We start from the raw sequence: 70,899 nt of genomic DNA on the forward strand, positions 1-70,899 counted from the left end.
CAGTTGGGAGGTGAGCAGCTTTCTAGTAGAAACCAAGGCCCTAGTCCTCAAGGCTGAAGAAGAGAAGTGATTCGAACTCTCCGAAACCAGCTTGGCATGCCTGAGGCTGGGCGAACTTGTACAGACCCGGCTGAACCCAGAAGGTTCCAAAATCCAGGGGGAGGGGCAGAAAGTTGCTCCGCCCCATATGCAAATTCTGCAAGGTTTATGACTCACTGGGTGAGCCTTGGCTGGTCACCATCCCCGCAGGGCTGTCGTGAGGAGAAAATAGGAGAGGACCAGTTACATCGCTCAGAGCGCTTCAGAGGGAAGGTATTATTATTTTATTTAATAATATATAAAATACAGACCCCAGAATAGCTGTTTTTATAAACTACTGTTGTTTTTAATGCTTTTTAATGTTTTTAAACTTTGTATATTTGTTTCTAATGTTTGCTGTTTTTAACTTTTGTAAACCGCCCAGAGAGTTTTGGCTATGGGGTGCCGGGCGGTATATAAGTGCAATAAATAAATAAGATGGGATTAAAAAATGTAAGAAATGAGTTGAATGGATAAATTCTTTTTAAAAGAAAAAACGCTGGGAAGGGGCCCTTGAAGATACCATCACACACACACCATGTTTTGCAGGACTATCTTTGCCCACTGGAGCCTGATGCAAAAAGGTGTTTCGCAGTGGAACAAATTATCTGTTGCAACCCAAGAGCCATCGCACCCGAATGATGGGAATATCCTAATAGCAACCTGAACTCAGCGAGTGCCGTTCCTTTCGCAGCTAAAACAGCAACGTCCATGTAGCAGCAGGATCAGGGTACCACCAAGTGTTTGTGCGGTAGTATCATGCACCATGGGGATGATCAATGATTGAGAGGGGTGGGGAAAACATACAACTAGAAGCAAAGGGGAAATGTAATGGAGTACTTCGAGAGAGGGGAAGGCTGGCTGGCTGGCTGAAATCCAGAACAGAAGCCCTCCACTGTGGGACGTTTTGTTACCAGCCTCACTATGACGGATACTTGTATTATTGATGTGATATGTACCGTTGAACACAGGGGATATTTAAAGTCAATCAATCTTGTATGTCGTTTTTTTAGATTTCCCTGCAGAAGGACTTAATCGTGGTCCGAAAACGCATTGGAACCTTTTTCTTCCAGGCCCAGTTACACACGTACAAATTGACATATGAGTTACTACAGATAAAGGACTTTAACCTTTGCCGGGGAGGGGGGGGGCAAGGGAAGGCGGCAGAAACCCCTAGCCAAATCTGGATTGGGATTAACTGCTGGCCGCTATCTCTACACAATTCCTCCTGTTCTCCTCTGAGAGGATGATTTGGGACTTTCTTTTTCTTGCAGAAAGACTGGAGAGAAGATACTTCTATGTGGGGTGGTAGTGGAAATGGTTCCCCATCAAAACCAACGTTGCTTCCAAAGTTTTTTTTTTTTCCTGATCTGCATCTGCTGCGTGTTTAGCTTGATATGTTTATTGATATGTTTCCCAGCATTGGGAAAAATACAGGATATAAATAAATAAATAAATAAATAAAATCCCTGGAAAAAACAGAGGAAGCCCACGAAGACAAGAGCTCTCCCCTGTCCTTGCTCCCTGGTAGTCACTACTGCACGTGAAGGTTCCACTCAGCCGGCAGCCCCACTGGGCCACCAATAGAGCCAACTTCCATAAATCTGTCCAAGTCCTTCTTTAAAGCCATCACCGCATTGCATGACATGATGAGAGGCAGAATTCCTGCTCCGCCCCGCTGCCACACACATCTCCCTCACACCTTTGCCATCAGCCAGGAGATCCCACAGGCAGGCTGGCCTCCTCATCTCCTCCCACCCATCAGCCAGAGTAGGAGCAGCTGCAGGCAACTCTTTTCCCTCCCTCTTCCTGCCAGAAAGAAAACCTATAAGAAATGTGCAACTAAGAACCAGTGCCTGAGTTTGCGCCTCCTTTTTCCTCCTCCCTCCTGATCCCTTTTCCTTTCATGCCACGACTTATCCCTCCACTTCTTTAACAACAAAAAATAAAGGCAGCCTGGTAGGGCCATCACCAGCTAATTCCTTAAGTTAATATCGGATATTTTGGAAGAAGGCACCAGAAGGGGAAAAAAGGAAGGAAGGGGAAATGGGGTGATGCTTTGAAGAGGTGAAAATACAAATTGATCTTCATGTATTGGATACCACCAGAACAAAGGATCCCCCTCCATTCCTTTAAACGCTGCACCCCAGTTTTAATAGACACCCCCCAACCTGCTCCATGTCCTCCAGTAGGCATGCAAAGAGGGGGACCTAGTTTCCAAAGAGAAAAGGGGTGGACCGTTTTTAAGGTGGGGCTGGGATTCTCTCTCTGTGTTTCTAACCGCTTCCCGGAATCCCCTTCCGTTTGGGCTCAGCGGGGAGCTTGGCGTATAAGGCGCTGCACACTCAATTGATCATATATATATATAATTTTCTTTAGATATGTATATATATGCATATATTTTACACCTATTGGATTAAGTTGCGCGATAGTCTAGATATGGCTTTCTGGTGCACAGTCACTGCGAGGTGAGGCAGGATGGAGATGGCGGCGGGAGATGGGGGCCAAACTGGTTAGGAACTATGTGGGACAGGTGGCTCTCCTCCCCCCCAGCCCCCCCCGCCGTCTCCTGGCCGAGGAGCGGCTCCGCCCCCACCCACACGCCCCCCACCTGTCCTGAATCTCCTAGCTCCGTAAGAAGCAGATATCCATGTATGCCCTCCTCCTCCCTCCCGGTGAAGCAGGATTCAAAGGCTCACCGGCGGCCCCACCCGATCGCGCGGCAGATCACAGCAGCCCAATCTGCCCCCTCCCCGCCGCCGCGTTTGCAGAGCGAGTAATGGTCAACATGAGAGAAAAGGAGCCACGATGGATTTCGCGGGGCCGCCGCACCGCCGCTTCGTGCTGCCGCTTCGTTTGGGCTGCTGGGGAACCCTCCCCTTTTCCCCCGCAAGCCCCTCCCCCTCGCTGCTTAGGTCAAAGGTCACAAATTGGAAGGAAGCCGGGATTTGGCTGGGTCCGTGTCGGGGGTACTAACTATGGAATCCTTGCGAGCGCCACTTGAGTCCTGCTGGATCCCTGCTGCTGCTGCCGTGGCGGTGGCCGTCCCCGGGTACGTCGTGGCCGTGGGCATCTGGTGGGGCAGGCTGGCCCGGGCAGGCGGTGGCGCGGCGGTGGCCCGGGGCGCGGCTTGAGGGGTGCCGGCAGCGCTCTGTGTCGAGGGGGCGGGCGACGACGAGGGCGAGGACCCCTGCCCCGCCGCGATCGAAGCGCTGGACCCGCGAGCCGAGGACGGGGGGCTCTGGCTCATGGTCTGAGAGACGCCGTGCGGCAGGGAAGGCTGGGAGGCCGAGAGCGGCCGGGTCTCCTGGCTCAGGCTGCTGGTGTGCAGGGCCTGGGTGCTTTTGTGGGCCGCCAGCCGCTGCGGCGAGCCGGGCGGCTTCTGCTGAGTTAGCGAGAGCTGGGACCCTGACTGGCCTTTGCCGCCCCCGTAGGGGAACGTCCGGCTGGCGTGCGGGCTTTGGGTGGGGGGGCTGGACACCGCGGAGGGGAAGGGGCTGGTGGACGAAGCTGGAGCGGGTTGCGGGGGAGGGAGCGGCGGCTGCTGCTGCTGCGGCTGCTGCTGCTGTTGCTGCTGCAAGACGATGTTCTGCTGTTGCGGCTGGTGCATGCCCTGCAGCGGAGGGCCGCCCTGCTGCTGCTGCTGCTGCTGCTGCAGGTTCAGCTGCTGCTGCTGGTGGTGCTGCTGAAGCAACGCCGGCGAGATGGAGAACGGCCCGGGGACGCCCCCCTGGTACTGCAGCCGGCGGACCATCCGGGGCGAGCCCAGCCCCATCGGGCCGACCAGCGGGCTGGCCATCTGCGGGCAGAAACTCATGGCCACCGCCTGCTGGAGGGTGGCGATGGCCGAGGTCACCTGGGGCTGGGGCTGGACCGGGGCGTACATGGCCGTGTGCTGCTGGAACTCCGCCTGCTGCACCATCTCCCGGTCGTACTTGACGATCTCCTGGATGATCTCGTTCTCCTGGTTGTTGAAGACGCCCGAGTTCAGGTCGTGCTGGACCTTGTGCAGCAGGATGGAGTTCTTCTTGCCTGCAAGGTTGGGGACAGAAGAGTCACAATTAGTTCTAGCCCAACTCCACTTACACGAACCCGTGTCCTTCAACGGCGGTTCCCCGTAGGAGGCAAGAAAAGATGCTAACATTTGATCAGTTGACTGAAAATGGAGATGAAGAAGAGGGGTTCCTTCCTGTGTGAGGAGGAGGGATGCCTCTTCTAAGAGTACTTCTAATTAATTGAGCGGTTGACTAAAAAAAAGTATTTTAAAAGTTAAAACAAGTATTTACTACAAAAATCGGCTTGTGGTTGGTGCCACTGGAGAAGAGGCATCCTCTCAAATGGAGGCGAGAATGCCTCTTCTAAGATGGGTTTTGCTGTGACACACGCATACATCATCATCATGCAACCGCAGAAGGTGCTGGTGCCATCTTAGGAGAGGTAGCCATGCGCGTGAGAATGCCTCTTCCACAGCGATGTGAGCTGCGACGTATCGCCATGCATTGCGGGAAGAGGCATTCTCTCCTGTAGGACAGGGAGGAATGCGTCTTCACAACTGAAGGCATCAGAAGGTATGAGAAAAGGCATTCTCTCGTATAAGAAAAGCGGAATGCCTCCTCTCTCTATATATATTTAAAAACTGCAGAATTGGGACTTCTTTGGCTATGAGGCATTCATAGCAGCACTAGTAGTCCACCTGCCATTTTTTTTGGGGGGGGGGGGTGTTGAGTCCCTTCACTCCCCTCAACACAAGCACAGTTCCAACACCTACCTATGCGGTCAAGGCGATCAATGGCGACCGTTTCGAAAGCCCGCCTCATCATGGGGTACTCCTCCAGGACTTCATTGAAGTTGTCCACCGAGAGGGAGTACAGACGGCAGTAGGTGTCAGCCCGGACGCTCGCCGTCCGCCGGCCTCTTGTCAGCAGGCAAATCTCTGGATGAGAAGATGGGAAAGGGGTTCAAATCTGAAAAGCACTGCGGATTTCAAATGCCCCTCCCTCGTTCTCTGATGGATCACATCCAATAATAGAGCATCTTACTCGCAACAGTGGACAGCCAGTTGTCTCTTGGGAACCTGCAAGGTGTTTGTCCTCAGCATCTGGTACTCACAGGTATGCCATCTCTTGGTTGGTTTGGCTGAGACACCATCTGCTTCTTGGCTCCCCCTCTCCCTCAACTGTCTTCCTTGACCTGCCACTCCACCTAGCTCCAGTAGAGGGAGACAGGTCAGCAGGGCCCACTCCATCGGCTTGGCTGAGACACCATCGGCTTTTTGTGTCCTTCTCCCTCTTCCATTCAAGCTGGTTATTATAAGAACTTCATAACTTTAAAAGCTGGCTCTCCTTCTATTCCTCTCCTATCCCCCTATCCCCAATTCCTCTGTTTCCTTTCGTATGGCATTACTTTCAGTGTAAGCCTGGAAGGACAGGAACTTTCTTTACTGGTCTTACGGGGACCATCTTGGGGAGACTTTTCGGTTCCAAATCATAATAAACAACTATGTTGCTGTCGTGGCCAATGACAGCACAGCACGCCTCCAAATTTTAATCTGGGGAGGGCGTGGGTAACCAAAATGTGCCAGCAGTGGCAGGCTCTCTCTCTCGCAAACTTTTCGCACCTCTACACTTGAGTTCGTTTTAAAGACTTCCCACTGGGCGTCTTTCAGCCCGAGGGCCGAATTCCATTCCGGAGAAGCTTTCTTCTGGTGGGCGGAGCCAATGGCAAAAGGGGGCGGGGTCAAAATACCACCCAATGTTAGCTTAAAGCTCTTACCGCCAGCGACTCAATTTCAGGAGAGGCATTTTGACCTTTGAGTGTGTGTGTTTGTGGGGGGAGAAATACTGCAGAAAAGCAAGGAAATCGCCCAATGATCGCTGGCCAGGAAATGGGGCGGGGCTAGAAAAAGGAGGCGTGGTCTTCTGGGGAACCCTGGCAGGCCAGGATGAGACCCAAGAACGGCCAGGTTTGGGCGGGACAAAACTGAGCAGGTCCAAAGGCTTTTACCGGCACCGCACAGAAACCGCACCCCGGCTGGACCCACCTCCGAAGTAAGAGCCGTCCGAGAGCTTCATCTCCTTGTTGCCTTTGGTCAAGACGCTGACCACCCCGTGCTGGATGAAGTACATCTTCTTGCCGATGGTGCCTTCGCGGATGATGTAGTCGCCGGGTTGGAAGACCTCGAATTTCAGCTTGGTGAGCATGGCCGTGACGAAGTTGGGGTCCGCGTTGGCGAAGAGAGGCATGGAGGCCACCAGCTTCCGGCAGTTGAAATTGACGATCTCCTAGCGAGGCGGAAGAGAGAGGAGGGGATGAGTGAGGCAGAGCGGAGAGAGAAAAGCGGAAGCCCTGGAGAAACTCTGGCCTGAAACCCTACAGAGCCGTTGCTGCCGGTCAGTGCTGACAATACTGGGCTAGATGGACCAAAGGTCTGACTCAGATTCCTGTATAAATCAGCCCTTTGTTTAGAACAATGAGGACTAGAACCTCACTTTGCCGTTAGGGGAAATACCTTAACTCCGTGGTGGAGACCTGGCTTGTCCTGCAGAAGATCCCAGATTCGAGTCCCGGCAGCATCCCCAGGTAAGGCCAGGAAAACGCCTGCCTGAACCCCTGGAAAGCTGCTACTGCTGCCAGCCAGTGCTGGTAGCACTCGGCGCCAGGTCAAGACTTTTCTCTTCTCCCAGGCATTTAGCAATCTGAAATGAGCCTGGGTCTGTTTTTTGGGCTCCTCATTTTTAAAGTTGTTCTAGTGGTTTTAAATGTTTGTGTATATTGTATGTTTTTGTGGTTTTTTTATTTTTGTATATTTGAGTGTCTTAATATTATGTAAACTGCACAGAGAGTTTTGGCTATGGGGCGGTATACAAATGATGAATAATAATAATAATAATAATAATAATAATAATAATAATAATAATAATAGATGGACCCAGGCTCTGCTGCAGCAGAAAGCAGCTTCCTATGTTCCTAAAGTAAAAAGTTAACGTGTTTCCTTTGGCCTCGGCAGTTTATAATTCTAATCCTTTAGAATGCAAATATTTTCTGATTAAAAAAATAAATGACACATCAGTTACTTTTTAAACGGAACCGATTAGTTGTTTGGTTTGCCCGTCAGAGGGTTTTGGTTGTGTAATACTGCTGTTTAATTTATTGTTTTCATGAGTGAGTTTATAGTTTTTATGTTGTGTTAGTTTTGTTTTTTGATGCTATGTTGGTACACTGCTCAGGGATCTGGTGGAGGGCAGTTTATACATTTTATAAAGGAAGGAAGGAAAAGACAGAGAGGAAGGAAGGAAGGAAGAGAAAGACAGACAGGAAGGAAGACAGACAGACAGAAAGGCAGGCAGGCAGGCAGGGAGGAAGAAAGAAAGAAAGAAAGGAAAAAAGGAAGGAAGGAAAAGATAGAGAGGAAGGAAGGAAGAGAAAGACAGAGAGGGAGGGAGGAAGACAGACAGAAAGGAAGGGAGGAAGGAAAGAAGGAAGAAAGGCAGGCAGGCAGGAAGGAAGGAAGACAGAGAGAGAGAGAGAAAGAAAGAAAGAAAGAAAGAAAGAAAGAAAGAAAGAAAGAAAGAAAGAAAGAAAGACAGACAGACAGACAGACAGACAGACAGACAGAGAGGAAGACAGGCAGGCAGGAAGGAAGGAAGGAAGGAAGGAAGGAAGGAAGGAACAAAGGAAGGAAGGAAGGAAGGAAGGGAGGGAGGAAGAGAGGGAGGGAGGGAGGGAGGAAAAGACAGAAGAAGGAAAGAAGGAGGAGAAAGACAGAGAGAGAGGAAGGAAGGAAGTGTGCTGTAGTGGTTAGAGTGTTGGTTTAAGACTGGGGAGATCTGGGTTCGAGTCCATAGAGGCTCACTGGGTGACTTTGGGCCAGTCCTTGACTCTCAGATTAACCAACCTCACAAGGTTGTTGTGAGAATAATGTGGAGGGGAAGAGGAGGTGAGCCTTCCTGGGTTCCTTGCAAGAGGGAAAAAAGGTGGGATATAAACACGGTAATAATTTTCAAAACGTTTCTTTAAAAACCTTACAGGCTGTTTCCTGCATTGAGTGGGGGGGGGGTTGGACTCGACAGCCTTTCAACTCTACTATTCTATGATTCTATTGAGCTGCCGCCTTAAAAACCAACCCACCACATTGTTTTATTACCTCGAGCAACCTGGCCGTGGCGCTTTTGTCCTGATTGGCTTTTCCGCCCCCTGCTCCCCTCCCGTAGCTGAGAACGGATCCTTTGCCCTCTGGGGCAACGGAGAAGAACCCTCCGCCCCTCTCCTCCTCGCTGCCCGATCCGTGCGGCCCGGAGGCGAACCTTACCTCTCGCAAGGGCTCATTGAGTTCTTCTAGGATGCTGTCCTCGTCAAACATCTTGCCCTGGTACCGATGTTCGTAATAATCGTGGATCTTTTGCCGGAAGTCTGCCGGCAGCTTGTGGAAGGACATGTACTGCTCCACTTGCTTGTACTGCAGAGGAATAGGGTGGAGAGGCAAACAGAGAGAGAGAGAGAGAGAGAGAGAGAGAGAGAAAGGACATAAATGGGCAGCGTCAGAATCAACATCCCAGAGCCGGCTGCAGGGTCAAGCAGGTGGAGGTGGAAAAAAGTCCACCAGCAGCGTTCCCAGCCTGAACACCCTCCCGGAAACCTTGTTGGGCACAGCGGGAAGCCGTCCGTTTAATTGATAAGCAACTGCCTTACTTCGTTTGACTAATTAAGCTTAGAGCATAACTCCTCGCATTCACGCTCCCTTCTGGTGTGAAGAGACGTCTCTCTACTGAATAAAGCTTTTGTGGGTTGCACAGCAGGCCTCTTTGCTGCCTCACAGAGCGATGGGATGGATTGGGAATCACAGCAGCGAGATATAGATGTGTTTTTAAAAACACACCAACCAATCGTCATCCCTTTTCTCTGTGGACCATCCTCGACAAAACTCTCAATTCCGCGCACACCGGGAAAAGACAAACGTGCACACACATACTCCAAATAACAATTAGGATCCCGGAGTGCAGAACACGGAATAAGGGGCTCAAGTGACAGGAAGCCAGATTCCGGCTGGACAGCAGGAAAAACCTCCTGACTGTTAGAGCAGTACGACGATGGAACCAGTGACCTAGGGAGGTGGTGGGCTCTCCCACACTCGAGGCTTTCAAGAGGGGGTTGGACTGGATGGCCTGAGAGGTCCCTTCCAACTCTACTATTCTATGATTCTATGACTTTCACGGCTTTACAAGCAGAGGAGAAATACCAGCACAGCGTGTGGGCGGATTGTCCCTGCAGTTGTCCAGGGCGCCTGACAGGGCAGAGGCCTTGATATCCCCTGTAGAGCCACCTGGCCAGGAAGGCAAATGTCAAGATGTCGGAGGGAGCCGACACGGAGACAGCTTTTGCCGGCCCCTTCACGCGGCAACAGCACTCCACCCCGGGGGAGCCGCGGATGAGCAGAAGCCGGGTGACAGCTGCCTCCGGTGATGGATCATTCGAAGCTCTCGGATCCGTGAGGACTTGATTCGGGGGCAGGCTTTCCGCTGGGTCCAGCCATCAACCTCGACACCGGCCCCCGCAAAGCGCCGCTGTCGCCTCAAACGACAAGCGGCGTTTTGCTTTTCATTTTATTTTAGACCGCTCCGGATTGCGAACAGATTCCGGAGCAGCGAACGTAAGAAATAAAACAGGAAAAAGATTTGAGCTGTTTTCAGGAGGCGCCGGCAGCAGCACCGTGTTGGTGCCTGCCTGACCTCCAAAGGCAGCGAATTCCGACGCAAAGGGGCCACCACACTGAAGGCTCTTCTCTGGGTGGATTCCAATAGGGCCACGTGGAACCTTCTGATGACCGCAGTTGACCGCACAGCTTGGTAAAGGAGGAGGCCCTCTCTCAGGTCTTCCGATCCCAAGTTGTTTGGGGCTTTGTATACTCGTACCAAAACCTTAAACCTGGCCTGGTAGCGAATAAGCAGTTAGCGCAACTCACTCTGCGAAGGAGTTGCATGCTGAAAAGCGGCAGTTGCGCTTAGCTCCAGCCCCGCACAGAGTGCATTGCAGTAATCCAGCCTTGAGGTTACTAGCACCTGCATCACTGTGGCCAAACTATCCCTGTCCAGCAGAGCCCGAAGCTGGTAAAAGGCAGGCGCCTGAGAGCCAAGGCCTCAAATTAAAATCAGAGGCACGCTGATGCCTGAAATGTTTAGAGAAGGCAGAGGCGCCCCCCCCCAACCCACATGCATTTCTATCCTAGCAAGATGCCCCCAAAGGGACTTGCAATTAAAAGCTCGATTCAGGCAGCGGGTACAATATCAGAGGAGATGGCAGAATTTTAGAGCTGGGAGGGATGGAACGGTTCCCGTGACACGCTCAGCTCAAAACGCTTTAACTGACTTAGCGTGTCGTCTTGAACAGGTTCCTGGATTCCATTTCCCACACCCTTGCAAGAACGGTACCCCGACGAGGGACGTTTCTGTGCAGATGAACCAGGAATTGCGTTTGCTTCTCCGTCTCCCCTCCTTCTTTTCACCCCCGAAAAACACGCTTGCAAAGTTAGAGACAGCCAGAAGCCTGTGTGCACCAGTTGCCGGGGAACATGGGCAGGAGGGTGCTGTGGCACCATGTCCTGGTTGGCCGCCGTGTGAACAGAGTACCGGACTAGACGGATCCTTGGTCTGATCCAGCAGGGCCCTTCTGATGTTCTTACATCAATAATATTAACAACAACAACATTATTCCTACTGCTTCTACTACTATGGCTACATCCTACATCCAAGATCAATTATAAATCAAAAACACGCTGGGATCACTGGCCTTTTGGCTCCGCCCACCCCAACAGGCAACTCAGCCCCGGGGCTGAAAGAAGTCCTACACCGCTGGTTTATATAGGACATAGAAGACGCCACGGGCGCATATGCGCCCCTGCAGATATGCCTTTGCACAACCCCGCGTCCCCCCCCTCCGTACCTTCTCCTGGTATTGGCGGCGGGAGGAGTCCAGAGACTGGATGAGGGCCGTGGCATGGCCGATGAACATGGCGTAGCACGTGGCGCCCACAATCATGCTCAGCATCGTCAGCCAGATGTCAGTCATGCTTTCCGGCGCCTGGCGCCCGTACCCAATGCACAGCATGTGGCTCATGGACTTGAAAAGGGCGAAGGAGTAGAGCTCGCTCCAGGTGTCATTCTGGGAGGGCAAGAGAAAGGAAACAGCTTCAAACGGCACCACTGCCGTGACTATCTCGGCTGCCAGTTCAAAAATAGGTAACTCGAGATCCATGCTTCTAGTCCTCATGGGCCCGAAGGGATGCTTGGCAGTGTTTGGGCACACACACACCTGGGGGGGGAAATCTTAAAAGGCCAGACACGGTGACTGAGTAAGATTTCTGGTAGAGTTTCTTAGCGTAATGCTGCCGCTCTCGCTAGCAAAGCTGGAACGAAATTACCCCAGAGCGTAAATATAAACGCAAAGTTACACAAAGCGAAAAAAGAAACCCATGCAAACGTACATCGTTCTCACAGGTCGCGGGATTCGGCTCGTGGCGTCACGGAATTTGGATCGCTGCGATAGTAACTTTTATTTTCTTACCGCAGGTGAGACCACGGCGAAGTGTTTTGGACCACAAATCCCATGACTCCTTGTCCATGCTGGCTAAGGGGTTCTGGGTGTTGGGTGTCTAAAACAACTGGACAGAACAAGTTGATTACCTCTGGCTTAAATGTAAGGTAGTGTTTCCCCCACAAAACTTCCGAGACCGGTAATATAACCCTGTCCATATTTACAACCAGCAACACCCCCTGGCTCGTATAGCCGACACCGGTAAGCATCTGAAAGAATGAATGATCCACATCGGACAAATGACCTCTGCATTTGTGTTAGTCACACATTTCTAAGCACATGCCCAATTCGGAAAAAGGCCATCCGAGAATGGCAGTTCATACAGAGATGCAGCGGACAGCCTCTTCCTCCCGGAGTAAGTCTCCCATCTCTGCGTGGGGTGGGGCGGTGGAGATACCCTAACCTCATCCATTGGCCAGGGAAGCAAGGGCTTAAAATGTAATTCTAAAAACACACACGAACCCATTCAACCCATGCTTCCGCTTAATTCAATTTTCCTCCTCCCTCCCAACCCATTTTCCTTTTGTGTCGCAGCTTTCAGATTGTAAACTTGCAGGCAGCAACGGTCACATTCCTGATGTTTGTAAGCCACCCCGGGTGCCGTGTTTTGGCTAAAGGGCAAGCGACAGATTGCAAAGCAAAAGGAGAACAGGAAAAAAATGTTGAGGTCAGCAGAAGATTTTGCAGCTGGTGAGGGGAAGGGAGGAGAATAACCGTCATGTCTCCCAACCCTCAGCCTTTTCAGGGTACAGGAGAAGATGTGTGAGCAAGAGACTGAAAGCTCTGGGGTTTGAAATATCAAAACGATTTTTTATTGTAATCCAAACTCTGAGAAAGTAAATCTTCTTAGTTTAAAACTTGCTACAGAAATTGTATGCTGCAATAAAAAATCATTTTGATAGTTCAAGCACCAGAGCTTTCAGTCTCTTACTCACACAGTTTCAGTGGTGCCTTCCCCCCCCCACACTTTTTTTTTTGTTACTACAGGAGAAGATGGCCAGTCCTGGATCAAGGGGCCTGAGGGCCAGAGGACATAGCCCTGCTGTTGCTTCAGGATCAGAAGAGGAGTCCCTGGTAGAATTGCCATCTCCCCAGCCTGGCAGAATCAAGTGAGGGCCCTTTAAGAGTCCAGCCAGCTCCTCCGGATTACGGCTGTTTACATTTGGCCTCGGCTCTCCGCTGAGACAACATCCTCCTCTGTTTCTAGCAGGGGAGAGCTCTGAGCTGTCCATGGTCCTGTTGCAGCTACTCTGTAGACAAGAGGGCTTCTGTCTTTACCTCTCTTGCCTTGCCCGCCATGCTCACCTTGCCCGGACTCAACCAACCTAGCACAACCTTGCCTTACTTGCTCAGATCCAAGCCTGTCAGGTGAGGTTTGCTTCAGATCACCCCAGAACAGGGCGCCTACGGGGACCAGGCATGTCCCTAGCCCTCGGAGATCCTCAACGCGACCCAAATGACACCCGTCACTCACCACCATGCCGTTGATGGAGACCCAGCAGTCGCTGGGGAAATCTTGGAGCATGGGCACGAGGAACTGCAGGCAGCCGTCCCAGTGGCAAAGGAGAAGCATCATGCCAATGAGGTTAATGATCCGCATCACCGCGCTGGCCAGGTCGTAGGTCATGTGGAAGATCTGAGAGAGGAGGAAGGGAAGACAAGTGTGAGATCAAGGTGGGCGTCCGTCTCCAGGGAGGGGAACCGCCGAAAGGGGAGGAGAAAAAAGTCAGAGCCCGAGTGTTCGGATACGGGGATGCCATTACAGAGTCAGGAAGTGTTGAACAGTTGAACTGTGGGAGGGGGCGGCGGAGGTTGAAATCACAGGCCCGGGGGTCCCAATACAGGGTTCGCTGGGTGGCCCTGCTTCCTTCCCATGACTCCGCCCCCTTCCCCTCAACCAGGGATTGTTTGGTGGGCTTTGTGACATCTTCCCGCCATTCTAAAAAATTGAAAACTCACCCTTCAAGCCGAGTTACCGTCTGGAAGAGCTTTAAGCTAAAATAGGCCTGTTTTGAGGGGAAGGGGAAATTAACCCCGCCCTTCTGCCTTAAGCCCCACCCATCACTGGGACGCAGCCCTCAAGAGCGTCCCCAAATTTCACCCTCGGACTGAAAGCAGTTCAACACCGCTGCTCTGTCAGGTGATGTGATGATTTCAGGTTGAACCGCGGTGGCTGCTACGGCGTTAGGGACAGGTCCAGCCCAGTGACTCTTTCAGAGAAGCAACAAACAGCCTCCCCCAAGATGGGTGGGCCAATTCCCAGTATGTTTCCGTTGGGAATGGCTGAACCATCCAATCACAGCCCATGCAGAGTGCTAATAGGCCAATCAAAAGAAAACAAAAGCAGAACACTACAACATGCAGAGTCACACCAGGCAACATCCTCTGTTTGGTTTGTAGCTGCTTTTGTAGATACGAGGTGCAGGGTCCGATTTAGTTATTGCTCGTTTGGATCCAGACTCGGAGTAGACCCACCGAAAGCATCTGGACTTGTGGTAGTGGTGACTAACCGAAGCCCCACAGATGCAATGGGTCTACTCTTGGTAAGGACTGAAGGCCAAAGAGTCATCCCTGGCTGGCTTACAATGTCATTTGAAGCTAAACGGTACATAAAAATAAACAAGAAACCAATTAACAGTAATAAAACAATGCGGTTAGCACGCAGCCCAATTAAAGCCGCAATTAAAAAGAGCAACGGGAAATCCCAGAGTTTTTCAATAGACCAGCCTCCCAGAATTGTTTCAAGTGTACCAGCCATTAAGATTCACAAGAAAAGAAAAAGGTCTTGACACCGTGAAGATAATTAACTGGGAATCTGTTCCCCAAAGGACCTTGAATCTGTTCCACAATGACCCCAAATCCATTCTCCAAGGGCCCCAAATCCATTCCTCAAGGGCCCTGAATCCATTCCCCAAGGGCCCCGAATCCATTCCCCAAGGACTCCGAATCCGTTCCCCAAGGGCCCCAAATCCGTTCCCCAAGGGCCCAAATCCATTCCTCAAGGGCCCCGAATCCGTTACCCAAGGACCCCGAATCCGTTCCCCAAGGGCCCTGAATCCGTTCCCCAAGGACCCCGAATCCGTTCCCCAAGGACCCCGAATCCGTTCCCCAAGGGCCCCAAATCCATTCCCCAAGGGCCCCGAATCCATTCAAAAGGGCCCCGAATCTGTTCCCGAAGGACCCTGAATCCGTTCCCCCAAGGGCCCCAAGAATCCAATAGTGCCAATGAGAAGTGCTTTTCAGCTTAATTATCACTCGGGGCCATTTTCAAGAGGTCTTGAAACAAGGGGAGCTGTAAACCCCCCCCCCAATAAAATCTTCCTCTGCATGGCAATTCATTTGGGAGGGGGGCTTTTCCCATTGGCATGGGGGCAATCTAGGGCAGGGTGCAAATTAATGGAAGCATTTCGCTTAATTGAGAGTATGCAGCTGAGAAATTAACCAGTCGCCAGGAAGATTTCAATAAATCCCAGCAATGGCTTCTAAATTTGCACACACACAGAGGCCTAAATCAGCATCTCCAGATTTTATGCAGATTTTTGTCCGACAGGCCTGGGCCCCAAATCTTTCAAGGGCCTAGCAACACCCCCTGAAGACTGGGGCAGGAATCCAAAGCAAAAGAGAAGACGTACAGGATCAAATATCAGCATTTCACATCACCTGCTGCCCGGCGCGAGTATAAAAACACACGATCACGTGAGCTTGAATCAAAAGCTCTATTACACCTATAAAGGAGGACAAAATATATGCATAAAGAAACCTCAACACGGATGTGTGCAGACAGGAAACCTATGTGTCTTTAAATCAGGCCTGGGTGTCGGATTCCAACTCCCATTAGCCACAGCCCGCAGACAGGCAGTGAGGATGGAGACTGGAGTCCGGACACAGCGGGATGGCCGCAGTCTCCCTGTCTCTGGAAGCAACCAGGGATTAAGCCGGAGGGTGCAGGCGGATGTTAGACATTTGTCCCTGAAAGACAGGACTCCGCAGGGAGAGGCGGCAGCGGGATTTGAACCCGGAGGAGGAGGAACGCTCCCTGCCCCACCAAGGCAGCTCCGCTTAAAGGCTGGGCAAGATCCAACACCACCAGAGCGCCGTGAAGCGGAGGAGAGCAGGGGAAATAAATCGCAAAATGACGAACAGGCGTTCCTTGTTCCCGGAGTCAATCCCCCGGGGAGTTACAACCAGGGGCATCAGAGGACAGGTTCTCTCTCTCTCCGTGGCGAGGGAGAACGGCCGGCAGATGGAAGCGCCTTGCTCACAGCTGCTTCCCTCACGGCATGGAGAACGGCCAGCGTCCCCCCAGCCTGGTGCCCTTGAAATGCGGTGGACTACCCCTCCCATCATGCAGAGGCAGCATTCGCCCCGCAACCCATCAACCGGAGCCAGCTGCAAAAAAAAAAAAAAAGATTCACCAGCAGAGGCGGAGATTCAGTGGGACGTTGAATCCGCTCCGGGTTTCTGTCTGAGCTCTAAAAGAGCTCTCCAGGATCCTTTAGATTTCGGATTCACCACCCCACTGACATCACATCCCCCAACTGACAGCTCATCTACACCAAGCAGGATATTCCACCATGAAAGCGGTATATAAAAGGCAGGAGCCACACGACTGCTTTATAGCGGGATTGAAGTGCCCTGCCAACGGTTTGAGCCCACGACGCATCTACACCAAGCAGGATATAACACTATGAAAGTGGTATGAAAGCAGTACATGGTCTGTGCCTTATGCGCCCCAACAGTTGTCCGTGCACTTCAATACCGCGATAAAGCTGTAGTGTGGCTCCTGAATTTTATATACCGCTTTCATACCGCTTCCATAGCGGAATATCTGCTTGGTGCAGCTGAGCCCTGAGTTACACTAAGAATGAAAGAATTCCGAGTCCAGGAGTTTGTTTTGCACACAAAAATGCAAGCCTGGTTACCAACCAACCCCCTCTCTCCCCCCACATCGCCTCCGCTTTGAAAAGTATCACTTAGGGCTTGGGGCATTTTGTTGCTACTATTGTGAAATACTTGGGGGTGATGGTTAGAAATCCTTAATGATCTACTGTACGTCACCCAAAGACCTGGATGTATCTTCTGCCAAGCTCTGCAAAAAAAGGGTGCTTTCACATACTGCAATGCTGCTGCTATTATCCAACTCTGCTATTCTATGATTCTATGATTATTATTCTCATCCTCATTGTCAACGTTATCATTATTAAAATATTAGCTGCCGTAAGACCATTAGAACATCAGAAGAGCTGCGCTGGATGACACCAAGGTTCCGTCTAGTCCAGCACTCTGTTCACACAGTGGCCGACCAGCCATCGGCCAGGGACCCACAAGCAGGACATGGTGCAATCACACCCTCCCACCCATGTTCCCCAGCAACTGGTGTATATAGGGTTACTGCCTCTGATGCGAGAGATAGCACAGAGCCATCCGGGCTAGTAGCCATGGATCGCCTTCTCCTCCTCCAGGAATTGATCCAACCCCCTTTGAAAGCCATCCAAATGGGTGGCCATCGCCTCATCCTGTGGTAGTGAGTTCCACAGTTTAACTCTGCGCTCTGTGAAGAAGTCCGTCCTTTTCTTTGTCCTGAATCTCCCACCCATCAGCTTCATGGGATATGACCTCACTGGGTGCTAGTATTATGAGAGAAGGAGAGAAATGTCTCCCTATATCCACCTTCTCCACACCAGTCAATATTTTGTCCACCTCCATCATGTCTCCTCTTAAACTCCTTTTTCCCCAAGCTGAGCAATCCCAGCTGTTGTCACCTTCCCTCCTAGGGGAGATGCTTCAGCCCCTGGGTCATTTCAGTTGCCCTTTTCTGCACTTTTCCCAGCTCTACAATATCCTTCTTGAAGCACAGCGATCACTGTCGTACGTACTCCATTTCGCCTCGGCCTCTGGGCAAATCCATCTCTCTGTCCATGGTGCTGAAATTGCTCCCCTAAGCAATTTATCCACATCCATGATTTTCTGCCTGCCTCCACAAGCCTCTGACACTTCAATCCTCATTAACTGGGCGAGAAACTCCGTCCTGGTCAATGAAGAAGGTCCTGACAAGGGCAAACCCAATTCAGAGACGGTCTAACAAAGATCACGGTGCCTTCCGGGCCAATCCTTCGGAGAACAAACTCGAAGGAAATATTTGGGAAAGAAAAGAAAAAGAAGACGTGATAAGACAAGATAAGGAAAGAAAAAAAAATTTCAAAGGAAAGGAAAAAGAAGAAATCTACAGTTCTGTGTAGACTTATTTGGGAGTAAGATCCATTGAACACAATGGGATTTTCTTTCGGATAAAAACTCACAGGATGACGCTGGAAGTTTTAGGGTATGTGTGCGTGTGCAGGGAATAGACAGCTATAGACAGACTGTTTCTAAATAAATTAGGGGCCTCTAAAATAGTTAAAATAGATAAAATAGTTAAGAGCAGAGACACCACACTTACAATAAAGGTCCGCATAGTTAAAGCAATGGTATTCCCCGTAGTAACCTATGGCTGCGAGAGCTGGACCATAAGGAAGGCTGAGCGAAGGAAGATAGAGGCTTTTGAACTGTGGTGTTGGAGGAAAATCCTGAGAGTGCCGTGGACTGCAAGAAGATCAAACCAGTCCATACTCCAGGAAATAAAGCCAGACTGCTCACTTGAGGGAATGGTACTAAAGGCAAAACTGAAGTACTTTGGCCACATAATGAGAAGACAGGACACCTGGAGAAGAGGCTGATGCTAGGGAAAGTGGAAGGCAAAAGGAAGAGGGGCCGGCCAAGGGCAAGATGGATGGATGCTATTCTGGAGGTGACAGACTTGACCTTGGGGGAGCTAGGGATGGCGTCAGCTGACAGAAAGCTCTGGCGTGGGCTGGTCCATGAAGTCACGAAGAGTCGGAAGCGACTGAACGAATAAACAACAAAACTTTTTTAGGCCAACGTCCCAATTTCATTTGGGAAAGGTTTCTGGGGCCATATTCCAGCGGTGGGCGGAGCCAAAGGCAAATGGAGGCGGGGTCAAAAGCAAAAAGGGTATGGCCAAAAAGCTCATGCTGATTTCCGCTTACAGCTGTTCCTCTCAGTAACTAGGAGAGGCATTTCAACATTTCATGCAAATATAATTTCATATCAATCCAGAATTGGGGGATCAGAAACAGCACAAGGCACACTGGAAGGTTGTTGTTTTTTAAAAAAAGGAAGTAGATTCAGGGTGAACATTAGGAGTACTTCCCAAAACCAAAATGGAGGTTTAGGATGGCCAACTTTCGTACCCCCCCTCCGGGGTCTCCCCAGAAGCTGGGTGGATGGGGGAGGACTTGAAAGAACTAGCCACAATCACAGTGTTCAAGGCTTCTCCACAAGCCAAGCGAACGCAACATTGAGCACAGCTGTTCAACATCTGCTGTTCCACGTGGAGCCGGGATGTCAGCCGGCAGTGAAAATACGTCCCTGGTATTCTTTTACGCACACGCGCTTATAATATCTATAAAGCCAAAGCTCCAAGCCTGTAAGTCCGGAGTGGGGACCTCAGGACCGTGGGCCGGATCCGGCCCTCTGGAGTTTCCCAGAGGGCCACACCACCTTCCCCGACTGCCAAACACTTCGTGGTTTTGCAGCTTCGGTGCCGTCTCCGAAGCGGAATTTGGCCTCGACCGGAAAGAGGTTCCCGGAGATCTCACAAATATATTTGAAAACGAACAGGTACCACCTCTGCATAGCTGGCAAGAGACACGCCCGGCAGCTACAGCGGTCATGCGCTACACCAACAGCCCTGCGAGGTAGGGCGGTGTGCATTACAAGTCACCCACCGTTGCTTGCACTGGCGGAATTAATTCAACGTCAACAACCACAGCATTTTGGCATGGCTGATATTGCTTGTGTTTATGTCGCGACCCTGTTCTGGGGAGTTCAAGTCGGCGTGCAAGGATTTCTCCCCAGCCCCCTCAATTTAATCCTCACAACCACCCTGCGAGGTAGGCCTGGCTGAGAAAGAGCGACTGGCCCGAAGCAAGCTAAACAGCCAGGTGGGGATTTGAACCCTGGACGGACAAACACCCCCAAACCATCCAAATCTTGTGCTCAAACCGCTACACCTGCTATGATAGGGTGACCTCCAGAGCGAAGATGTTTCTTCTGCATTGCAGAACGCTTTCGCTAGTGCCGTATGAGCGCCTGCCAGGCGGCAGCAGAGCCAAGATGACTGCAAGCGGTCCACCCCCTCTGGCAAATTACGTCTCTTCTCCCAACATGGCAGAAGGCGACTGATCGAGCAAACAGAACCATTTGTGCCTGACTCTTCTTCCACACCCGGCAGCTTTGCAGCACAGCGCGACGGCAAAAGTCAGCTGTCCGTCGCCACGCCGACGGAAGAAAGGCCTGGGTGGGAGGAGGGGCTGATAGGCGCGGTGCTCAAGCAGAAACAGCACTCCCTGCCCATGTGACGTGGCCCGTGGTCCAAAGGCAGAAGCAGGTCAAACATAAGGAGGGAGGTAAGAAGTAGGGCTGTGCTTCGCCTCGGTCCCGAACCCCGAATCTGAGCCAAGGTGGGCTGTTCGGCTCGCCTCATTCCAAAGCAGGTTCAGGACCAGATCAGGCCACCTCAGCCCGAAGCAGCCAAAATGCTCCCCACCTGCGAGACTTCACTGAGGCCTCCATACTCGCCAATGAGCTGCCCGGGCACCTCTCTGGCCGGCCAGAGTTTACCACACTAAATCTACAGCCGTTCAAAGGAGCAGCCGGGTGGCCCACCGGCAGGCGCAGAGGCCTCAGGAAAGTGCCACAGGTCGGCAAGCGGGCGGGGGGGGGGGGGGAAGTCCAATGGCCTCCCGGTTGGCTTCACACCTGGGGGCTCCGTGCACCTGGGAAACCGCAGCCGCCACCCCTGCTTTGGATTCGGAACTGAATCCGAAGTGAGGCAGCCCAGAAACGAGCAGTACGACAATGGGACCAGTGACCTAGGGAGGTTGTGGGCTCTCCCACCCTAGAGGCCTTCAAGAGGCAGCTGGACAACCATCTGTCAGGGATGCTTTAGGGTGGATTCCTGCATTGAGCGGGGGGTTGGACTCGATGGCCTTGTGGGCCCCTTCCAACTCTGCTGTTCTATGATTCTATGAGGCACCCTGAGTTGAATCGGGGCTGATTTGGAAGCTCCGAATCAGCCTCCGAGTTGAATTGGGGGGAGGGGCTGTGCACAACAGCACAACCCTAGCAAGGACGCAAGAAGAGCACTGCTGGATCAGTGACGGGAGACCCACAAGCCAAGCATGAAGGCAAGAGAGGTAACTGTCTCGGTCCTTGGAGGTTCCATCATGGCATTTCCCATCTCCACTTCCACAGAATTGTCCAATCCCCTATTAAAGACATCCAAGCAGGTGCCCATCCCCCATCCCCCAAGTGCCCCAGGGAGTCTTGCAACCTCATTCTGCACTCCACAAAGAAGGATTCTCCTTCGGTTCAACTTTGATCTCCTCCCCGTCCATTTTAGTTTTATTTTATGCATTTTTATCCCACTCCTTGGCCAAAAGCATCAGCTTAGATGCAATTACTAAAAAAAGAAAGAAAGAAAGAAAAAAGACACAGCACACAAGGAAAAAGCGATGGGGAGGGAAGAGGAGAAATATATTGTGAACCGCCCAGAGAGCTTCAGCTATTGGGCAGTATAAAAATGTAATAAATATTTATTTATTTGTTTATTTATTTATTCATTACATTTTTATACCACCCAATAGCCGAAGCTCTCTGGGCGGTTCACAAAAATTAAAACCACAATAAAACAACCAACAGGTTAAAAGCACAATTACAAAATACAGTATAAAAAGCACAACCAGGATAAAACCACGCAGCAAAATTGATATAAGATTAAAACACAGAGTTAAAACAGTAAGATTTAAATTTAGGTTAAAATTAAATGTTAAAATATTGAGAGAATAAAAAGGTCTTCAGCTGGCAACGAAAGCAGTACAGTGTAGGCGCCAGGCGGACCTCTCTGGGGAGCTCGTTCCACAACCTGGGTGCCACAGCGGAGAAGGCCCTCCTCCTAGTAGCCACCTGCTTCACTTCCTTTGGCAGGGGCTCACAGAGAAGGGCCCCTGTAGATGATCTTAGGGTCCTGGCAGGTACATATGGGAGGAGGCGTTCCTTCAGATAACCTGGCCCCAAACCGTTTATGGCTTTAAATGTCAATACCAGCACTTTGAATCGGGCCCGGACCTGGACTGGCAGCCAATGAAGCTGGAAAAGGACTTTCAGCAGGGCTGGTGGAATAGCCCTGCTTCCCCCTATTAGGAACAGAAGATGAAACATCTTCTCTTTCTCCAAATTGTACCTCTTGTCTTATAAACACTGTGACGCATTATCGAGCAGAACTTTTAAAACCTCACAGCGTTATGACCTCTCCTCGTAGGGAGTTCCTCCAGCCCTGCAGATCATTTTGGTCTCCCCTTTCTCAGACCCTCTGCCACCTCGACCGTGCCCCCTTGCAGATGGGGCATGACCGGAACCGCACAAAGGATTCCCAAAACCCCACGGACCGAAACACGCAGGACGGTGAGCATTCCTCAAATGCAACGGCCCTGAAACAGCCCACGTAATCACCCCAGCTGCCCTCAATTTTTCCAGACGGGTTGGACAACATCTCCCATAATCCCCCGGCCAGTCCGCATGGCTCTTCTTTCGGGCACCCCCACAGAACGCAATCCAGCTTGTTTATTTATCTTCTGCACTTTTAAACCGCCCAACAAGCAAAGTTCTCTGGGCAGGGTCCAATACATCCGAAACTTACTGTGCAAACATTAAAACAAAGCATAAAAATTAAAAAAATGGCACAAAATAAAACCAAGCTAAGATCAGAGGCAAAGAAGAAAACTATTGCAAGGTCATAACTCTAAATTAAAACCAGCAGCAGGACAGAATAATAAATGCACCCTGAAAGTTCTTAAAACTGTTTGGGCTGAGAAAACACAAAGGTCTTCCCCTGGCACCAGAAATATCACAATGTAGGAAACAGACAAGGCTCTCTGGATAGGGCATTCTATAAACGGAGTGCCACCACCGAAAAGGCCCTGCCTTTTGTAGCGACCCACTTTGCCTCATTTACTGTTTGGAGCTGAGCTGACTGGGCCACATCATAACTTCAACTGCCTCCTCTTACCTCTTCCCACTGGTGGATGTATCGGATCAGGCGAGAGAGACGGAGCAACCGCAGGAGGCTAAGGATCTTGGTGAAACGGACGATGCGCAAGGCCCGGGCAGTCTTGTAGACCTCCGAATCCATGCCCTTCTCCACAATGAGGAAGATATAATCCACGGGGATGGAGGAGATCAAGTCCACCACAAACCAGGTCTTTAGATACTTCTTCTTGATCCGCTCAGGGTCCAGGATGATCTCGGTGTTGTCTTCAATGACGATGCCTGTCCGGAAGTTCATCACCAGGTCCATGAGGAAGAAGGTGTCAGAAACCACATTGAAAACAATCCAGGGCGCTGTGGTGGCGTCCTTGAAGAAGGTGATGCCCACAGGGATAATGATGAGGTTGCCCACCATGAAGAGCAGCATAGTGAAGTCCCAGTAGAACCTGGTGAGAGAGAGAGAGAGAATGAAGAAGTGTCAGAACATCAGATTCGGGCCGAATCTGAGCCAAGTTATTCGTCCATTGGTGGCCTTGCAGGGTATTGGGCAGAGAACGAGTCGAACAAAAATCTCAATAAAGGCAAAGTAAGTTTCTAGTCCTTGTAGTTCTCAATAAAAAGCAAATTTAACTAGGAACTTAGGAAGCTGCATCAAATTATTCCTCCATCCAGCTCAGTACTGTTTGCTCTACCTGGGTCTCCAGAAGAGGACATTGGATATTGAACCATTTTAATGGGAGATTTTGGGGATGGAATGAGGATGATCAGGGGTCTGGAAACAAAGCCAAGTGAGGAGAGACTGAAAGAACTGGGCCTGTTTAGCTTGGAGAAGAGAAGACGGAGGGGAGACATGATAGCACTCTTCAAATACTTGAAAGGTTGTCACACAGAGGAGGGCCAGGATCTTTTCTCAATCCTCCCAGAGTGCAGGACACGGAATAATGGGCTCAAGTGACAGGAAGCCAGATTCTGGCTGGACATCAGGAAAAACTGCCTATTCGAGCGGTATGACAAAACACCAGGAAAAATTTCCTGACCGTTACAGTGTTACAACAATGGTACACATGACCTAGGGAGGTGGTGGGCTCTCCCACCCTAAAGGCCTTCAAGAAGCAGCTGGACAGCCATCTGTCAGGGATGCTTTAACATGGATTCCTGCATTGAGCAGGGGGGTGGACTAGATGGCCTTGTAGGCCTCTTCCAACTCTGCTATACTATGATTCTATGACTCAACCACTGAAGTCTCATCATAGGGTGTAGGAACATGGCCTGGTGCAAACTCCATCTACCAGAATATTCTCTACACAACCCTTCCCCAACTTGGAGAGAGACAAAGAACAAAGTCGCATCGGAATTGGTTGAATCCGGAGCTAAGCAATTTGTCCATCAGCGGTCTCGCAGGGTCTCCAGCAGAGAAGACACAGATTCCACCAAACACAAAAATCCCACTCAAGTAAGTTTCTAGTCTTCAAGGTGCCGAATAAAAGGCCAATTTAAATAGGAACCTGGATGCTGCATCAAACTATTTTCCCAACTAGTTCAATATTATTCGCTCTACCAGGTTCTCCGGAAGAGGACATCGGATATTCGCCCCCTTTTAAAAGGAGACTTTGGGGGCAGAATCCAGGACCTCCTGCAGGCAAAGTGGGGCGAGGGGGGCTCCGACCACCTAAATCCTGTCAAAAGATGTAAGAATGCTACCTGATGCAAAAATCCATCTACTGCAGTGTTCTCTAAACTAACCTTCCCAAGCCTGACTCAAATGCATTGGGACTACAAACCCCATCATCCCCAGCCAGCGGCACACTACAAACCCCATCACCCACAGCCAGTGGTGCACTTTCAAGGACTAAAACATACTTTTTTAAAAAAGGGGGTACCAAGCCCAATCGATGGCTGGTGGACTCTGTTTAGCGTGGTACATCACGACCTGTGCCGTTCCGTCTCCCAGTACGAACCGCTGCCAAACTTCAAGATCCCATTTAACAGATGGGGAAAACTGAGTTTTCAGTTTATAAACGCAGCTTTGGCGTTTATAGACAGGACACCAGAAATCCGGCATTGCCAATCTTAGATATCACAATCTCTTTCTTTCTGTCTGTCCTCTACATACACACGCCGGCTTTTCTCCCGAAAGGAACGCCAGCCAATCCAGGGGAAGGTTGGTTATTTAATATAGCGTCCCACTGCAGCAGCCGAGAGCAGAAAATAGCAGGCGGCATCTCTGTAGGGGTCACCCGGCATGGCTGCGCTTTGTCCTTGGATGGATGCGGCCGGCCGGCCGGCTGCCTGACCAGCCAGCCGCTCCCCTCCCTCAATGGGTAAACTGACCTTTGGGTGGGGAACTGCAATGTGTGTGTGTGTGTGTGTGTGTGTGTGTGTGTGTGTGTGTGTGAGAGAGAGAGAGAGAGAGAGAGAGAGAGAGAGAGAGAGGATAGGATGAAGGGAAATATATACAGAGACAGACCAGGAGGGAAGGAAGGAATACCATAATAAGCAGGCAATGGGGAAGGAAAGGCGGAGGAAGGAAGGAAGGAAATGATAGACAAGAAATGTGGATGGAAGGAATGAGCCCCCCCCCCACAAGCAACCAGGTGGCCTCCAGATGTTTCGGACTACAACCCCCATCATCCCCAACCATTGACCATGCTAGCTGGAACTTCTAGTCCGAAACATCTGGAGTTGTTTCAGTCGCCTAGCGGAGCGTTCGGGACTCTGCCATTACCAGCCTGAGTAAAACAAACCAACCTAGGCCAACTTTCAGCACCATAGACAGCTCCCTAGAACAGCCTTGCTTGTTGGCCCAATCCGAGGCATGTTCAGACAGAAAAAGCACTACAAAACCCATCATCTCCAGCTGGCTGGAGCATGCTGGGGCTGGGGGGGGGGTTGCAGTCCTCTCTTCTGTCTAACATGCATAGGGTTGCATCCTTGAAGTCCTACCCGTCACAGCGCAAAGGTTCCCGCCTTCCTGCGGCGCCACGACCCTCAATTAATTGCGGCCCTCCTGCATGTGGAGTGAGATCTCAGGTCCCGAGAAGTTCGACGGGACGCGTTCACAGAACAAGCGCCTCTAAGATCACAGCCTTGACGAATTCGGCTATGGAGCTTCGATTACTTGGCAGTATAGAAATGTAATAAATAAACACATTAATGTATCAGTGTTTCTCGTCCCATTTTATCCAGGCAACAGCGTCCCTGCGAGGGAGGCCAAGCTGAGCGAGAGCGATTAACTCGAACCTTCGTCGCTGAGGGAGGATTCCACACGCGTCTCCTTGGTTCTAGCCCAAGGCTCTCGCCACTGCACCACACTGCCTCTCTCTCTGCCCTTACGCCAGACCCGACTGGCAGTGTAACGAAGCTTTAGGTGGAAGATTTCCACGCCGAGCACTGGGGTGGACTAGATTATCTTCTTCCCCCTCTAAAAAGGCTGTGATTCGAATCCGGGACTAACAAAGCAGCCGGCTTCCTCAAGAGAAACAAAAGAAGGTGGATATTGGCGAATTTCCTGCACCTCAAATTGCTGGGGCTGTTCTGAGCTTGGAAAACAGCAGGTCCCCTTTCATTGGAAAGGGACATGAATTCCCGCCTCCTTTCATTTCAGAAATTAAACCCCCGTGGGCGCGTCGAATTGGGCGATGTGGAGTTCAGGCTTCAGCAAGCGTCATAGTCCCCCAGACTTAGTTTCCCCGCTGTAAAACTGACATAGTAACAACTTCCCTCAGGCGTTCAACAAAATCACTGAAACACCATTCCCGGAAGCCAAAAAATCCTGCTAACATACATACACATTTATGCCCGTTGCCCAAAAAAAAACTCCACCCCGCTGCCTTCTGCGATTTTAGCAGTCATCATTTCGTGGTGCAGTCATATGGACTAAAAACTTGATTTTTAAAAAAAAATCTCCGGCAGCCTATGCAAGTTCGTGTAGATACACACCTGCTTATGCTGAAGGATAGCTGCTAGGTCATTTTCTTTTCACTTCAGCGGGGGTGCGGGGAACACCTCTCGGAGCGAAATGCCGGGGTTTTAAGAAGTCGGCGTAGCTCGGTACACCAACAGGGCAATCTTGATTTCCTTGGAAGTCTATCAAAGTCTCGCTCCTTTTAGACTAATCCCACATCAATTCTGCCAGGGATAGAAGACCCTCTTTATCGGGGATGGGTTACTGTGCAGCATGTCAGCAGCGAAGAAAGAGCTTTCATGTCACTGATATATATATATATATAAAACAACCTTGCAATAACATCTGAACAGTGTCCCATCTTCAGATCCGAATGTGTCAGACTGTATCCATGAGGTGGTGCGGAGGACACAGACTCAACAGACAATTCTTTGAATCAGAGGAAAACGTTCTTTCGAGCCCTTTCTGCAGCTCTAGCAGACCTATACATTCCCAAAACTGCATGCCTGACATTCATTCGTTCACCCACTCCTTCTAACATTCGGATCTGGCTTCTCCCACCCCCCTTTCAAAGAGAAGCCCAGCTCAGCGTTGCAAAAACACAGTAGCAGCGGCAAAAGAAAACCCACGAAACGCTACGAAAAATGACCGAGCGATAATCCCTCAAAAACATTTCGGCACTTCGATTCCCAAAGTGTGCCGAATGCGTCAACGTTAAAAATCCAGAAATCTCAACGGCGCACACGTTTTGTCAACCGACGAGGGGTTATCCCCAGAAGAGGTTGCCCATCGCACCTCTGTATGATGTACCAGTATGGTTTTGTTCTCCTTTGTGCCTGGCAAACTGCTTCATCTCTGCGTTGGCCACAATGGGATCATTCAGTGCCTTTTTACACAGAGATCAAGCAGAAACGGCCTTTCGCAAAGGATGCTGCCTGTCGTCTCTCTGCATGACCTGGTGCTCTGGTCTGGCCTCTCTCTAAAACTGCCTCTGGTTTGTTCTGGCCCTCGTGTGAGTGAAGCACGTCGTCATCATTCCTGCAACACAGAGAAGCAGCCAGGAGGACTTGTTCTTAGGGGGAGGCTCTCCGTCGCCTCTCTGCATGAATCACACCGCTTTGGGCTGGCTCACTTTTCAGGCAGCGAGGCCTGCCCTAAAGCAGCGGGTCTCACAGAAAGGGGGAGATGTCCAAGAGCAGGGACTAGAATCCCTCAAACCTTTTGGAGGAGTCAGAAAGAAATGGGCCTTGAGTGTCAGAAGGGGGGGGCGTAGCTTGGGGTGCAAAAGGTCCCAAAAGCTCAGGAAAGACCCCTGCCTGGAAGCCCAGAGACTCACTGAGGCCAGGCAGTGTAGACAAAATGGAGATAGACAATCCAGTTATCTGTTTCTGATGTCCCTATATAAATCAGTCCTTTGTTCAGCACCATGAGGACTAGCCTCTTACTTTTCCTTAAGGAGAAATCTTCTGATGTCCCTGTTTAAATCAGTCCTTTGAAGCAACAAGGGACAGGGCCTTCTCTGTGGTGGCCCCTCAATTACGGAACGATCTCCCTGACGAGGCCCGCCTGGCGCCCACATTGCTGTCTTTTCGGCGCCAGGGTAAAACTTTTCTCTTCTCCCAGGCACTTAGCAATATGTGATGAGCTTCAGGGATCCTGGATCTGTTTTTAGGTTCATAGCTTAAAGTTGTTTATAGTTGTTTTCAGATGTAGGTTTTCTAAGTAGGTTACTTGTTTTTGTGGTTTTAAATTCTGTACGTTGCTTTTAATTGTTTTAATCTTATGTAAACCGCCCAAGGAGCGTTAGCTAGGGGGTGGTATAGAAATGCAAATAAATTTAAAAACAAACAAACACTGGCATATTTTGGCTTGAAGTTCTTACAGCCAGGATCTCGGCTTTCGGAGAGGGATTTCGTTTCGGCAGGCAGAGACACGACAATACTCAAAGGCGTTAAAGGATCCGGCAGATTCATACAATCATAGAATCATAGAATAGCAGAGTTGGAAGGGGCCTACAAGGCCATCGAGTCCAACCCCCTGCTCAGTGCAGGAATCCACCCTAAAGCATCCCTGACAGATGGTTGTCCAGCTGCCTCTTGAAGGCCTCTAGTGCGGGAGAGCCCACCACCTCAGCAGCAACTGATTCCATTGTCGTACTGCTCTAACAGTCAGGACGCTTTTCCTGATGTCCAGCTGGAATCTGGCTTCCTTTAACTTGTGCCCGTTATTCCGTGTCCTGCACTCTGGGAGGATCGAGAAGAGATCCTGGCCCTCCTCTGTGTGACAACCTTTCAAGTATTTGAGGAGTGCTATCATGTCTCCCCTCAATCTTCTCTTCTCCAGGCTAAACAGGCCCAGTTCTTTCAGTCTCTCTTCATAGGGCTTTGTTTCTAGACCCCTGATCATCCTGGTTGCCCTCTTCTGAAACGCTCCAGCTTGTCTGCATCCTTCTTGAATTGTGGAGCCCAGAACTGGACACAGTACCCTAGATGAGGCCTAACCAGGGCCGATTCTGCACCCCCTGTCCTGAACCGTCGTGGGGCGAAGACGCTTGCGGGCAAAAGCCCCAAGACAAGAATATAAGGGGCGCACCTTAACGGATGGCTAAAGCCATGCTGGGAAAACTTGGCCGCTCACCGAAGACCAGAAACTTCTGAGCAGGTGGAGAAAAACCCATTTCCCACCCTCTGTCTGCTTGCCGATTAAGGGGCGCGAACTACAATTAACCAGGGAGTGATAACAGGCATCAGACGGAGGGCAGAGACAGAAAAAACATTTAAAACGGAAGTAGTCACAGAAGATTATTTCACCCGCTACGGGAAGCCTGGCTTTGCAATTTGTTCGGCGGAGGCACATACCAGCCAATCAAACGCTCGTTTAGACGCCAGTCCAAACCCACCAGTTTTCTTAACATATTTTTTAAATCACCGTGTGTTTGTTCATTCCCATAAAACGGTCATCTTTCCCGTCATTTCTAAATTGCAACTCCCCCCCCCCAAAAAAAGTGCTCCGCGGATTGAGGCAAAAGGATGTTCGTGTGCTGAGCACAGCTGGATTTTGCTGCTCTAATACAGAAACATTTTGGTTTAGGACTCAGCCAAGGCGACAAAGTGGGTGAAGGGGTAGCCCTTTTCAAATCCCTGCATGGAAGGGGGCAAAGACTCTTGCTGTCCCACAGGGGAGGGCTCGATCTCACGGCCTTAAGTTACAGGAGGGTAGATTTGGGCTGAACATTAGGAGAAACACCTTGATAGGAAGAGCAGATTGCCAATGGGATAGTGAGCTCTTCCTCCTGTGAGTTCTGCAACTAGAGCAGGAAAAGAGAACTTTAGACCTGTGGGCCAAACTGGGGGTCCCAGTCCGACTCATCTGGGATTAGAAGGGGTCGTTGAACACACCCATCCGCTCCTGCACAGTGCAGGAATCCCGTTCAAAGCATTCCTGACAAACGGCCGTCCAGTTCTCGCTAGAACATCAGAAGGGCCCTGATGCTGGATCAGACCAAGGGTCTATGTAGTCCAGCACTCTGTTCACACAGTGGACAACCAGCCATTGGCCAGGGATGAACAAGCAGGACATGAATGCAACAGCACCCTCCCACCCATGTTCCCCAGCAACTGGTGCCCACAGGCTTACTGCCTCGAATACTGGGAGGTGGCACAGAGCCATCAGGGCTAGTAGCCACAGATCGCCTTCGCCTCCTCCAGGAATTGATCCAACTCCCTTTTCAAGCCATCCAAACGGGTGGCCGTCACTACATCTTGTGGTAGCGAGTTCCATAGCGCTGTGTGAATATTCCCCGTGTTTAAGGGCATATACCGTATCAACGATACAATTGTCCCTCACCATGCAAAGTTATTTAAAAAAACCTGCAAATCCAAAAGAAATGGAGGGGGGGGTCAAAAGAAACACAACATGCACAACGAAGTGATGTGAATTAACCTGAGCAAATCTGCAAGTTATAATCCACCCCCTCTCTCCCGATTCCCTTTAAATTGGATTTACAGCTCATAATAAGATGAGGCTACTGGTCCTCTGTTGCTTCCTAATCATTCCATATTTCATATTCAAACCTGCACTATTTTATGGGAACTTCAATTCCTCTAAGCACGGCGCCCTCCCTGCCACGTCATTTGCGCATGAGCAACGGTTGCGTTTCGTTCCTTCCACGCCGAGGGCTCGCCAGCCGCTCATTGGCCAGATTCTGAAAAGCGACTGCGGGAGGCAGATGCTAAATGATTTTTATGTTAAATTGCTTTTTATCTTAACAGTAGGAAGGGGGAGGGGGAGAGCAGATAGAGATTCCATTACGCTGATCCGATTTCAGGAAAGGTTGGGAGAAGAGGCAGGCATTCATCATTTAATGATGGCTCCATCATAATGCTCCAACCGCAGAGGAGGGAAGTATTTCCCCCCCTGGGATGGCGCGTCGGCCTCGGCCACGTTCGGACGCTAACACAAAGCTGGGATTGCTTAAAAGTGTGGCTTATTGCTCACGAGTAAGCACGCTTCGTGTCCGATCACCTCCTCTTGGCTCCTCTCACCAGTGGGATGGCTAAACGAGCCAGAAATGAAAGACGAAGCAAACGCTTCCCGTTACGTCAGGATCCAGATTCCGTGTTTGCTGCTCTCTGAACAAATTAGAATCTGAAGCTAGGCTTTGAAGTCGGCTTTCCATTTCCCCCATCCCTGAATCCATTTCCCCGGTCCCCCGAATCCACTTCCGCGATCCCCGTATCTATTTCCTCAGGCCTCCAAATCTATTTCCCCAGGCTCCGAGTCTCCATTGTGCCAAGGTGTGTAGTATCCCTCACAGTGCTGGGGAAGGAAGGGTTAATTCTCCCCACCCCACATGATGCAACCTTCCCCCGCCCCATAGCTTCCCCTTTTATAGAGATTTCTTTTATCTGAAATGAACCGGATGGGAGATTAATTGGCTTGTTTTGCCACCTGTGAAGCTGAAATAAAGCCTCGGATTTCTTTCTAAATCCGCATTTACAAACCTACACAAACATATGCAGATATTGGGCAAATTCGGGCCTGGGTCCCGAATCTCTTAAGTACCTCGGCAGCCGTTTGTTTCCGTTACGTTTACCCGCTTCTGCCTGCACAAAACCACGACGAAATTCTCAGCCAATTCAGCTTCTCGTCATGTCCGAATGCAGCTGTGGCCCCCATGACCCGTGCAACAGCCCTGTAAGGTAGGCCCATCTTCCCAAAAGAGCGACACAACAACTCTGCAAAATGGCATGTGGGACAAGAGTCAGGCGGCTAGATTTGCTCCTGAGAGCGTCCGCCTGCAGCTTGCAAGAGAACCGTCAAGATGTGCTGGAAACGCGCATGCCTGGTCTCGAAAACCTCCTGTGGGCTTGGAGCAGCGACACACCAAGGAGGCTGCAGAGAAGCAAGGAAACGAACCTTGGTTGAGGCCCCTGTCGCCTCTCTGCACGATTCCCTGCTCCCAAACTCCCAAAACAGTTGGGACTCTCAGACTACAGACAAGGCGGCCCGGTTTCGTGCAGCGGCTAGCGCTTGCCGCAGACTTTTAGTAAAATCGGACTATTCCACCGGGCTCTGGGCTCATGTTGATGGGGGCGCTGTATAACTGTGCATGTTGAGTGTAAGGATTCTACACATAATGGTACTGATCAAAGACTGTAATAAAATGGATCTATCTAAAGCAAAACAGCGGCCGTGATAAAATTGGGGAGAAAGTCAAAGGCCTCTGGGGAATGTCCGTTTTAAATCAGCCAGGCTTCCAATGAATTCTCAAAGCTTCGTTCCGGCCCGAAGCGCGACCCCGAATCTGGCCTCCTTTGCATTGTGCCGCGCTAACGCCCCGAGAGACAGGTTGGCCGTGTCTCTACCGACACAATAAAACGCCGGCCTTCAGAGCTACGGGGAAAGAGTCATTCGTAATTCAACTGTAGAGGTATCAAGAGCGAGATCAACTGAGGACACGCCGCAGACTGTTTTCGTCCCTGCCCCCCACTGCGAAGCACTGCAGCACACCAAAATTCCCCCCTCGTTTTGATGGCGCCAGAGACGGCAGGGACTAGCACCCCGCCCGCATGGCAACGCAAGGAGAATTTTAAAAAGGCAGGAGGAGCCGCCTTGCTGGATTGGGCTGAAAGGGGTTTGAGGCCCTTGGTACTCAGAGATAGTCTGCGACTACACCTAGAAGCTCCATGCACCTAGCACGGTTAGCAACCTTCAAGAGGCCTCCACAACGTTCTTTTCATGAACGTCGCCCCATCTGGGGGCGGTGAAGTCCACAGGTTAATTGCAGATCATGCATGGGGCCGCAAAAGAAGACGGTCCCCGCCCACCCAACAATGAAAAAAGGCACGACATGCAAGGAAAACAAGGTGTGGAGGGAAGAGGGGGAAAAAACCGTCTTTCAGCCTGTTGAAATGGTGAAAGTTGAGAGAGAAGGAGCCTTCGTGGAGAGGGTCGTCAGCAAAACTACGGATCTGGACTTGTTCAGCCTAGGGTCCGCCCTGATTGCCCCTCCCCCCTCCAACTTCCCGGAGACTCTCAACCCACCGTAAAATAAAATTAAAAATAAAATACAAGTACTCAAGGGACGGGTTCTACAGGGAACCTCCGTGGTGTCCCCCTCCTGCACTCAATGTCTTCAAGCCAGAATGGATTTTAAAGGGGTTACATTACAGGAGGGCAGATTTTGGTTGAACATTAGGGGAAACTCCTTGATGTTTGGAGCTGTTTGGCAAGGGGAGCGATGGTTCGGAGGGGCGGGGGCGCTCCCTTGCTGGGGGCTCCAAGGATGATGGGAAATGGAGTCCAGAGACCCTTGCTGAGGGCTTCCTGCAAGCTGGCCACCGTGAGACTCAGAATGCCCAATCAGGCTGACTCTTTGGCCGGATCCAAACGCCAGTGTCCTCACAACACCCCGAAGCAGGTTGCTTTCACTGCTGTCATGCAAAACACTCAACGTTCTTGTCCGTCCTTCCCTTACCTGCCCCCCTCCAGGTGCTCTGGATTTCAACTCCCATCAGCCATAGACCTCATGGGCAATGGCTAGGAAGGTTGGGAGTTGAAGTCCAAAACATCAGGCACCAGGACAAGGAAGGCTCTTATACAGCATGCTTTAGATTCTGACAAGCGCGGCAAAACGTTGGAAAGCAGAGCGCTCCAGTTCAGGGTTCCAGCTTCTCCCTGAGTTTTGCATCCCCACCCCCAAAACAGCCAGCACTCCACAGAGAATAAATTTGGGGGGGGGGTTCCTTTGAGGTTTTCTTCATTTTCATTTTTCGGGGAGTTGTCAGCAAACGTCGGGGTTCCTCCGGCCGACAACTCTGCTCCCATGCATGGACAGCGCCGGTTTTGCAACGGATCAATTCGCTCTTCGTCATGGGCGGCCTTCTCAGGCGTGTTAGACTACAAAACCATCATCCCCAGGCAGCACGGCTCCCTGGGATGATGGGAATTGTAGTCCGACCCATCCAGTAGGTGCCAGATTTGAGAAAGGCCGATAGGATAAGTCGAGATTGAGTTAGTATATTAGATTTATATTGCATATTCATGGAAAATCAACCACGCACAGCCATCGGTCACTGATTTCAGGGTGTGTGTTAATTGTTGTAAACTGCTCAGAGAGCTTCAGCAGTGAAGCGAAATGAAATAAATTATAATAATAGTAATTTTAATAATTTAAACATTTATGGTGGTCATTCGATACACCGATGTAAGAGGCAGGCCGCACGAAAACAGCATGTACCTAGATTTAGAGACGGGGAGGGGAGTGATTAATAAACGGAAATGCGACACCCAATCAGTCCATCTTTTTCTCATTTAATCTCAACCACCTTGAGAGGTTGCTCCGTCCCTGTCCTGAACTTACGCCCATTTTACAGATCTAAATCTGGAAGACTGAGATCTGGAGAAAGGAACCCGGCTAGCCTGGCTGTGTGCCGAACTTAACAACCTCCAGATGTGTTGGACTACACCTCCCAGCATCCCCAGCCAGCTGGCTGGGGATGCTGGGAGGTGTAGTCCAACACATCTGGAAGACGCTAGGTTTTGGAAGGCTGAGCGAGTCTCAACGTTAACATCTCCAAATCCTCTTGATTTGGCTTTTCGTATGATGTAAGGGTTTACATCATACGAAAGAATAGGGCTCCTGAGCCGGTGCAGAGTGCCCTGCCATCAGAATCAAGGAACCAAACTGGAATTAGAGTGGGGGGGGGCTTTAGCACTGGAGGTAATAATAATATTTATCTATTCAAATTTCAACGCAGTGAACATAAAAGGTAAGACCGTACAAAGAATAGTAGATAGGTAACCGCACAATAGACGATGATGATGATGATGATGATGATGATGATGATGATGATTATATCCAGCCTGTCCTTTCAGTACATTAGAATCCTGCTGAATCCGGCCAAAGGCTTATTTGGTTCAGCATTTTGTCCCTGAGCAATCAACCGCCTCCCGCACAACAACCCTGCAAGGTTGGTTGCTGATGCCCAAGGTCATTCAATAAGGTCGCAGCAGAGCAGCGGGAACCCGCCTCTCTCCAGGCCGTGCAACACAGAAATACGCCTCATGGAAGCCTCCTTCCCAAACCGACTCCAGAGAGACCAGAACCGTTTCTAAGCAGCCGAGGAACCAAGAGGTGGGCCGCGCAGCCTCTCCGCCCCGCCTCCCCCCAGGCCTGCAACGGCGCTGCTACGGCTTCCAGAATTCAAAGCACGCACAGTCGGGTTTATGAACTCCCTTGAGAAGCAGGGCGGGAGGGGGCAGAGGGGGGGAGAGGAAGAGGACCCCTGCAGTGGCAGAAGGAGCAGCGAAGGAAACCCACCGAGATAACGGTGACATTGACAGAACGCTTCGCCACGCGTCCGCTACAGCATCCGCAGGAAACGGACAACGTTTCCATGCCACGAATCATACCCCATCGCCGTCCGAAGCGATACACACACACACACACAGAGGACACACAGAATCCGCCCGTCACCACATTCACAGCATTGAAGGACGCAAAGAAAGATGGATCCATGTTTCTACGTTTGCGGTCACTCCCATTTCTCCCCTCCTTCCCCCCCCCCACAAAAACCCACAGTCCTGCCAGCAACCGCTCCCCACCCCCCCAAAGCACCCGTTCCTGATTTGCTTTGCAACATGACGAATTATGTTATGGTTAGATTCTCCACACACAGCACATGGGATCCGTCCGTCATCAGTTCAGCATCATTTACAAAGGCGAAGAAAGGTGGGGTTTGTTTTTTTGCAGTTCTGTGCCATTTCTCTCCCTCCCCCCCCGCCCAAAAATATCACAGAGCTACCAGCACACACACCCCCAGTTCCTGTTTTGCTCTACAACAGGGAGAGTTATATCTTCATTAGTTCCCCCCGCAAAAAAAACACACACACAGCACATGGAATCTACCCGTCACCACTTTAGCATCATTTAAGGATGCAAGAAAAGGTGGGTCTGTGTTTTTGCAGTTATGCCTCATCCCACGACCCCCCCGCCAAAAAAAAACACAGAGATGCCAGCTACCCTGAGTTCCTGGTTTGCTTTGCAACAGGATGAGCATTACTATTTATTATTATTATTAATTACACACACACACACACACACACACACACACACAGACGGATGGACGGACCAAGGATGGAGAGCAAAAGATCAGACTTAGATTTTCTCTCCCTCCAGGAAGGGGCCTTCTAGATCTATCTTCAAAAGAGAGGGAGGTTGAACGGTTCAGAAAAGGGGGGCAATTAATAATCAGGGGGGAGAGAGAGAGAGAGAGAGAGATGGGGGGGCGGAGCAGAACGAATCACTAGATTTTCCAATATGATCTCAACCGGCGTCTTCCCTGCACGCATCTCAAGGTGCCCTCTGAGTAGACCTAGGAATATCAAGCCGCTTTCGGCAAATCCTCGGGGGAGACAGAAGCCCCCCCCGCCCCATTTCGCCTCTTTGTTGAGGGGAAGAGAAATCACGCTGCCTTTGGGGGACCCCTCCCCTTTTAAAGAAATGACGCAAAAATAAAAAATAAAAAAACACAATTTTTCGCATTCAGATGGGAGCCCTGCCTAAGGGATGTGAAAGGTGCCAGGAGACACCCCTCCCCCCAAAAAAACTCCCCCCCCCCTAATTTCCACCACCACCTCTGCCCCAAATCCTGAAGGTTTCTTAGAGGACGGTATTGCCTGCCACGCCCCCCCCTACTCAATTCCCACTCTTGTAAAACCCACAACTGCCCTGACCCCCACCTGAAGATGCTCTGAAGATGGAGAGGTGAGGGACAACTCTGCACCCCAAAAGCACAGACAGTTGAAATGCCGGATCCCATCTTGACCCAAGTTATCTTTAAAACTTTGAAGCACAAGAAAGGACGGAGTGAGCCCTGTCTCTCTTTGTGCCAGACCCCCCCCCCCCGGGGATGTCAATGAGGGGGGGTCATCCCCTTCCCCTTGCAATAAACAAACAACTCTACAAACTCCAGAGTACCGATAATTTATGCCATTTCGAATCCTAGCACAAGAGATTCCAGCAAGCCGGCACGCTCTATTTATCTCGGACTACAACTCCCAATTGGCTGAGGATGATAGACATTGTCACACACACACACACACACACACACACACACACACACACACACCCTGCTACCGGGATAAATTTAGCTTAGCTACGAATACAGGCCGGGTGGTTGATCGATTTTTATGCAATATTAACTTTTTCTATTTGGTAAAAAGGGTGTCATATTTGCCATCGCTGCGGGGCAAGCGAGTGGATTTGGGTCCCCAAAGGACTAGCCGAGATCAACGGAACAGAGGGAGCTCCACCCCTGAATTACAGTCTGTTGCCTACAAATAAAGCAAGGTGCTAGTCCTCATTGTCCCGAATAAAATACTGGTTAGAACAGGAGCCACAAAAGCCTACTGTATATCTGGCAGGATTAGCCCTCCGTCTAGGCCAGGCCTCTGAGTCCCAACACCTGATCTCAGATCCTTTTTCAATGGGACGTGGTGGGATTTGAACCCGGGATCCCCTGCCCTGCCTCTGAGCTACGGTGCCCCCCACTAACCTAAGGAATACTTCAAACCTCTGCAAAGCAGTGTTCTCACATGCTTACCACCCACTACTATAAACCCCAAGGTAGAAAAGTCTGGCGTTGAATCTATTACAAACTTTCAGGGCTCCCCCCAAATTACTGCAGAGGCAGGAATAACTCTCTCTCTCTCGCTCCCCCTCCCGTGTTACTTATGGGGGACCCCCCCCAAAATCTTGCCATGGGTCTAAATCAACAACACATTCCCTCATCCCAATGCAAAATCTCAACAAACCTCAGGGGTAGAATTAAGCAGCAGAAAGCACTGAGCTGGTGAGTGGATTTTTCCATATGGTAGAATTGCGTGAACCTACTTGCCTAGGGTAACTCGACATGGCTTCATAGGTGAGCCCTGTATCACCCGCTACCCCCAGGATTAATTTTCCCATGCTCGGTAATTCGACGTCCCCATCCAGGCCTAGCGAGAAGCCCTGTTGCATTCAATGGAGCCTACGCCTGGGAAAGCGCTGGATTATTATTATTATTATTTAAATCTGACATTTGTCTTTTAATCTTTTAAATGCTTTACTACTATAGAGGATGGAATTACATTTTTAAACTGTTGTATAGTTCGATTTATGTGCTTTAACAGTATATGTTTTAATTTTGTAAAGCCGCCTTGTGTCCCAGTATGGGTAAAAATGCGGAATACAAATAAATATAATAAATATATCAATAAACAGCGTGAGCATAGGATTGTGGCCTGGAATTGCTAAAGAGAGGATTGAGGACCTCACCTCCAGGGCCCCCTAATTGATGACCACCCTGGAGGGTTGCCCCCACATTATCAGATCTCTGCCCGCTGAACCTACAAACTCTGGGGTCGTCTGAAATAGAAGGAGGTTACCCCCCAATCCTTCTGGGGTTAACTGACATTTCTGCAAAGTCATTTAAAACCACACACACTTCAGTAGCCTCCCACAAACACACACACACACAAAAAGTTCTCCAGAATTGCTTTAATCATTGCAAAAGGATGAATTATTACCCCAATCTGCCTCCACCCGGTCTGCCCCCACCTTTAGTCGCCTTTAACCACTAGAGAACATTCCCTCTGCTAAAATTGCAAATGGGTATAAATAAACCAGGCTTCCCACGACCTGCCCACCCCACCCCGGTTGTGCCAGACTACAACTCCCATCTACAACTGCCTGGGGATGATGGGAGTTGTAGCCCGACACAACCGGCGGACGGCTGGTCATAACCAACGAACCAGATTCTCCTGGACAATCCAGCACTGCGATCCTAAAGTCGCTTACTTGGGAGTAAGCGCCGTTGAACGTAGGGGGTTGGAGGGAATGCTTACTTACGAGTAAATACGCAGAGGAGACCAAAAACTCAGAGTTCCTCTGCACTGGTGCTTCCAAGGCTGCTAGCTTGAATTGTGAATTTCATGTCCCCCCCCCCATCTCAAAAAACCCAGGCCAAGATCCAAAGATCTAAATTCACAAGAGACCCATTACTGACCCCTCCCCGGAGATATTTACGTGGAATTCACCCGCCTGCCTCTGTTCCAATATACCCTGGGTATATATTCATTTACGGTCGATAAACAAATCCACAGCGCTAATTCCCTCCCTACTCTAGAGAAAAATTGGGTCATCAAGCCTGCATCCCTTTACAGGATATCCCATAGTAGCTCTCTGGAGAATCGCAAAAAATTACAGGGTGCTTTGCCATAGCAAAGCAAGGGCAACCCCCCCCCCCAATTTCCAACAGTTTAACAACAGCAAGTAAAACTACAAGTTTAAAGAGGGGGAAGGGATCTCTCTCGACAGCAGATGGCTCAGGGGGTTGGACTCGATGGCCTTATAGGCCCCTTCCAACTCTACTTTTCTATGATTCTATGCCTCGGTGTTCCTAATCTGTAAAATGGGCCTAGCATTCCCTTTGATCCAGAGGCTTTATGCAGCTGCACCAGGCCAGTTTTGGGGAAACAGCATCAGAATCCCTGCTCTGAGGTGAACGCCGACATACATTTACGCTTTCTACCCCCGAGAGGTAGTTTATTTTGCACGGCTACCTTTCCCCATCACCCCCGCAAGGTAGTTTACCTCCCATTAACCATCTCCCCATCTTTTCTCTTCCTCCAGAATTCTTCATCATGATCACTTGGGGGCTTTTAGTACATTTCGCGGTATTTAAATATCACAAATAAATACATAAGAATTAAAGCATCGCTACCTCTGAACGAGTTACCTCGGATAAACATCGCTTCGTTTCACTACTCCCGAGGTAGTTCTGTTGGACCGCAAACTCTCTTTCACCCTCTCCTTTCCGGGCATTTGGCTTCACCCCAAACTTGCTACACAGTTAGATAATGAATATATTATATTCCTCTCCATCATTACCTCGGATTTCTTTTACCTTGCCCCCAATCACTGTAGGGCTGCTTTGCTGGCACCTCCCTCTCCGTCAACACTTCAGTGGTAGTTACCTCACATTGCCCTCTACAATGGGAGCTCCCATTTTGCCGGAAATCACGGCAAAAGCAGCTGCGGTGACATAGCCTCCCATCGGAGGTAGTTACCTTGATTTGCCAACCTCACTTTCCACCCCGGATTTACCGCGCTTCCATGTCTCCAAAGGGATGGGACAGGACTTCTCCCCCACCCCCTGAAATTACTGTAGAGCTGCTTAGCAGGACGTAACCTTCTTTGTCACCATCCGGAGGTAGATCTATCTAGGGGAGAGGAAAACATTCCACCTGGCTGCCAGTACGTCACCCTCCCTGTCACTCCACTGAGGTAGTTACCTCGGATCTTGCTCCTTCATCCCCCCCCTCACCACCAACCACCCCCATAGAAATTCTCTCCTTCACGCACTTGCCTGAGACGACGTGAAATCGATCCCAGGCTGGCTGGTGGAGCCTAACGCTTTCCATCGCTATCCAGAGGTAGTTAACCCAGATGTCCTTCCCGTCCCTCTCATGCCCATATGGAGAGGGGATACGGGGGGGGGGGGGGGAGAGAAGAAACCTTTGCCTCCTCATGTCCGAAACGGCTGTGGGCGCCTCACTGCCTCTATCACTACCCCAAAGTAGTTACCCTGTCTTCCCTCCACCCGCTGTGATTCAGCTCACCTGACATTGCTGTATTGCTGCCATTATGTCAGCCTCCCTGTCATTACCCCAAGGTAGTTACCCTGGATCTCCCTGCCTGCCTGCCTGCCTACTTCCCGTGCGCTCAGGGAAACCCACCTCCTCGCCTATTTGTTCAAGACTGCCTGGAACAGCCAGTAGGTGCATGGAGACCAGCGCCTCTCCGTCACTCCCAGTGCCTCGCCCTTCCTGCCCCAATCTAGAGGTAGTTACCCCAGATCGCTCTCCCTTCTATGCCCGCTGTGTGGTGGTGGTGGGGGAGCAGGCAAGAACACACACACACACCCGGTTGCCTGAAATCATTGTGGGACTAGCTGCTACCGCCTCACTCTCGGGGTCACTCTCCAGAGGTAGTTACCCCAGATCTCTCTTCCTCTGGAAAGGGAAATGGCTCCGTCACTCTCCAGAGGTAGCTACCCCGGATCTCTCTCCCTCCCTAAAGGGAGGGGGAGGAAACCTGAAATGGCCGAAGAGTCCAGCTACACACATCTCCCCTTCTCGCGTGTTATTCAGAGGTAGTTCCGCCAGATCTGTGGAGGCGGGGGGGGGGGAATATGGGAAGGGAGAGGAATGGCCATAGTGTCTGGCCGCACGCATCTCTCCCCCTCTCCCTTGCTCTCCAGTGGTAGCTACCCCGGATCTATCTCCCTTTGGGGACACAGAACGGGAAGGGAGGGGAAACCTGAACCGGCCTTAGGGACTAGCCGCACGCATCTCACCCCTCTCCCTCCAGAGGTAGCTACCCCGGATCTACCTCGCTTTGGAGAGGAGGGGGCGGGGAAAGGCGGAGAAGAAGCCTGAAGGAGGAGGAGAAAGAAGAGGAGGAGGACGAAGAGGAGGAGGAGGACGAAGAGGAGCGCGCCCCGCCCCGCCCGGCCGCCGCTCACCTGAAGTCGCTGTAGGGGTGGATGATCCAGGCGCCGGCCGACTTGACGCGCTCCTGCTCGCGCTCCACCGCCTTCTGCGAGCCGAACATCCGCAGCGAGAACTTGTTGACGCCCGGCTGGAGCATGGCGCTGAACTGGCGCTGCATGAAGGTGGCCTGGCCGCCCCGCGCCGCCGCCGCCGCCTCCTCCGCGGTGGCCCCGCCGGGCTCCGGGCCCCCCGCCGCCGCCGCCTCGCCCTCCTCGGCCGCCTTGGGCGCGTCGGCGTCGCACGAGAAGGAGACCTTGGGCGGCGGCGGCGGCGGCCCTTCGTCCCCCGCGCGCCGGCACTCGCCGTTGGGCGAGCCGCCCTTGGCCGCCCGGGAGCCCATGCTGCCCCCGCCGCTGCTGCTGCAGCCGCCCCGGCGCAGCGCCGAGCCCAGGGAGCTCTCGGACGCCGACGACGCCCCCGGCTGCCCCGCCGGGCTCGACGCGCCCCCGCCGCCGCCGCCGCCTCCCGTGCGCATGGCTGCCACCCACCCGCCCCAAGCCCCCGCCGGCCCCGGGCTGGAGGATGCGGCGGCGGCGGCTACGGAGGATGCTCTTGCTGCTGCTGCCGCTGCTGCTGCTGCTGCGGCCGCGGAGGAGGAGAAGGAGGAGGAGGAGCCCAGAGGCCCGGGGGAGGGGGGAGGGAGGGGGGAGGGAGGAGGCGAGGAAGTGGGGAAGAAGGTCAAGAGGGAAGGAGGGAGGGGGAAGCCGGGAGGCGAGGGAAGGTCAGGAGGGAAGGGGAAGGGGAGCAGCCAGGCCAAGAGGGAGGGAAGGAGAGGGAAGGTCAGGAGGGAGGGAAGGACACCGGGAGGGGAGGGAGCAGACAGGCAGGAGGGGAAAGGCGAGGGAAGGTCACAAGGAAGGGAGGCAAGGAAATGCTTTAGGGTGGATTCCTGCACTGAGCAGGGGGTTGGACTCGATGGCCTTAGCGGCCCCTTCCAGCTCCACTGTTCTAGGATTCGATGAAATGACAAGGAAGGTCAGGAGAAAAGGCAGGGAAAGACGAGGCAGCAGAAGGGCTAGAAGATAGGAGAGAAGGAAGGCCAGGGAAAAGGAGGGGGGACCGGTCACAAGGAAGGGGGAAGGCAGTCAAGAGGAAGGGAGGCAGAGGAGAGGAAGGAACCGTAGGAGGAAGGAGCCAGGGAAGTGGAAAAGCTGCTTCCGTAACCCAAAGCGAGGCCGCCACGGGCAGGCGAAGAAGCAACGTGGTGATCTCAGAGCAGCTGAAAAAGTCACAGTCAAACAACGCTGTGAAAAAGCACTGTTTCCGGGGTCAGGGGAAGAGCCCGGTGTGTCTGCGAGTTGGCAGCTGTGTTATATAAGTGGGGCGGCGGCGGCGCACAGCCACGGCGGGGTATACAGGCCATCTGTAGGCAACCCCCGAGCCGCTGTGGTCAAACAGAGCGTGATCCCCAAAAGCCACTAACCGGGCCGCTCTCCTCCGGCCCAGAACCGCAGCCAACGTTGTCCCAAAATTGCACCCCGTTCTCCCTCTCCCAATTTAGCCGGCCGGCCGGCCTGAAGACAGACAACTAGTGAAAATCGCATTAGTGTCACAGCCCATAATACTCGGGGCCCGAGATGTAGACCAGCCTGATTTGAAATGCAAATGCGAAGCCGTTTTTCAGAATTTGGCATTAAAAAAAGGCAGGGGTTTAAAGCAATCTTAGGCGGCGAACATGATAATTTCTTCTGGGAGAACATCCAGTTGCATTAACATTTATTGCTGATATTTCACTTGGAAGGGCGGTGACAAAAAATAGCATATTTTAGTTGTCCACCGGTACCTAGGCGTTAGGAGAGCGCTCAGAAGCCGGGACATCAGCAAAAGATTGGAGGGGGGGGGGCAGAGAATGAGGATTTGGGCTGCAGATTTGAGACGCGACACCCCTGAGTTAGAATATAGGACTAGGACTGCAGAGTTCAAATGCTCACGCAGCTATGAAGCACCCAGGATGAATCAGGCCTTGCCAACCTCACAGGGTTGTTGTGAGTGTAAAACCTACCCTGGCTTCTTTAATGTAGGTTGCACTCCCCTTGAAGGAGCAGATTTGTAGATTGAGGCTGTCCTGGGTCCCAACATCAGAACATCAGAAGAGCGCTGATGGATCAGACCGAGGGTCCATCTAGTCCAGCACTGTGTTAGCAGTGGCCAAGCAGCCGTCGGCCAGGGATGAACAAGCAGGACATGGTGCAACAGCACCCTCCCGCCCATGTTCCCCAGCAACTGGTGCACACAGGCTTACTGCCTCGGATACTGGAGGCAGCACACAACCATCAGGGCTAGTAGCCCTGGATCGCCTTCTCCTCCTCCTCCAGGAATTGATCCAACCCCCTTTTGAAGCCGTCCAGATTGGTGGCCATCACTACATCTTGTGGTTGTGAGTTCCATAATTTAACTCTGTGCTGTGTGAAGAAGTCCTTTCTTTTATCTGTCCTGGATCTCCCACCACTCAGCTTCATGGGATATGACCCCGTTGCGTTCTAGTATTTTGAGCAAGGGAGAAAAATGCCCCCCTCTCCACCTTCTCCACCCCCGGCATCATTTTGTCCACCTCTAATCATGTCTCCCTTTAGCCTCCTTTCTTTCCAAACTGAACAATCCCACCTGTTGTCACCTTCCCTCCTAGGGGAGCTGCTCCAGCCCCTGGGTCATTGGAGCTGCCCTTTTCTGCACCTTTTCTCTTGAGGCTTGGTCTCCATTTCTTTCCTGCAAAACATCCCTGCCAAGTTTAAGGTCTGTCGCTAAACACGGAATAGCATTTAACGATGGATGCTGGCCGGGAATTTCGAAATGGGAAGAGGCCTGAAATGGTCGAGAGGCGACCTCGAATGTTGAGGTTACGATGGCCTTATTTTTAATCAAAAATGCCCCTCCTGCCTTTCCAGTTTGGGGGAAAGTTTTGGCTCACATCAGAAAACAATCAAACATTTTTAAAAAGAAAAGAGTGAGGTAGGTGGGAAATAAACCTCCATAAGGATGATAGCACTCTTCAAATCCTTAAAAGGTTCTCACACAGAGGAGGGCCGGGATCTCTTCTCGATCCTCTCAGAGTGCAGGACACGGAATAACGGGCTCAAGTTAAAGGAAGCCAGATTCCAGCTAGACATCAGGAAAAACTTCCTGACTGTTAGAGCAGTACGACAATGGAACCAGTTGCTTGGTGAGGTGGTGGGCTCTCCCACCCTAGAGGCCTTCAAGAGGCAGCTGGACAACCCTCTGTCAGGGATGCTTTAGGGTGGATTCCTGCATTGAGCAGGGGGTTGGACTCGATGGCCTTGTAGGCCCCTTCCAACTCTGCTATTCTATGATTCTATGATAAGAGAAGATCCTTATTTGCTTATAACCGAGAGTTCTCACAAAACAGAAGAGAGAGAAAAATGAGAAATCCCCAAACAAATCCACAATCAAATAATATCTTTCTCTTACATATATAGGGCCTGTTCAGACGACACGCTAAACCACAGTTAGGCCGCTCACCCTTTTACAGTAAATGTTTAGTGAGCGTGTTTAAACCGCGGTTATGTAGCCACCATGGTTAGGCTCGGTTCCCACGACACGGTAAGCCAGAAGGTTTAGCTCAAAAGGCTTTACCACCGTGGCTTTAGCGCGTCGTCCAAACAGGGTCATACATACTAATGTCTCATTTTAAAAGCAGATGATATATTTGTTCTGGTCAGCTAGAAGCATAGGCATTTTGTCAGGACGTGAAAGGCAACCGGATTTTAAACCGCCATGTGGGCAGGAAAGCACATTATGTCATTCTTCGCGAGTCCAAAGTTGGGTATCGAAACGGCTCGTGGCACCTCCATCTTGGATCTCTTCCTCTCCCCCACCCACCTTCCTGCCCCGTCCTTTCTGACTGCAGGAAGGAGAGCAAAAAGGGTGCATTCGTCTTCGAGCTGCATCGGCGTTCTCCGCGAACCTATTTGGCTTTGCCTAGCACGTCCCGCCGTCTGCCTTCATTTGGGCCGTCTGTCCCCCGAGCGCGCGTTTCAGTTTGGCTCAGCTGAAAACGAGCCACACGGGCAAGGCGTGCTCTGGCGAGCGCGGATGCATGTGCGCAAGAAAGAGACACGGAGAGGAAGACAGGGCCTCTCACTTGGGTGCGGACGGCGAGAGCAGCTCTGAGCATGTGGTGAGGGGGGAGCCTTTGGCTCGGAGCGCATGTGCGCCGGAGGAAAAATAAGCCCCGATGGGCCAGTGAAAGGGAACGGCGTTTTGTGAGCCAGAATACATCTGCAGGCAAGCGGTTCCTTCTGGACGAGTGAAAGGATTGCGCATCAGGGATAGCGGGCGTGTAACCTGTTCTGGATGGGGTTGCACGCCGCTTGGAAGGTGCAGGTTTGTGGCTTGGAGCCATCTTTGAGTTTCAGGTGGCACAGAGTGCCTTCTACCGACTTTGGTTAGTGGCCCAGCTACGCCCCTATCCGGACAGGGATCGCCCGCCTTCAGTCATCGATGCTCTGGTGAGCTCCAAGATAGATTGCTGCAATGCACTCTACACGGGGCTGCCCTTGGAGGCTGTTCAGAAACTGAGCTGGCAAGACCCACTCTGGGCCGCTTGCATTGGCTGCTTGTATGCTTCTGAGCCCAATTCAAGGCACTGGTTTTAACCTATAAAGCTGAACAGACCCATAGGCCTGGCTCAGGATAAAGCAGTTTTCGGTGTGGCGAACACTGTTTTAGGATATGCCGAATCCTTCAAGAGCAGTTACATCCTACATCGACTTCTGCTGCGATTTGATCTCCGCTTTTACGGGTTTGCTGTTTTTTATTGTCGCTAAATTGGCTCAGGGCATCTATTTTAGGATGAAAAGGCGGGATATAAATATTTCAGTTCATCAATAAGTCAACTACAAAGTCCTGCCCCACCCTCTGGTTCCGTTTCTGGGTCACGTTGAAATGTGGTGAAATATTAAGAACTTGGATAGATAGATAACTATTAAGCAATATACTGGTATCCTTTCTGAATTGTGTTTAAGCCACAGGCTTAGCACGGCAGAGATGTTTTTGACTTCAACTCCCATGAGCCCCAGACAACAAGGATAATAGTAGGGGTAGTCCAACACACCGGAAAGTCACCAGGCCAGGGGAGATTGCCCTAGCAAATAGAGCAAAATAGCACCGGACTGCTATAGCAATGTTTTTTTGAAATAAATAAAATAGTATTAAAAAACTAATTATAGCACCACCCAGTTCCATCCCAGCTAGATAATTGGCCGTGTTCTAATTTTAGCGGCTGTCCAAGCATAAAACTCCGCTGCTTCAAAGTCGATTAAGCCCCGGTATCGCCTTACGCAGGGCGGGGGGGCTTCCAGATGTCGTTGGGTATCAGCTCCCATCATCCAGCACCATCGGGTACGCTGATGGGAGTTGCAGCCCACGAACGCCTCGAAGGGCGCACACGCTGCATCATTTATACGCTTCAAGGCCTGTCCGCTTCACTTACCTACGCCTTGGTCCCATCGCATTGACTACTGCAATGTGCTCTGCATGGGGCTACCCTTGAAGAGTGTCCGGAAGCCTTTAAGGTGGCACCTAGGCTGTTCACTGCTGCATGTGTGAAAAGTCCCATTGGTTGGGCATGTGAGGAAGGTTTTTCTCCTGTGTGTCCTGCCCCCCCCCCCGCAACGCACTGCCCAAGTTACCTGGCCCCTACTTATTCAGGTTCTGAAAAGGGGGTAAAATAAAAGTAAAATAAAAAAGGTGAAATAAAAAAAAATCTAGCCTTTCAAAGGATGCAGTTTTAATGTGCTATTGCTTGTAAGGTTCTTGTCTTTATATTATTATTATTATTATTGTTGTTGTTGTTGTTGTTGTTGTTGTGTTTCGGTTTTGTTTTAAATGGCCTTCTAGCAAACATGTTAAGAATTAATGTTATGTTAAGCACACATTAAGAAATAATAATAATAGAAATGGAGGCAAAAGGCAGATTGAGTTTATGGAGAGAGGGGGGGAAGCCCCCCCCCCGGCTACCAAGAACAGCTTTTCAGAAGCCCCCCCCCCCCCCAGGTTTGACTCTCAACGAAGCCTGGCCTTGCTACAGCAGAGCAAAAAGAACTTTACGTTTACATTTCATTTATATCTCGCCTTTTGTTCTCCAAGGAACCCAAGGCAGCGTACATAATCCTCCTCTTCTCCAGGTTATCCTCACAACAACCCTGCGAGGGAGGCTGGGCTGAGAGTGGGACTGGCCTGAAGTCACCCAGTGGGGTTTCATGGCCGGGTGGAGCCCCGAACCCAGATCTCCTGACTCCAACACTCTAACTGCTACACCACACTGCCTCTCTTGGGACACCTTCAACCCTCCGGCCAAGCCGAAAGGAAAAGCCAAAAGGGATGGTGCCCTTTGGCGCTGACGCACCCCCAGATTTCTTTGCTCTCATGGGCGGGGGGACTTCACTAGACTTTCTGCCCTCTCATGGACTCGTCGTCATCCGGTATGGTGCAGCAAAAATGCCGGTGAGGTTGCTGCTGTCATAAGAACCTAAGAACCTAAGAAGAGCCCTGATGCTGGATCAGACCAAGGGTCCATCTAGTCCAGCACTCTGTTCACACAGGGGCCAACCAGCCACTGACCAAGGATGAACAAGCAGGACACAGTGCAACAGCACCCTCCTGCCCATGTTCCCCAGCAACTGGTGCACACAGGCTTCCTGCCTAGAATACTGGAGGTAGCACACAACCATCAGGGCTAGTAGCCATGGATAGCCTTTGCCTCCAGGAATTGATCCAACCCCCTTTGAAAGCCATCCAGATTGGTGGCCATCACTACATCTTGTGGCAGTGAGTTCCATAATTTAACTCTGCGCTGTGTGAAGAAGTCCTTCCTTTTATTTGTCCTGAATCTCCCACCGACCAGCTTCGTGGGATAATGACCCCGTTGGGTTCTAGTATTTTGAGAGAGGGAGAAAAATGTCTCCCTCTCCACATTCTCCACACCAGGCATCACTTTGTACACCTTTATCATGTCTCCCCTGAGCCTCCTCTTCTCCAAGCTAAACAACCCCATTTCCTCCCAGCCACCAATTGCACTGGTCATAGAAGCGGTGAGCCACAAGGACATAGGAAGCTGCTACAGATCAGATCTTCCCCTGCAGGGTGAGTTTTTCAGTGTGAAAGAGTCAAGAGAGAGCCACCCACACGCAGGGCGTTCACTGTTCCGGGCCTCTCTCTCCTGCCTGGAAGGAGGCAAATCAAAGCAGAGACTCGTTCAGAGTCGCGACAGACGGGCCTCCCTGCAGTCGCTGCTTAGCTCCACCGAGAGCTGTCGAACGATCCTTTCACGCCCCACGCAGAGGCAGCAGGAATGCCCGATCGCCAGAAGAGACCGGATTAGACTGCCGAGAAAGTCCAAGCAGGGACTCATTCCAGAGACACGACGGCCTGCCTCCTCCCTCAGATTCGGGTTTGCAAGAGCCTTTAAGCTTATTTCCCCCGCAGCATGCAAATCGGGCACGGCCGACGGAAAGGCATGCACAGATTTCAAACGTTCGTTTTATTTACAGCCGTGTAACGGCCCTCAGGGGGGTGTCTGTTCGGCCAAAACTTAACCGTCCCCATAAAAACAAGCGGGGGGGGGGGGGGGCAGAAGAAAAATAAGAGTGGATGATGAAAAACAAACTCCCCATTGGGGAAATTCTGGATTCGATGCAGACTTACTGATAACGGAGAAAGCGGTTGTTCCTCCGGATCCCGGTAAATTCTAGTAGCAATGGTAATTCTTTGTCAAATCGTTTCATTTCAAAAGGGGGGGGGGGAGGAAAGAAGCCAGATTGCATCTCGCTGTGGGGGGTGGGATCTGCTGTTTGTGCCAAATTCCTTGCGGGGAAATGACGCCGGGCCCCTCGTCCGGTAAACGGCCATTCCTGTCTAGGCTCGACCAGGGAGCTGAGGTTTATCAGCAGACTCTGCTACCGTACCCGTTCCTTACGCCTCTCACGATCCTGCCGACGGAGGTCACACGGAAACCAGAAAGGGCCACCAGGGCTCGTTCACCACATCAGTCACACTTAAGTCCCACTCATTTCAGTGGGTCTACTCTAAGTAGGCCTCACATTGGACAGAACCCCAGGATGGCATGGGCAGACAAAGGTAACGGCGTCCTGTTACAACGGCGTTGTATCCTCCCGGGGACGACATTTCTCTCGGTGCTTTTTGGGCTTAAACATAGGCAAGGAAAGAAAAATGCAGCCAGCGCTGAAATTATTGGGGGGGGGAGAGGAAGCAGAGAAAGCATGGCTCTGTTACGCTTCGTGATGGCGCCCGTTTTAAGGCAGATAGGGACAAGGGAGCCTTCGGCTAGAACCAGAGAGTGGTGAGAGATCAGCGCGTCGAGCGGATTGATTTCATTAAGGGTCGTCGCCTTCAAACCCCCCCAAAAAGAAACCTAATTCAAACACTGGTGCAACAGAACCTGCTCTTTGCACACCACGTGGCGCCGTTTGCTCGGACTCACCCTTGCATGATTGCCAGGGCTCAAAAGAGCTGTCCCTGCGCTTGGTGACCCTAACACAGAAGCACGCACCCTCAGAAAACCCTCAGTCAAAACATGCCTCCCCATATCATGGGCCGCGCCCTTGGCCAGGCCTCGGTGAAAGAATTTGTCCCCCCCTAAGAGCAAGGATGGGGACAGCCAGATTAAACGGTGCAGCTCCAGTTCCGTGGGAGTGACGGCTGTCATCCCGTAAGTGTCGCCCCAGAGATAGCGCAGCATGGATGAGGTGGACGGGGTTCCAGGAAACAGCTTCCGACCCAACCCCTCCGAAGGTCAGCTGAAGAAGTAAGTGGATTCTTTCACCTTCTCAAGGTCGAAGTCACCTGGGTAGGGAGAAAAGTGAGGTCACTGGATGGAGAAGAAAACCAACCGCTTTCTTTCACAACGGTAAATCTCGCACGCGTACCCACAAAGTTGCCTTCGGTATCACCTATGGGGATTGTGGGGAGTCAGACGGAAACGGCCTTTTGGAATCTTCCGGAATCTTCCATTTGGCAACTTCCAAATCCAGAATCTTTCAACGCTTCAATTTGGAATCTTCCAGAAAGACTATTTAAGAGTTTCTGGAATTCCCCAAATCTCCCACCTGGCGTCTTAGAATATTCTGGAAGGACCATTACGAATCTGGGATCTTCTCTCGCCTACACTGTCCTTAGGCGGCCAGACTGAAAGCAGACAGTGGCAGCCGCAAGGCCCGGCCCTGTCACAAAGTAGGACGAAGCAAACTTGCTTCAGGCGGCGGTATCAGTGGGTGCCTGGAGGTGATGAAAACAGGAATTCATCTCTGGATGGTGCAGGACTTTTTCCTAGCTTCCTCAGCCAAAAGCACATCTCTGGGTATGTTGGGGTTTTAACTACCAGAGTTCAGCCATCCCCAACCTGGGGTCCTCCAGTTGTTTAGGACTACAGTCCCTATCAGCCCCACACAGCAAGGCCAATGGACAAAAATTATGGGATTTGGAGTTCAAAATATCTGGAGGACACCTGGTTGGGGAACGCTGAGATAAGTCCTGTTTAACTTTTTTGCCCTTCTCCTAAAATATTTTTTTTAAAATAACTTTTTTACTTTTTCCTTCCCCATCCATATTTATGGTTTTAATTTCTGTGAACCGCCCAGAGAGCTTCGGTTATTGGGCGGTATGAAAATGAAATAAATAAATTCATTTTTCCTTGTCTGTAAGCCTGCAAGAGGGGCCCGCTTTCTTTTACTGATTGAATGTAAACCATTCTGGGAGGCTTTTTCCCCTAGGAAAGAGATACAAATATTATAAGGGCTCAATCTTATGCATGTTTAGACTGAAAAAAAAAAGTCCTACAGCATTCCCCAGCCAGCACAGCTGGGACTTTTTTCAGTCAAAACATGCATCAGATTGTAGGACTTTTTATATCTAAACATGCATAGGATTATAGGACTTTCCCCCTGTCTGAACATGCATAGGATTGTAGAACTTTTCCCTGTCTAAACATTGTAGGACTTAAGTCAAAACATGCATCAGATCGTATGACTTTTTAGGTCTAAATACACATAGCCTTGTGCCCCAAATTAATTAATTAATTAAACTATCTAATCTTTCCTCCAGCTGTTTTGGATTTGAACTCTCAACCATCCTCACTAGCATGACTGACAGACAAAAATGCCAGGAATCGCAGTCCAAAACACCTGGGGAGAAACAGGTTAAAGAAGGCTGGGGAAAAAAATCCATTTTATCTCATCCGTAATATATTGTAAGTATATATATATATTAATTACACCTTTCCACCAAGAAAGAAACAATCATAGTGTAAGTACAAAACAAAATAGAATCAATGTAGAATGAGTGATTTAGCAGCGATGGACGTTTTAACAATTTGATGAAATGGAAGGATAATTCAGTTTGGGAGTCTTTTTGTGTGTGTGCTATTTACCTCTATTCCAGCCTTCCTCAACCTGGGGCGACCCAGATGTGTTGGACTGCATCTCCCAGAATGCCCCAGCCAGTTGTAGTCCAACACATCTGGAGCGCCCCAGGTTGAGGAAGGCTGCTCTATTCCTTTCGAAGTGTTAAGAAACTATCTTTAGTATTACTGTATACTGAAAGGCGAATGAACTATTAAAAAGAAACACACGCACAAATGCAGCATAAAAACACAACCAGCAAGATTTTAAAAATGCATCCAAGCGCCTGGACCGTTGAAAACCAAATCACACGATCAGTCTCCTTTTTAAAAGCAAGCAAACAAAGACGCTTATAATCTACAGAGCCTAGAAAGTAAAAACATCTCTCCGGTTTGCAAAACCACCACGGGGGACAAACGGACGCCGGAGACACGAGCTCCAAGTTGCAAAGGCCTCCGGAGAGCCGTGTTTGACGGCAGGGATGCAACAGAGAAAAGCGACAGAGCACACCGGGGACGTTGGAGTTGGAAGGTAGATACTGTGACGTTCAAACAACTCCATGGATGTTTCCTTCCTTCGGCACGACAGATCTTAGGCCAAGGGGGTTCTGGGCTAATCTCCAGACAAAGGATAAAGCCAGGAGAAGCTGAACAACCAAGCACCCGTTGAGGTAACCTGTGTATTACATGGCACCGAGCCAGAACCCAAACGTGGCACCAAACGACCCTGCCGTGGTGAGAATGAGCTCATCACAGCCCGAGACGCCGCGGCCCCCTCGGATCTAGCAGAGACGCCCCTGCTCTGGACTCCTTCATGGGTGGAAGCGATGTCTACTAGGGAGAAATCGGACGGGGCCTTCCCCGTCGTAGCACCCCATGGTACATAACTTGGAACGGCAGAGTTGGAAGGGGAAACGGAGGCTGTTGGACCCACCCCGTGCTCGAGGAGTCTTCCATCTTGAGATGAGGCGCTGGCTTCTTCTAGAGTGGGGGTGTCCACTCTTGTTTTATTCTGCTTCAACCTCTTTAATGTTTATTATTTATTTTATTTATCTATTTATTATTGCATTTATATCCCACCTTTTTTCCTCCAAGGAACCCACGGCACATAATTCTCCTCCTCTCCATTTTATCTTCACAACAACCCTGTGAGGTAGGCTGGGCTGAGAGCCCGTGACTGTGGCCGAGTGGGGACTCGAACCCGGATCTCCCGACTCTCAGTCCGATACTCTAGCCACTGGAGTGATATTACGCCTTCTTCTGTGACTGCATGTTATGGTTTTAAGTCCGGCTTGGGGAACCACACAGAACACTTCGGCTGTCATGGCGGGGAAAACACCAATTCTGCACAGACTGCTTGGCTGACCTAGAAGAAGGGACGTGGCATCTTCGTTGATGATAAAATCCTGACGAGGAGGAGGAGGAGGAGGAAGAGGAGGATGCACCATAGTTAAGAAGAATCTAACAACAGAAGCTGCAGCAGACTTACAGGGAATCGTAACATTTTCAGAAGCTTTGGAAGAATGCGCTGAAAATATGTGTGGATGTGTCAGATGTCGGCCTGACCAGAGCAAGACTCGGCAGAAAAACAGGGTCCTCGCGACATTTTTCCCTGGAGAGGCCTTGGGTGGGATGACTCGGGAGAGGAAATTGACACGAAAGATAACAGAAGAGCGAACGGGAATCGACTCCCATCTTGGATCCCTGAGAAACGATATTCTGGGCACAGGCAATGCCAAATTCTGCTGCTGCTGGGATATTTCTCATTTCCTCTTCTCCTGGCACGTCTCGACTCCAGAAAATTGGGACCTTTGCCTTGACTGGAAATGGGAGAAGACCCACGTCCCAGGGCGTTGCGCCGGTAGGTTTGAATTTTGCCTATCATCGTGTTGCATTTTATTTATTTATTGTATTTATTTGTAACCTTTATATACCGCTGAATATATATCGCTCAGCGTTTCACAACGTTCGTCCACGGTTCGCAACATTAATACAGCCCAGCTTATTAATGAGCCTACGATCGCAATTCAAATTGCTTCGTTAACGTCTCTTCGAGAACACCGGTCTGTCGTTCTTAAGCCGTTTATACCGTTCTGTCGATTGCTTCCTCACGGCCTTCCCTGACCATTTAGAACGGTCTTCTAAACGCTGCGGTGACCGCGTCGGCCTTCGAGTTAACCGCAGCATTTTCCACGTGAAGAAAGGTTTTTTGTCAGGCGCTGTGGATCAATAAACGAAACTGGTGCGTTTCCATTACAATCTCGAGTCCGGTGGCAAAGACGCCAATTCGAACTCAGGTTCTCTGCTCCATGAGGGCTAGAAACGCGTTATCCTGTGAGCACTTCTGAGGCCCAATGTTATGATGCATATTAACAGCAGGGAGGTGTTAACTTGCAGCAGGGCTGTTAAACGTCCCCCTGACTACCGATTCTCCGCTGATGGATAGTTTCACAGTTTTTGCACAGTTTCCCCCCCCCCCCCGCCTCTCTTCTAAGACTTTGTAAGAGCTTCAAAGTAAAATAGGTCAGTAATTTGGGGCATTTCTGACCCTGCCTTCTATAACAGCTGCCTTGGGTTTGGAACAGATGAACTGCCTTTCTGTTTTTAATTGAGTTTACCGGCACCCACGTCCACTCCAACAATAAATATGAGCAAAATAAGCGACTCGTTCTACACTACGTTTCTCAAACCAGACGTCGAGGCCAGGTGGACGGCATTCCAAAGGCAAAATACCCCAAAGAATGGCTGAATGGCATTAGGGTTTATCTCCGATTAACGGAGATCAGTAATGTTATTACTACGACTGCAAATCACAATAATCCCGGAGCGCTTATTTTGCGTGGGGCGTCTGAGCGAGCAGAGAGTCATTTCTGATCGATGGGATATTTTTCTTCTTTGCAAGGAGTGGTGGTGGAGCAGCAACAGCAGCAAGGAAGGTTTGGGCCTCCGTGCGACCTCTTGGGACAAAATTCCAAATTTAATTAATAGAATCAGAACAGTTGAGCTGGAAGGGGCCTCTAAGGCCATCCAGTCCAACCCCCTGCTCAGTGCAGGAATCCACCTCAAAGCATCCCTGACAGATGGCTGTCCAGCTGCCTCTTGTGTGGGAGAGCCCACTGCCTCCCTAGGTCATGGGTTCCACTGTCGTACTTCTCTAACAGCCAGGACGTTTTTCCTGATGTTTTGTCATACTGCTCTAACAGTCAGGAAGTTTTTCCTGATGTCCAGCCAGAATCTGGCTTCCTTTAACTCGAGCCTATTATTCCACGTCCTGCACCCTGGGAGGATCGAGAAGAGATCCTGGCCCTCCTCTGTGTGACAACCTTTTAAGTATTTGAAGAGTGCTCTCATGTCTCCCCTCAGTCTTCTCCAGACTAAACATGCCCAGTTCTTTTAGTTTTCTCCTCATTCTGCGGGGATTATCTCAACTTTTCACTACGGAGCAGGAACAAAACAACCGCCAAGGAAGGAGCTGTATCAAGGCGGAGGAGCAGTTGCACTGCATGCAGAAGGCCCGGGTTCGATTTCCGACGCCTCAGAACCCCCTCCTATTCTAACCTGCAGGCACGTTTTCCTCCCGAGACTTGGCGAGAGCTCGAATTAGAAAGGACCATTGTTACCACAGGCTCTTTTTCCTTTTGCCCTGCCCCGTATCAACGCAGGCGCTTTGCCCGTTCAAATAACAGCCACGAGGAACAAGATTAGGAACCGGCGTGGGAGGAGCAGGCAGCCGCGGCAGCCATGAGGACTAGGAACTTGATTTCAAATGAATTCTCAGAAAACCTGTAATCTGACGCCAAAAGCCGACTCCTGCACGGGATGGTGGAAAAACCGCACGGAGGAGCTGGGTGTCGACCATTCGAACCTCGCCTAGGCCACGGAGTCACTAGGAAGCTTTAGGCAGGTTTCTAATTTCTTGGCTTCAGTCCCCCACATCTGGAAAATCAGTGATTTCAAAGGCAGCTTATCTTCAGCCAGCTTACGGGGTTGTTCAGGGAGGAGAATGCCAGGATCCAGAAGGGCAGCATAAAACCCTGCCCGGGCAGGATGTTAATTGGGTCTTTCCTGGATCCGGGCAATCAGCAAAGCACAATTCTCCGTTACCAATAAACAGGCCAGCAAACAAAAAGGCGGCCGGGAGACGAGAGCGGCCAAAATGAAGAGGCTTAAAAAGATAAGATTAAGGGGAAAGAGCTACAGAGGGTGCAGGCAGTAGAGAGGAATGATAATAAAGACACAGGCATCTCTAGAAATGTTTCCGCCATGCCAATTCTGGGTTTTTATGGCTGGGGGTATTTGGGGGGGGTTGATGTCATGCACGTCTCCCCACCTCCCAGCAACGATCCGACCAACCAGAGGCAGGTGTTCAAGGGCCAAGATCCAAAGTGGTACTTAGGAAAAGGGAGACGGAGCTAAGGCAGTCCTCGTGCCGCACACAAGATCCCAGACTAAGCGGCAAGTTCACAGGCCGGGGATTTATAGGTCCTGGCGTGCTGGGATTGGCCCTTGCGGGTCAGCTGACGGCGCAGAGGGCGTCCTTGAACGACAGATCTGTGCAGGCCGGGTCCGCCATTTTGTTTCGCCCTGTTCGTTTGGGCTCTGGCTTTGTACTGAAGTCTCGATCTATCTTCCCCGACCTGATGGCCTCCAGTTGTAGTCTGACACATCTGGAGAGCCCCGGCTTGGGTAAAGCTGTCCTACACGATCCCCCAATCAGGTGGGATTCACGCGACATTGACCGCCTGGCCGGTTTCGGACGAAGCGAAGGCGCCGGCACGTTTTGGAAGCGACGGGTTTTCCAGATGTCAGGATGCCTGCCTGTAAAGACTCAACATCTGTCACGAGGTGCTTTGGGCACAGTTGACAGCGGAAGAGGGGCACAGAGAGAGCCCTTTTAAAAATGGCCCTTCGTTCTCCCCACTCCAAACTCCCATGAGGATTCCAAAATTGCACTTTGCTCAGTCAAGTTTCCCCTTTTTGCTTTGGAAGCTCAATGACGAACCTCAAATGGTGAGGTTAAAACGTCTTTATTTTTAATCAAAAATACCTCTCCCGCCTTTCCAGTTTGGAGGGAACTTTCAGAGACCAAAAACCCACAGTTCCTCTGCACCGTTGCTTCCAAGGCTGCTAGCTTGAATTGTGAATTTCATGTCCCCCCATCTCAAAAACCCTGGCCCAAGATCCAAAGATTTAAAACCACAAGAGAGATCATGATGTATCAAGATTCTCAACCCATCACTGCCCCCTCCCTGGAGGTATTTACGTGGAATTCACCCGCCTGCCTCTGTTCCAATATACCCTGGGGTTTTGTTTACGATAAACAAATCCACAGCGCCAATTCCCTCCCTACTCTAGAGAAAAATTACCTTGGGTCTGCATCTCTTTACAGGATATCCCACAGTAGCTCTCTGGAGAATCTATTTCCTTTCCTTTAGCATTTTTTCTTGTGTACAATGACATTGAGTATAATCAATGTATTTATTGTTCTGTAATTTTACTTCATCTGTTTGTAGCTCCTGAGGAAGGATCGCCAGATCCGAAACGTCGAGCTCCTTTTCCAAACGGTTTTTTACAAAAATATTTTTAAAACTGTACAGACATTCATGTGAAGAGATTAAAAACTTTCCCACTGTTCAACACTAGAGTCTACCTCTCTTTCTGTTGGTTCACATCAGTCACAACCACACATTTTTTAAGAAGTGGAGAGAGAAGAAAAACCTCTAGAAGATCCTTATTGGCTTAGAACAGGGCCACGGAAAGTGTTCCTCTCAAATTCCATAAATAGCTGGTCTCCCAAATCATATGAAAATTGGCTTTTACTGAGACCGACCCATCTCGCCCAGTAACGTTGACATGGGCTGGTGGTGGCAGCAGTAGCATTCCAGGGTTTCAGGCGGGATTCCTTTCTTTGCCCGACCTGGAGAAGCCAGGAATCGAACCTGGGGCTTTACCATATACTCAATACTCAACTCAATCTATTCCATGCGTGCACATACCTTTCTCAGGGACCTTAGATAGATGATTCACCAGTTTCTGAAACTCTGAGCTCTTTTTATTCTTCCACTGAACCCTGGGGACGAGGAAGGAAGGGGAAAGAGATGAAGAATTAAATATCGATGCCAAATATATAAAAGCCGTCTTAGCCCACTGAAGGGTTCCTGCTGTTTTGCACGGCGAGAAAGAACCATGAAGTGTTTTTAAAAAGCGGCACCATGGAAGTCTGAAATCCTAAAAGCAGGGCTGGGCATCTTAGTGCCCTCTGGGTGTTTTGGAATCAGTCAATCAATCAATAATAAATTTCTTACCTGCCTCTCCCTCTGGATCAAGGCGGGAAACAACATTAAATACAACAATATAATACATAAAACTGGTTAAAAGAGCACATAAAGCCGATACAATATTAAAATAACAATCACAACATCTTAAAATTCTTAGGTTTAAAATTCGTCTGTGTAGGCCTGCCGGAAGAGATGAGTCTTTGGACTACAGCTCCCATAATCCATGCGAGCCAACCCATGGGTTGCGGGGTCCAAGGCACTTGGGGATCCACTTGGCTTTATGACACATTCACACGCAACAGGTCAGGTGACATACCGGAAGGTCTGGTGACTTCCTGACACCTGCTCTGTCTCTTCCTTAGCTGCGCCCAGATGGACTTTTACAGATTTTAAGACAACATTTGGTTTAACTGATGCTGTTGTTATTTTTAGGATATATTTAATTTATCTCCTTCCCCTGGGCCCAAAATGGCACTCAAAGCAACTAACCTTAAACCAACCTTAAAAGCAAAAACTTAATTTACAAAACGCCGTTAAAAACAAATCAACGTATACGTGAACCGCTTCGGCTTTTTATTATATTTAGCGGTATATAAATACCACAAATAATTTTTTTTAAAAAAACACAGTGCCGAGTTTTGGCTAGAAAGGCAAGGGTATGAATCAAGTATATAAATAAACGAAATAAAGAGAACCGTTTGGGATTGTAGCACCTTGAATTGCTTTGGTGTGGCGCGGCCTGAATTTGGTGCATGTGGGTTTTGCGTGTGGGTGTGTTTTAAATAGATTGATGTATTTCGGTTTCATGGAGATAGTAGATAGAGGTCCCAGAAGCTGGAAAGGAGATGAGAAAGGTTTTAAAATCACGCACCAAGGCATTAACCTGACTCCTTTCTTCCCTTTCTTTCTTTTTAAAACTTGCTTAGGGTATCTCCATCCTGTCCTGTGACCCACATAGATGCACACAACATCTCCCCAATCTACGATGCTATCGATCAAAGCAAGGCAGCAAATTTATTTTGTGTCGTTGCGGAAGGAAGGAGACGAACCCAACCCGTTCAAAACGGCAAGGAAGGGGATTTCGATTCCGCGTGAGGAAGGGCGCCCTGGGCGGCGTGAGTGGGAGAGAAAGAAAGTGGTACAGGAGGAAGGAAGTCGCCACTCACGGAACGTTCTTGCAGTATTTCTGCAGCATAAACCGGGACAGGTCTTCTAAGATGGGCTGGCTATGAAGGTCCACGAACTGCTCACGACAGACCTGGAATTCAAAGGACAAAATATTTAGGGGCAGTTAAGTGCAGAGGAAAACCAAGTGTGGGCTGCGGATCAAGGAGAACATTTCAAGGGCAGCAGCCCCATGCGTCGCTTAGGAAACTGAAATCAGCGGCGTTTGTAAGGCCTGCTTCTAAGCCTTCACTGGAAATCCTGTCGCTTGGCAGAGACGTCTCTCAGGCCCTGCCGATTGAACGGATTTTACATGCTGATCTCGGAACAAGGGCAGGTTTGTTCCCACTGATCCTATTTCGGGCTGCATTCATAGATCCAAATCGCGCGAGGTCCTGGTTCCTCTCTATTCGGCCCTGGTTAGGCCTCATCTAGAGTATTGCGTCCAGTTCTGGGCTCCACAATTCAAGAAGGACGCAGACAAGCTGGAGCGTGTTCAGAGGAGGGCAACCAGGATGATCAGGGGTCTAGAAACAAAGCCCTATGAAGAGAGACTGAAAGAACTGGGCATGTTTAGCCTGGAGAAGAGAAGACTGAGGGGAGACATGACAGCACTCCTCAATTTTTGAATGGTTGTCGCACAGAGGAGGGCCAGGATCTATTCTCGGTCATCTCGGAGTGCAGGACACAAAATAATGGACTCAAGTTACAGGAAGCCAGATTCCGGCTGGACGTCAGGAAAAACGTCCTGATGGTTAGAACAGTATGACAAAACAACAGGAAAAACTTCCTGACTGTTAGAGCAGTACGACAATGGAACCAGTTACCTAGGGAGGCTGTGGGCTCTCCCACACGAGAGGCCTTCAAGAGGCAGCTGGACAGCTGTCTGTCAGGGATGCTTTAGGGTGGATTCCTGCATTGAGCAGGGGGTTGGACTCAATGGCCTTAGAGGCCCCTTCCAACTCTACTATTCTATGATTCTATGATCCAAAGCCCAAGTCACAGGTCCTCATGACGCCGGAGGACAGTTTGGAAGCATGTTGGGTGTTTTTAAAAAAGGTCAAATCTTCCAGCAACTGTTTTTCTGTCTGTGGGAACGTTCTGGTCTTACCTGATTCATGATGTCGACTGTAAGTGCGTGAGTCCAGTAGCAGTCGTGCACCGAGACGAACGTCAGCCCGCGCCTAGGAGAAACCAAAGCAAATAAGTCACACTCCCGAGAACCCTATAGAGCTGCCGTCCCCCTAAGCTCCATCCGTTCTGCAAAGTTAGGGTGAAAACCTATGCACGTTTAGTCTGAAACGTGTACAATATAAAAGGACACGATACTCAAGGAAAAAGGGATGAGGAGGGAAGAGGGGGGAAAAATAAAGGCGGAATCTCATGCATGTTTAGAGAGAAAAAACAATCTTACAATCCCCAGTATTCTCCCAGCAAGAAAAAGCGGTGCTACGAAGAATACCTTTGCCCAAAGCCTCCCACAACCTGGAGCACTCTAAAAATTAACTTTTCTTGGGTCTGAGGGCGGAGGGGGTAAAGAAAAGGATTCCCCGAATTTAATTCCAAAAGGCAGGCCTGCCTCGGTTCTCTGAAGTGGGTGAGGAGCCCTGCCCTGTGTCAAGCGACAGGAGCCGTGCCGGACACTTACAAGGACACTTACCTGTGGCAGTGCAGCGCGGTCAGCATCATGTGCGTGGAGTCCAACGAATGGATGAAGTTAGGCGGGAAAGCGTTTTTCTGTTTCACCGTATTGGGCTTCCTGCAGGAAAGCGCACGGATAAGGGTGTCGAAACTCAGGCCTCTGTGCCCCCCTCCCTGCTGTCTCTCATCCGCCTTTCCCCTCCGCCCCCAACGTTGATGGTTTGGTAGCTTCACAGCTTTCTTTAAAGAAATAAATCCTTCTGCTAAGGCTTAGCGATAGGCAGCGAGAGCTTAACGCAAAAATATGACAGCATTTTCTGCCATTTGGCCACGCCCCTTTCCCCTTTGGCCCCGCCCACCACCAGAATACGGCCCCCGAGAGCTTCTCCAGAATGGAATTCGGCCCTCGGGACCCCGTTGCCTACGGCTTCAAAACTATCGTGTTGAGTCGTACGCAATCGATCGATTAGAACTCACTGAGCCTGTTTAGAAGACACCTTAAACCAGGGCTTAAACCATGACGGTTAAGCCAGAAAGCCGGGCCGTGTTCAGAAGACACCTTAAACCACGGCTTTAACCACGGTGAATAAGGCTTTTTGCCTTATTCACTGTGGTAAAGCCGTGGTTTAAGGTGTCTTCTGATCACAGCTCCGCTTCTTGGCTTAACTACCATGGTTAAAGCCATGGTTTACCAGCCAGGTAAAGCCAGGATTAGTCAATTTTCTTTTAACCCTGGAGAGCCCAAATAATCAGGGAGGTTTGTTTAAGGCAAGGGTAAGGTATCAGCGGATCCCCAGACAGGCATTATTGGGACTCCAATTCCCATCGGGCATGCTGGGGTTGATGGGAACTGAAGTCCAGCAACATCTGTTTCGACATGGAGCAGTATATCAATGTTGTAAATAAATAAATACGGGCGCAATCCTATGCACGTTGAGACAGAAAAACGTTCTCTGACGCCCAGCGTTCCCCAGCCAGTATAGCTGGGACTTGTGGGCCTTTTTTTCTGTCTAAACATGCATCAGATTGCGCCCGAAATAAACCTGGGTACTCACTGGCTGATGTCGTGTTGTGATTTCAGATTGACCGTTTGCATGCTGCTGTTGACCTGGTTGCAGAAGGAGGAGAGAGAGAGAGAGAGAGAGAGAGAAGGTACGGGTGATTAAAGGATATATTGAGGACAGGTCCTCCGAGAAAGGACAGAGCTGAAGAGAAGAATGCAATCACAAAGCCGGGCCCGAAATGAAGGCACAATATAGCCATGGAGGGCAGGAATTGCTCTCTGCAATGAGGAGCCCTTCTGATAGGCAATCATCCTTTTTGAGGGCTAGAAACTTGGTTTGTTTTTGTTTTTTTGACATTAAAAGGTGGGGGGGGGGGAGAAAAGCCAAGCAGAAGTGGAGATTCTAAGGAAGCCGGATTCGCCATTAGATTCCACATTTTGCACTCCCAAAGCACGCAGCAGACGCACTATTGGAAAAACTCAGATTTGGAGTGGGAGGGAGCAAATGGGAACAGTGAATAGAGTGTCAGGACTGGGGAGACCTTGGTCCAAATCCCCACTCAGCCATGATTTTCCTTGGGTGATTCTTATGCCATAATCACACACACACACACACACACACACACACACACCCCTTTTCCGCCTAGCCTACCTCAAAGAGTTCTTGTGAGGATGGGACTGCAGAGCCAAAGGGAACATTTTTGTCATTAGGTATTGCTACGTCAATGAGGTACGTGTGTTTTTCTTTTCTGTCTATAACTGTTATGTCTGGTCAGTTGCAAGGTACTGTCTTGTCCCTATGAATTGTTCTATTCCAGTATATTTCATGATCGGCATTATCAGCATCAGCATCAAAAACATTAAAACAACAAAAAACACCTCATTCTTCTGCCCAAAAAAGATTCCCAGTGAGACTTATAAAGATTAATAATGAGACAATTCCCTGCCCTCAAACTTACAACCTAAAAGACACGACACAAAAGGAAAAGGCCTTGGGAGGGATGAGGAGAAAAGCAGAACTCAGTTCTTCATTTCAGAGTTCTTTTTGGTGTTCTTTCTAGCAGGGAACGCTGAAGCAAGCTCCCTGCAGCTGCTCCTTCTCTGGCCAAAAAATAGGGACTGGGGGTGGACTCTCCTCTATTCTTCCCAGGAGTCACAGGGTGCAGCTTCCCGGCGGTTCCCTGACCAACGGGTGAGCCCGGAGTGCACTTGCTGTCCCAAGGCAATTAATTTAAAAAAGACAGCCAGATTGATCAACTGAGGAGGGGGGGGGGAAGAGCCACGTAGCTCTCACCCTGGGGTCGGGGGACGATGGGACACACACCTAACCAATAAATAACCGGCATTATCTTTTGAAAGCCCTCGTTTCTAAAGTTCAACCGTATTCGCTCCTAGTCTCGAGGGGAAACAGGGTCAGGGTAACGAACGATTCATACAGGAGAAAGGGTGAGAAAAAAGAAGAGCCGAGATGGATTCCCTCCGTTCTCGTTTCTCACCGGCCGTCGGGGGCCGCGGCGATCGTTCCGTTCTTCTCGGCAAATGTCACCTTGGCTTCCCCCACCCCTTTCGCTGAGTCACGTCCCCCCCCCCCGCCTGCTGACTCACCCTTCTCCCGCTGCAAAACGCTGAGTCACCACCCTCCCATTGTCCTCGCCGGCTTTTATGCAACGGGTTGCGGGTTGCCTCCCAACGTTGCTGGCAGCTCAAATCCTGCCCTAGCGTGTCTCCCGCCCCCCCCCCCGGTCTTTCTGGGGGTGGGTGGGGAATAGAGCAAACCAGGGATGGGGGGACCCTATTCAAATTCAAATGTGGGGGGGGGAGTTTCTTTTAAGTGGGTTTCAGACTAAGCCTGGATGTCACAAGGAATTAAAGTGCTTAACTAGGGATGCAAGAGGAAGGGGAAAAATGGGTTTAAATCACCGTGGGGGGGGGGAGCTTTGCCTGTCTTTAAACTCGCCTCCCCAAAAGCGATTTGTTAACCTCGTCAACACAGAGGTCCACCTGGTGCCTGCACTGTACTCCCTTTCGTCGCCAACCTTTTTTTATTCTCTCGGGATTTTAACACTTAATCTCAACTTAAATTTTACTGTTCTAATGCGGCATTTTGACCTTATATCAATTTCTGCTGCATGGTTTTAATCCTGGTTGTGCTTTTTATACTGTATTTTGTATTTGTGCTTTTAACCTGTTGGTTGTTTTATTACGGTTTTGATTTTCGTGAACCGCCCAGAGAGCTTCGGCTATGAGGCGGTATAAAAATGTAATAAATAAATAAATAAATGAAATGAAATCAGAGGGAAGAAAATTGTCCTTTTTTGAGGGGGCAGGTGAGGGCTCTGAATTGAGGCAGTGCTCAACGCCATCCAGGAATCTGCCCGGCAGAAGCGCTAAAGCAGCAACAAATGGGCCATTCAGTCCTGAATTTCGGTCTCTTTCCCAAACGGCCAGAAGCCGTAAAACTCCGACGCTGTTCCCCCGGGAAGACGGGGAAGAAAATAAAACCATGAATGGCTGATGGTTTCCTCCTCCTTGTCTCCTTTGCCTGAAAATGCAACGTCGCAGGTCGGCGGCTCAAGAGGCGAGTTCGAATCGCGGCCCAGCCACGACGCTCACCAAGTGGGCGTGGGGGGGGGAGAGACAGTCGCTCTGCAGCTCACCTACTTCGCAGGGTTGTTAGGTGGATGAAACAGGGCAGGGTGGGGTAGATGGCTCAGTGATTCCCAACAGGACGGAGTGAGGATTTCTGAACTCCTGATTGAGAACATCAGAACCTAAGAACAGCCCTGATGCTGGATCAGAACAAAGGTCCACCTAGTCCAGCACTCTGTTCACACCGTGGCTCACCAGCTGTCAACCAGAGACCCACAAAGCAAGACACGTTGCAACAGCACCCAACCACCCATGTTCCCCAGCAACTGGTGTAAATAATCCTACCGCTTCGGATACTGGAGGCAGCACATAACCATCAGGGCTAGTAGCCAACCGCCTTTGAAAGCCATCCAAATTGGAGGCCCTCCCCACATCTTGTGGTGGTGAGTTGTGGGGGTGTCACAAAGCCTGGAGTCTTTGGCGGACAGCACACTGTCGGGAGATAAGGAAAGGTGGAAATGACAAAACCCCGTATCTCAGTAATTGGCTATTGGCTTGCAATCAGTGCGTCTGCATCCTGGTCAACTTCTAGCATAATCCCAGGAACACACATGATAAGACAGCTGGTTAGCAAACACCAGTAATGAGAAAAGTTAATTACCTTAACCAAACCTGACAATGGGCGTTGACTCACCCAGGAGGGAGGGGGGAAGAAGGAGCAAGGATTTTGCCACTTAAACTCTGTGGCTTCGGTCACTTCGAGTCACTTCAACCCTCAACCCTCAGATGTGTGCGTGAGTATTTACTACAGTGAGTTCCATAGTTTAACTCTGCACTGGGTGAAGAAGTCCTTCCTTGATCGGTCCTGAATCTCCCACCCATCAGCATCATGGGATGACCGTGTTGGGTTCTAGTATTACGGAAGAGAGAGAAAAATGCCTCCCTATATATCCACCTTCTCCGCACCTGGCATCATTTTGTCCACCTCCATCAATGTCTCCTCTTAAACTCCTTTTTCCCCCCAAGCTAAATCATCCCAGGCTGGTGCCTCCTTCCCTCCTAGGGGAGATGCTTCCGCCCCTGAGTCATTTCAGCTGCCCTTTTCTGCACCTTTATTTCTGGCTTGTTCCTGATTGGGTCCGGCCCGTTTTGCAAGTGGTACGGTAGCATACTCTGATTTTGGAGTGAAGCTGGCATTTTATGCCAAACCAGTTCCCATTTCAAAAGCTGTTTAGAGCGTTTTTCTTTTAAAATGTAGAAACTGGATGAGTGATGGGGGGTCGTTTCGTGTGGCGTGAGAGCCAGTGTGGTCTAGTGGTTAAGAGCACTGAAGGGGGTGGGGAACTCAGGGGACCCGGGTTCGAATCTCCGACTCGACTGTGAAGCTCACTGGGTGACTTTGGGCCAATCACTGACTCTCAGCCCAGCCTACCTCACAAGGTTGTTGTGAGGATAAAATAGAGGATCATATAAGCTGCCTTGGGCTCCTTGCAGAAAAAATGGAGCGACGTAAATGTAATAATAAAAAATAAACATAAATAATTAAGAGAACTACATGTTTCAGTCTAATACTTTATAAAAGCAGCCTCCACCCCCATCCGCTGGATCGGACCCAAATATTGATCTAATCCAGTGTCAGCAGGTAACTAGGAGTCCCACAAGCAGCGCACAAATGCAACAGGCACTGTGGTGTAGTGGTTAGTACATTGGCCTGGGACTGGAGAGACGTGGGTTCTAGTTCTCACTGGGTGAGCTAACCTACCTCACAGGGTTGTTGTGAGGATAAAGTGGAGAGGAGGAAGAGAAGGGTAAGCTGTGTTGGGTTCCTTGCAAGAGGAAAAATGGCAGGATATAAATGTAAATAATAATAATTCTGTTAGTCACATCAGTCACCGGCATCACATCAAAAAACTCTGCAGAAAACCTTCAGAAAATGGGCCCACCAAAGTACATCCACACCAACATCCAGAAAGCCGTCATACTTAAAACAGGCTCAAACGTCAGGAAATTACTGAATCCGTAAAAGACAACATGACTTGGCAAAGCCTGTCATGTTCATCTAGAACAATTCATCTAGAACAGAACAATTCACATGGACAAGACAATACCTTGCAAACGACCAGATGTTAACAGTTATAGACAAAAAAAGAAAAACACACCTACCTCATCGACATAGCAATATCTAATGACAAAAACGTTGTGGAAAAGAGAGAAGAATTACACGTTACTTGTCATGGAAGTTAAAGAACTATGGCAACAGGAAAAGGTCACAATTATTCCACATTAGTCATAACAGTCACCGGTATCATATATATAAAAAAACTACACAGAAAACCTTCAGATACTGAGCCTACTAAAATACATCCACACCAACATCCGGAATGCAGTCATACTGAAAACATGTTCAATAGTCAGGAAATTCCTGAATCAGTAAAAGCACATCATGTCCGTCTAGAAAATCCGCCATGAGCAAGAAAAGAGAGAATAATAATAATATATGATGATGATGAAGATGAAAGGATGAAGATGAAACTCCCAATTTTTGAATACAGAAAAGAAAGCAAAACGCCCTCTGGGCTTACCACTGTGGACTTCGAGCGATGGTACGGCTGGATAATGGGTAATCCCAGAGGCGTGACCCACTCCACTGTCCGCCCAGACTGGGCAATCAGTCGGGCGCTTTGGGTTAGCCAGTCCTGCGGGGGAGAAGGGCACCGGTGAACACGGCTATTGGGAGGTGGGAACTGCCGGCATAGCGAAAACAGAGACCAATAGATGAGAATCGGGGCCCTTTACTCACTACGCTCAACAACTAACCTCCTCTAAGGTGCCTCCTCCGAGGGAAGGTCAGAAGGCGGCAAGAAGGAAGAAGGCCCTTATCGGTGGTGGCCCCCCAATTCTGGAACGATTTCCCCAACAAAGCCGACCTGACGCCTACACTGTTATTGTTTCAGCACCTTTCTCTTTTCTCAATCAATTTCTCAGTTGTAATTGATCCTGGATTTGTCTCTTGGTTCTGGTTGATTGTTCAAAGTCGCTTTTAGATATACGTTGTTTCTGTGTGTCTGCTTTTGCGTTTTTACGTAAATGGTTTCTAAACTCTGCATGCTGTATTTTTCATGTGTTTCGTCTTTGCCCGCCGCCAACAGAGCTTCAGCCACAAGCATCACCTGAACATTTGAAAACTTCTCTGCAGCCTTAAGGACAAGAATCTTTTTTCTTAAACTCAAAAACAACAAACGCTTAGATTCCTAGAATGTCGTCTTGCAGCCCCAGGGAGAGAGAAAGAGAATTAAAGAGTCCATCACAGAGAGAGAGAGAGAGAGAAATAGCAAGCAGAGTTGGGGGAATTTATGGTGTGATGGTTAATTTTTTCAAAGTGTTTGATGAAAAACAGTTTACCTGGATTTCACGGGTCCCTGAAAACATCTCCTTGAGGCTGTTAAAGACTTGACGGACAAGGTAAGAAGACGCTTCCCAGACATACTCCTGGATGGAAGGAAGGTGAGACAGATTAGGGGCAGAGCCAGGGAACCATTATGGGGCAGGGTAGGGGGACAGCTCAGGTGTGAAGGACATGCACACAAGCGCAGGATGAAGGGGAACCATGACATCCTACAATGGAACTCTATTAAAGTAGCTCCAAATCGCATTAGCCTTCATTGCTGCAGCATCAGAGTTCCAAATCGCATTAGCCTTTGTTGCTGCAGCATCAGAGTTCCAAATCGCATTAGCCTTCGTTGCTGCAGCACCAGAGTTCCAAATCAATTAGCCTTCACTGCTGCAACATCAGAGTTCCAAATCGCATTAGCCTTCGTTGCTGCAGCACCAGAGTTCCAAATCGCATTAGCCTTCATTGCTGCAGCACCAGAGTTCCAAATCGCATTAGCCTTCATTGCTGCAGCACCAGAGTTCCAAATCGCATTAGCCTTTGTTGCTGCAGCATCAGAGTTCCAAATCGCATTAGCCTTTGTTGCTGCAGCATCAGAGTTCCAAATCGCATTAGCCTTTGTTGCTGCAGCATCAGAGTTCCAAATCACATTAGCCTTCATTGCTGCAGCATCAGCACCAGAGCTCCAAATCACATTAGCCTTCGTTGCTGCAGCATCAGAGTTCCAAATCACATTAGCCTTCATTGCTGCAGCATCAGAGTTCCAAATCGCATTAGCCTTCGTTGCTGCAGCACCAGAGCTCCAAATCACATTAGCCGATTTTGCTGCATCAAAGCTCCAAATCGCATTAGCCTTTCTTGCTGCAGCATCACAGTGACAGGAAAAAAGGAAGCAGCAGGGAGGGTGCAGTGGCTGCGGCGAGAAAAATGCTTACCGGGGGGAAGTCATCAATCTCCTTGAGGCGTTTCTCGATCTGGAGGCGCCCCCCGAAACGGGTGACCCCGTACACGACCGTCATCACCGTCTGCTTTACCACTTTGCGGCCGATGAAGCCCTCTAAAACCTGAGCGACTTTGACGCCTTCGTCAGCGTCGCGCTTCCGGAACACCTCCACCTGTGGCGGGAGGAAAGCGCAAAGCAGGAGTGCGTTGAGAGTCACTCCTTGTTGAGCCCGCGGCCGAATTTCGTGTCAGACGTAAAAGAGACGAGGGAAAGGCTTCGATCCATCCCTATTTCTTTGTGCAACAGAATGGAGAATCTGCTCTCTGAAAATCCTCCACGCCTCCCCACCCACCCTTTTATTTTTCAAAGTGTGTGCCCGGTCCCCCCCGCATGGGGAGTCCTTCCAGACCTTGGCCGACAGGGCCCCAAAGCCTACAAGGGGTCCGCCATTCAGAAGAAATCCAGGAGTCGTTTGGTGGAGAAAATCCGGAGGATCTATGAAGATTACGACCAGCTTCTCACCAAGGATGGTCAGGTCATCATTCTTGGCCTGCGTCACAGTCTGGGGCCTCCCCAGTTCACCACACCCACTGGTCCCAGTTCGATCGGGACCAGGTTGGAACTCCAGACTCCATCTTTGAGGTCTAGGTGCGGAATCATGGAGGGGCGTGTTTGTGAGCTGACGTTCACAGCAGGGATGTTGGGACTCTTTCCGGCCCGAGGGCCGAATTAAATTTCAGAGGAGTTTTCGGGGTGGGGTGGGAGCATTCCAGCGATAGGCGTCACCAAAGGTCAAGGGGCAGCATGTCTTGGCTTATAGCTCTTATGGCCAGTAGCTGTCTTAGGAGAGGGATTCCAACCTTTTAGAATGGGGAAGGGGGAAGCTGGAAGACCGGCAAAAGAGTGGGGGAAACAGGGCACAGCCGACTGAGAAACCCAGAGGGCCGGACACGGCCCGCAGTTGTGAAGTTCAACACCCCTGCCCTAGATTCCTCCTTGAATGCGCCGAGTTAAGCGTTCTGAACTTGGGCTAAGAACGTAAGAGCACCAGAAGAGCCCTGCTGGATCAGACCGAGGGTCCATCTAGTCCTGCACTCTGTTCACACAGCGGCCAACCAGCTATTGTCCAGGGGCCAACAAAGAAGGACATGGTGCAACAGCACCCTCTCACCCATGTTCCCCAGCAACTGGTGCACACAGGCTGACTGCCTTGGAAACTGGAGGTAGCACACAACCATCAGGGCTAGTAGCCCTTGATCGCCTTCTCCTCCTCCTCCTCCTCCTCCTCCAGGAATTGCTTCAACCCCCTTTGAAAGCCCTCCAGATTGGTGGCCATCACTATATCTTGTGGTGGTGAGTTCCATAATTCAACTATGCACTGTGTGAAGTAGCCCTTCCTTTGATCTGTCCTGGATCTCCCACCCATCAGCTTCATGGGATATGACCCCGTTGGGTTCTAGTATTTTGAGAGAAGGAGAAAAATGTCTCCCTCTCCACATTCTTCACACCAGGCATAATTTTGTCCACCTCTATCATGTCTCCCCTCGGCCTCCAAGTGAAACAATGCCAGCTGTTGTCACCTTCCCTCCTAGGGGAGATGCTCCAGCCTCTTAATCATTTTCGTTGCCCTTTTCTGCACTTTTTCCAGCTCCATAATATCCTTTGTGAGGTGCCCAGAACTGCACACGGTATTCTAAGTCTGGCTGCACCCTCGATTTGTATAAAGGCAGTATGATACTGGCAGT

At 50.3% G+C, this 70,899-nt stretch overlaps 2 protein-coding genes across 2 annotated transcripts in view; both read right to left on the bottom strand.

Annotated features, from left to right (window-relative positions):
• Positions 1-3,001: 3,001 nt before the first annotated feature.
• On the bottom strand, positions 3,002-42,113 carry HCN2 (hyperpolarization activated cyclic nucleotide gated potassium and sodium channel 2). Its single transcript, XM_063146869.1, has 9 exons — positions 41,746-42,113; positions 22,793-23,216; positions 13,139-13,300; positions 11,014-11,232; positions 8,387-8,533; positions 6,119-6,359; positions 4,847-5,011; positions 3,662-4,110; positions 3,002-3,622 (listed from the first exon to the last, which is right to left on the bottom strand). The coding sequence occupies exons 1-9, from the start codon at positions 42,111-42,113 to the stop codon at positions 3,002-3,004; spliced, it is 2,796 nt and encodes a 931-aa protein (XP_063002939.1).
• An 8,383-nt stretch (positions 42,114-50,496) lies between these two features.
• The window catches only part of POLRMT (RNA polymerase mitochondrial), a 36,412-nt gene continuing 16,009 nt past the window's right edge, over positions 50,497-70,899 (bottom strand). The window contains exons 13-21 of the mRNA XM_063147097.1: positions 69,147-69,326; positions 68,223-68,309; positions 67,403-67,516; positions 62,284-62,336; positions 61,248-61,346; positions 60,699-60,771; positions 59,590-59,681; positions 58,142-58,215; positions 50,497-50,593 (exon numbers count right to left, since the gene is read on the bottom strand). Of these exons, the coding sequence (XP_063003167.1) occupies positions 50,544-50,593; positions 58,142-58,215; positions 59,590-59,681; positions 60,699-60,771; positions 61,248-61,346; positions 62,284-62,336; positions 67,403-67,516; positions 68,223-68,309; positions 69,147-69,326 (822 nt within the window). The 3' untranslated portion in view covers positions 50,497-50,543. The remainder of the gene's footprint in view (positions 50,594-58,141; positions 58,216-59,589; positions 59,682-60,698; positions 60,772-61,247; positions 61,347-62,283; positions 62,337-67,402; positions 67,517-68,222; positions 68,310-69,146; positions 69,327-70,899) is intronic.

This window comes from Elgaria multicarinata, chromosome 23 (assembly GCF_023053635.1).
Source record: "Elgaria multicarinata webbii isolate HBS135686 ecotype San Diego chromosome 23, rElgMul1.1.pri, whole genome shotgun sequence".
Classification (NCBI taxonomy): domain Eukaryota; kingdom Metazoa; phylum Chordata; class Lepidosauria; order Squamata; family Anguidae; genus Elgaria; species Elgaria multicarinata.

Coding starts and splice junctions, on each gene's coding strand:
- HCN2 (XM_063146869.1), bottom strand. CDS start 42,113: ATGGGCTCCCGGGCGGCCAAGGGCGGCTCGCCCAACGGCGAGTGCCGG. Junction 23,217..41,745: donor CACCCCTACAGCGACTTCAG/GTGAGCGGCGGC, acceptor CTCTCTCACCAG/GTTCTACTGGGACTTCACTA. Junction 11,233..13,138: donor TCTCCATCAACGGCATGGTG/GTGAGTGACGGG, acceptor TTGCCCTCCCAG/AATGACACCTGGAGCGAGCT.